The sequence below is a fragment of the Pinus tabuliformis genome, chromosome 6, assembly GCF_031772625.1.
Source record: "Pinus tabuliformis cultivar Carrire ecotype Pingquan chromosome 6, CPIR1, whole genome shotgun sequence".
Lineage (NCBI taxonomy): Eukaryota > Viridiplantae > Streptophyta > Pinopsida > Pinales > Pinaceae > Pinus > Pinus tabuliformis.
Window position 1 is genome coordinate 1,026,652,450 of NC_142292.1, and position 72,089 is coordinate 1,026,724,538.

Here is a 72,089-nt window from a genome sequence, read left to right on the forward strand (position 1 = left end):
AGCGCTTGTCTTTTTTAGCTCATTAAAGTATTGAAAAGTCATCCCTTTTGTATTATTTTATCCTTTTTCGGGCCTAAGGGATTATTTTATGAAAAAGTACCCCCATGGAGTTTTCTTAAGTTTTTCTTCTGACTCCCTAAAATTGAAAAACACTGAGTTTTTCCTATACTGGATTCATTAAAATTTAACAGTGAAGGACTTGTTCAATTTCAAACAGGAATGAACCACTCCTTCTTAGGGTTCTAATTTTAAACTAAGTTGGACTCATCTGAAGGATGAGCTTATAAACAGGCAAATGTTATCCTCCTCAAGCTTGTCAAAAATAAAGAGGTACTTGCTAGAAATGGTGGGGCAAAAGAGAGAAAAATGAACCTACTTGTTACACTTTGTTTTATAAGAACCTGTCAACCACTCTTGAACACGACACTTTTTTTTCATTTGGGTTGGGAAAATCCTTTGTCTAACAGTTAATCAAACCAAATTGAAAGTCTTCAGCCCGTTTTTGGGTATTAGCTTTGGGTAAATTGTCACCAAACCATCTGCAGTGTCGTTATGTTTTCAAGAGAACAATTCAAACCAACCATTCATCTGCAAAATATCTGTCATCCATTTTGACCATCCCTGAGTCAGTCCTTGCCACTATATTTCTTCAAAACTTGATCTATGATTTCGTGTTGTGGGCTTGCCCACGATAGATCAATTTCTATCGACATCAGCTCATTATTTGGAAAGTTGATCTAGAAATCGTCAGTACCTTGAAAGTTGCATGCCCTAATGGTAGTTTTCTCACCTTCGACGATAGGTTGCATCATTGACCTTCGATCGAATGATTCTATGACATGTTCGACTTCGACTCATTTATTCACATTTCATGGATTGTACTAGGTACTTTGAGGGCCATTGACATTACTGGTGGTTTCTCTCACACTTGTTAACAGTTCACATCATTGACTGGTAATCAAGTGGTTTCTACCATGTTCGACTTCGACACATTTATTCATATGGATAGAATCGTAGTAGTTCGGGAAGCAAAAATCAAGACCCTAGATCTAGTTTCTAACATCTAGGCTGCGAGGAATTTTTTTATTCATTATGTGGTGGTCATAAATAGATGTCTGCGTCCATACTGTGTCTACACATGTCTATACTCTTGATGTATTACAAAAATCATTCCTGTATGAGAACAGTTTCGTCAGTTTTCTAGTCAGTTTTGAGTTGAGTATGGGAATTCCTACCTCAGTGATGATATGTCTATATATATATATATTTCATTGAATGTTTTTACAGGTTCTGACTGGGGTGTCTGTAGGATGATCCTTGAAATGATAAAGTACTTCACTCTTCATACATGAAAGACTTCATCCTCATCTATTACAGACTTCGCACCTTAGGGGGAAATCCGTTGCACTAAAAATTGTCACCTTGACATTCTGCAATCTGTGTGAGTTCATTATCACTCATACTTTCCTCCTTTGCAAGTCTAAAGCCCCAGTTCTTCATATCAGGCCTTGAAAGTAAGAGAAAATCCCTAAAAGTCTCTAAAACTCTGGTTCCACACTTTCTCTTTGCATTACTTGCAGTCCCACACCTAAAGGTCATGTCCCTTGCGCACTTGACTACTCTGTCCTTGTATTATGGGTGCAGACCCCTGTAAAAGTTAAAAGGGTGCAAGTTTATTTTAAAAACTCACATTCAGTCATTTCTAGGAGCTTCTGGAAGGAATCCTGAGGTGGCAAGTTTGCTCTCTTAAGGTTCATGCACTCCATACCTTAAGGAGCTAACCCCTTGACGTGAGGAGCTTATCCCTTTGAAGGAGGATTCTATCCCTTCATAGATGGACTTGTAACCTCCTCCTGTGCACTATAAAATGAAGCATTGAGCTGGTTACTGGAGAGGTTGAAAGTTGAATATTTTTGAGGTGAAATGTTGTTGGAACTTACTCTTGTTATTTGAGCTTTTATGAGGAGAGATTACATACCTCTAATATCTCATTTGGAAGAGTGCAAGGCTTGTCAAAGTAAAGGAAATTCCTGTTTCAGACCCCAGGAAGAGCTTGTTCAACATCACGGCTGAAAAGGTTGTAAGGTTCTTCTACTTCAAAGTTAATACAAATAAGTTTGTTTTTCTCAATAAATTGTTCATTTATGGTTTATTTTATGGATTCCTTAATCACCATAATAGACATGATTTATGATATTTGCTATGCAGGTTCTATTTGATGTTTGCTTGTTTGTGATTGCAGGTCTTTGAAGATAACTCTTTTGGACGATCGAGGGATGACTACAATGAACAAGCATTGGATCTAAGGTAGGATCGTAACACCTCTATAGTCTTTATTTGTAAATTGCATATGTTTAGAGAAAGATAGATTTCTTTGTCTGTTTGTTGCTAGATTATCTTGTGATACTAGGGAGATTGGTCTTGTCTGCAAGATCGATTTATCCAGCCAAGATTCCATGAATCTAATTACTTCAAGTTCTGTTCTCACTATAAGACCCATCCCTCCTTACTGTGAAGATACCTCTGTAAATGATAGTTTTACGGGAGCAGAATGGTTATATGAGCAGAAAATGGAAGAGGGCCGTGGAGAAAATCGGTGATTATGAAATGGAAAGAATGCTGAGCACGAAATGAGAGTGTGTTCATGGAGTAGAAGTCTATGTAAACAAACAATGAATCAAGGATTGCATAACCTGGTGTGGAAGTGTGGAGGCAAAGTGTCACCTGTGAAATTTGCAAAACTGAACGGAGTTTGAGTTCATAAAAGGCTGCGGAGTGGATGTCAGTGGGTTCATAAAAAGGCTATGGAGTGGAACATTAGTGGAAGAGAGACGTATTCAATCAGCTCACATCTACATGATTATCTGTTTTAACAAGTGTAATGAGGATGTATGACTAAGTACGAGTTAAACTCGGGAATGGATTATGAGACTGTTAAGATTGATGCGGAGGATATGGTGGAGTTAAGGCAACCATCAAATCAAATTATTACACATTATGGGGCTTGTGATTTACAAACTATACAAATTATGTGTTTGATATGCTATTTGAAAATGGTTTTGTCCATACCTTGGAATCTTACTTCTTTCGTTTTGCTAACTTTTAATTGGCTGCCTCTGTAGGTGCTGTTTAGGTGCTGATGTCTTCAAGGATCTTCTTCTTCCATACCTGAATCTTGATTTTATTATTATTTGGCTAATCACTTGACTGTGATTGCAGAGTAATAGAGGATTAGCTTCGAAATCAACAATCAGCTGCGAAATCAAAATTCAGCTGCGGAATCAAAATTCAGCTGTGGAAATTGACATAGTGAATAGCATATGACTTGGCGAATGAATGGAAATGAAAAATGTCTATATGGATGATACATGGAAAGGTGAATATGAAGAGAAACTGAAAGAAATTTTATTGATGGAATGTGGTTGCGAGATGGAGTAAAATGAAATGGAATAGAATGAAACAAACTATGAGTGAAATGAGAATTTTTTTTTGGAAAATATAGGGCATCAGAATCATATGATTTTCGCCCTGTATTTTCTGTATAAGACTGCCAATCAGTGATTGGTTTTTAGGCTTATACATTATATATATATATATATATATATATATATATATATATATATATATATATATATATTTTTATTATTTATTTTTAGATGATGATGAAAGAAACAAAGATCAGGTTGGTGGTGGAGAAGAATGATTCTTCTTCACCAACCTCATTGTAGAATTATCTTGAAAGATTTTGATAAAATCCTCCTTTGAGAGTGGCTTATGATAGATCTTCAATCTATGACCATTCACAATGAGAGGAGTTTGATGCTCATCGACTGTTTTGATTCTTACCACTCCATTGCTAAAAACTTTTTCAATCTCATATGGCCCAAGACAATGAGTCTGAAATTTACATTGAAAATATTTGAACTTTAAATCAAATAGCAATGCCTAATCCCCTTCTTGAAACTTTTTGTCCTTGATGTATTTGTCATGCCACTTAGCTCTCTATTGCTGAATTAGATCAGTTCTTTGAATTTCTTCTTGTCTGATCTCATCTAGTTCATTCAACTATTCCAATCTATAATTTTGAGCTTCTGATAGATCCATTCCCAACTGAACTGCCATCTTGAAGGTTTTGACTTGGAACCCAATAGGGAGTAGAATGTCCTTTCCATAAACAAGTTCATAGGGAGTATGTCCTGTTGTGCTCCTCCATGTAGTTCTATAGGCCCATAAGGCTTCAGGAAGCCTTTCTACCCAATCTCTTCTATGTAGATGCACAATCTTGGTAATGATTCCTTCAATTACTTTGTTTGTGGACTCCACTTGACCATTTGCTTGTGGATGATAAGGAGTGGATTTTCTATGCTTGACCTTGTACTCTTCAATAAGCTTCTCCGTCATTCTTGATGTGAATTGACTTCCTTGATCTGTCACAATTTCCCTTGGAACACCAAAATGAGTAAAAATATCCTCATAAATAAAATTAACTACTGTCTTTTCAGTAGCAGAAAATAATACTTTGGCTTCTACCCATTTAGTGACATAATTAGTACATACCAATATATACTTTTTCTGCTTATATGGAGGATTAATAGGTCCAATAAAGTCTAAAGCCCATTTTTCAAAGGGCTCGATGATTACATGAGGTTGTAATGCCATCTCATTTGAGGGGGTATTTGGTAGCGTTCACACCTATTGACATATTGTTTTGAATCTTTGAAGGGGGATGACCAATAATATCCTAAAGAAAGGATTTTATAAGTTTTTCTCTTGTCAGCAAAGTTTCCACCACATGGTTCATCATGAAATGCTTTGAGAATATTAGGCATTTCATATTTCCTAACACATCTTCTGATCATAAAGTCTGGCCCTGTTTTAAACAGTTCGTTAGAAATCCATGAATATCTTGAACTATACTGAATAATTTTTCTTCTTTCACTAGGAAATAAATGTGGAGGTAGTTTCCCTGTAACCAAATAGTTAGCCATATCTGCAAACCAAGGAGTTTTGGTAGTTACTGAAAATAAGTATTCATCAGGAAACTTATCCTCTATAGGAGAGTCCTCTTTGATATTCTGAATCCTATACAGGAAATCAACAACTGTGTTTTGTTTCCCTGGTCTATCTAACACAGTAATATTGAATTCCTGTAAAAGTAAGAGCCATATTGTAACTCTACCATTAGTAATAGGTTTTTTCATCAGGTATCTAATTGCAGAATGATCTATATGGATAAAAGTTTCATAGCCTATTATCTAATATCTGAAATTATTAATTGCATGAACAACAACTAAGTATTCTTTTTCGGTCACATTATAATTTACTCAGTGGGAGTCAAATTTTTACTAGTATATTAAATGGCATAAGGAACCAAGTCTTTTTGTCCCAATACAGCTCCTAGAGCTATATCTGAAGCATCTGTAGAAATATGGAAAGGAAGTTTCCAATTTGGTCCTCTCAAGATAGGTGCTTCAGATATTCTTGTTTTCAAAGCTTCAAATGTTGATTGGCAATCCGGACTCCACTTGAATTCACAACCTTTTGCAAGCTGTTTGAAGAGTGGAGATGCTATTTTGGTAAAGTTTTCTATAAATCTTCTATAATATCCAGTAAATCCTAGAAAACTTCTAACATCTTTTTGGAAATTTGGAATAGGTAAATTGGAGATGAATTCAACTTTGGATTTGTCTACTTTAATCCCATCCCCTGAAATATGATGTCCCAAAACAATACCTTTAGTAAACATCATAAAGCATTTTTCATGGGTTAATCAAAGGTTTGTTTCTTTACATCTTATAAGGACGTTTTCCAAATTTTCCAAGGCTTCCTCAAATGTATTACCATAGACTGTAAAAACATCGATATATACCTTTACACAATCATGGATTAGATCAGAAAATATTCCTAGTACTGCTCTTTGGAATGTTGCAGGTGCATTACATAATCCAAAAGGAAGCACTCAATAGGCAAAAGTTCCCCATGGACAAGTAAATGTGGTTTTATCCTAATATTCAGGTACTACCTGAATTTGATTATAACCACTAAAACCATCCATAAATGAAAAGTACTTTTTGCCTGCTAATGTATATAACACTTGATCTATAAAGGGTAAAGGAAAGTGATCCTTCAAGGTTACTTTATTCAATTCGCTATAATCAATGCACACCCTCCATTTACCATTCTTTTTGGGCACTATCACCAAGGGAGAAACCCATTGGTTATTTGAGATTGGGTAAATGAAGTTTACATTGAGTAATTTTTGGAGCTCTTCTTTGACTATCTCCCTAAGATTTGGATTCATCCTTCTTTGAGGTTGTCTGATTGGTATACCATTTTCCTCAATATAGATACGATGGATGCAAGTCTTAGGGTCAATACCTTTCATATCAGTATACTCCCATGCAAATGCAGCAGAATGTTTTTGTAAGATTTTGGTTAGCTCTTCTTGTTGTGAATCTTCCAAGTTTGTGTTGATATTCAATGTTTTACCTAGAAAAATTTCAACTGTAGAACTGCCAAACTCTTCCATAGAGTAGAGAGACATTTTCCTTGATGACAAGTATTCAATATCAGAATCTAACTGAAATTGTGTGTGATCATATCCTAAAGATGTTTCAAATTTTCTAATGTGCTCAGGATTTGACTATCCTCACTAACTTCAGAGAGAGTAAAGACAGGTTGTATAGCATCTTCATCATCAACCCATTCATTATCTCCTACTTCTGTAATTGCTTTTGTTGGAGGATACAAAGTAAATTTCTTTGTTGAACTACCATCAGAAATGTACATGTCACTAGATATACAACTAATAAAAGCATCAGCTATGGCTAGCCAAGGTCTTCCTAAGATGAGTGGGTGTCCTCCTAGATTATTCTTGGGAGTCAAAATCATAAAATCCATTAGATATTCCCAAGAATCCAAGGAGACCGAAATATCTTCTAGTACACCATCTGGTTTAATTACTGATCTATTTGCAAGTTGCAGTAAGGTAGGTGTGAAAAGAAGATTAGGAAGTTTAAGTTGTTCCATAGTCTGTCTACTCATAATGTTTATAATAGTCCCTATCAATCAATGTATTTGGAATTTCTATTCCATTTATGTGTGTCTTGACAATTGGACTACCTGGATCCACCCATTTCTACATGGTAATCTTTCCCATCATGATATCTTCTATTTTTCCTACCAGGTGGATTCTTTTTGTGTCTCTTGGTTTCCTAATTGGTCTTTTGATACTGAACTCCTTTATTGTTTTTGCTAGAATAGAATCTCTTTAATGGCTTGTAGCAAGGGAATATTGATATAGACATTCTTTAATTCATCTAGGAAATCATAGTCAGGCAACAAGATTTGTTTTTCCACCCCCTTTTCAATTTGTAATCTCTTAGGAAAAGGAGGTGTGGATGTAGATGCAGGTTCCTCAACTTTAGGAGTTGTGGGGGTTAACTCTTTTTGTTTTTCTTTTTGAATGGTTGGGTTTTGAAAGGATGCTTCTTCAAAACTTTTATTGAATTTCAGAGAATCCTCCTCAAAAGCATCTTACCCTTGAACATCTATAGAAGGTTTTTCTTTTTCTAAAACCTTACCAGATCTAAGTTGAACATCATTAAGATCTAGAGGAACAATCATGTAGGTATGAAATGGTTGTCCTTGTACCATGTAAGCATTCTGAGGGTTTTTGTTGTTGGGATTTGGTAATGGTTGGGATGGTAGTTGATTTGAATTTTGTTGAAAGGGAAGCAAGAGTTGAGGATTTTAATTTTGTTGAGGAGGTTGTTGTTGTGGAAATGGCAATGAAAGTTGAGGGTTTTGATTTGGAAGTTGTGGATTTTGTTGTTGGTTTTGTGGGAGATGATAGCCCTGATAAGATGGAGGATATTGATAATGTTGAGCAAATCTCGCATAAGGATTTTGTACCCCTTGTGCCCATGATTGAGATTGATACTGATTTTGAGGTTGAGGCCAAGGTTGTTGCCAAGAATTCCAATTTGGTGGGGGATGAAAATTCATTGGATTGTTAAATCCTTGATTTTATTTCCCTTGCAAAGGTCTTCTTGAAACAAAGAAAAGAGATTCTACAGAATTTGGATCCTCTTGAAAGACAACTTTAAGGCTTGGGATTGAAGGACAATCCTTGGTCTCATGACTTTCCAAGCAAATCATACATGTTTCTACAGCTTTTGCATCTAAGGGACATTCTCCTAGAGCATGTTTCTTTCTACATTTTGGGAAAAAGATGGCTAAAGCATCAGCTTTTGTTTTCTGCTTGTTTTGAATTTCGAGGGTGTCTAGCTGTTCACTAAGTCTCCCTAGAATGTCAGTATTGAACTCATCATGCATATTGCCGATTTCTGCCCTACTTACTGTCCCAGTTGCAGATTTGTTTCCTCTAATAAGAGAAGGATCTCTAGGCCCTTTTCGAGTTTTAGATTTTCCCCTTGAGAGATGGACACATAGTTTTGCTATGTCACTAAGTGGAAGTTGAGAGATGTCTCCCTTCCCCATCATGTTTAAAATATCTATCCATTCATCTCTATTGGCTTTCAATAAAGGGGCTTTCAAGGTTTCCTCATCTAAATTGTTCATTTTTTCTCTCTTTAAGTTGTATTGGAACCTCTCAAGAAAATCCTCTAAGTTCTCATCTTTTTTTGCATCATTTTGAATACCTCATCCTTATGATTAGTAGGCATACAATAAGCCTAATATCTATCCAAAAATTCTTGCCTCATATCATTCCAAGTCCTAATAGATTGAGTGACTAATCCCATAAACCATTTCAGAGTATCCCCTTTCAATGTTGAAGGGAATAGTTTGAGTTTTTGAGAGTCTTCTAAATAGTCATAGGTTCGGCATAAGACTTCAAACTCAAATAGAAATGTTTCAGGATCCTCACTTCAAAATCCATAAAAGTTTGGGAGGACGAATGGGTTTCCTCATCTACTATAGGGAATCCAAATGAGTTATCTCCTTCCCTATTTCCCCCATTGTTACCTCTACCTCCTCCATTGTTACCTCTACCACCTCCATTATTTCCTCTACCTCTACCTCTACCCCTTCCTCCAAATAGTGAAAATTCTCCATCTTGTTCTTCTTCTGCCATGATAGTTTCCTCAGAATCTTCTGGCTCTTCTATTAATGGTTGATGAGAGAGAGTTTCTAGCTCCTCTTATTCTCTAGGTAATTCTACTTCTTCCACTGCAATAGGCTCTCCTATGGAGGTGAAGAAGGGTTCTTCTCCTAGGTTAGATTTAGTAGATGGAGTGGGAGAATATTCTAATTCAGTTGCTTCCCCTTGAATTCTAGGAATCCTAAGGCTGGGAGTATGAGTCTAGGATGGAGGTGTATCTTGTCTATTCTTTGAAGTAGTTGAAGTTGTAAAAATCGAACTTTTTCCCTTAGCTATAAACCTTCCCCTAGAATATCTTTCTCTATGCATGTCATTTTTTTTTTTAATGATTTTTAATTGGGCTAATAATCCTTTTTATAATCTTCTAGATCACACTAGGTGCAAGAAGAGAGCATACTCAAGAAATTATTGAACTAATAATTCTTTTTTTCTGATCCTCCAGATCACACTAGGTGCAAGAGGAGAGCATACTTCAAGAAATTATTAATTTTTCCCTTTTCTTTTTTGAATGTAAGAAATAGGCTACCTAGTTACACTTCCCCGGCAATGGTGCCAAAATGTTTAGTCAATTTAGTGTGTCCTAAATTGCTACATAAATTATCAATCCGGGAGTCGTAAACTGATGAAGTGTAGTGCACTATATATGCTAGACAACCCTTTTCTTACCTCATTGTTTTCAGTTTTATCTTGTTTTGGGGTTTTGTTCTTGTTGGTCTCCTAAAGTGTTCTAGTGCAATGGAAATCCTAGAAAAAGTTTTAAGAATACATTTTAAAGATCAAGTGTGGATGTAGAGTTGAAGACAAGGATTATGCTTCTTATGATAATTTCCAAACTTTGAACTTAAGAGATCTTAAAACATGCTGTCTACAAAATCAGAACTTGAATAAGAATGTAAACATGCAGCTACATAAACCAAACTAAAAATGAAGTACTGAAAATGAGGTTACTATCTCTGCTGTCCTTCCTAATTGCAGAATTGAAATCTAGTAAACTGCTGCAACTCAAAACCAAAAAGTAAAGAGACTGGAAACTAGTCAATGATTTCACCCATAATCACAATATTTTGTCAATTAACTTCTAAAATGGGGTTAAGCTAAAGACTCTGGAAATATCATCATATGGCATGAAAAGAATGACATCTAAATTGCACACTAATGAAAGCAAAGTCAATTACTTCATCTATAATCACAATATTTCGTCAATTAACTTCTAAAACATGGTTAAGCTAAAGACTCTAGAAATATCATCATATAGCATGAAAGAAGTGACATTTAAACTATCTACGTGCATACTAATGAAAGCAAAATCAATTACTTCACCTATAATCACAATAGCTTGCCAATTAACTTCTAAAACGGGGTTAAGCTAAATGCTCTAGAGATATCATCATATAGCATGAAGAACTGATATATAAACTATCTTAAGCAGTAAACAAATCTTACTAAATAAAAGCATAAGCAATTGAAATTGAAAACTAAAGTTCAACAGAGGAAGCAAGTCTCAAATCACAGCTTGATGCAAAAACTACATTAAGAAAAATACTATTCTGAAGTGCACTGTTAGTAAGCAATGTGACAAGCTGCAAAGACATGTACAAAGTCAGAACGATTATGATCATAAGCAAAACAAGAGAAATGTACAATTCAAATAAGAGAAAATATACATGAAAAACTATGCAAAAACAAAAGAAGGGACCTCAGCTACATAGGGGCCCTCTGCACAACTTTGGACTAACGCACTGTTACTTCAAACTACACTTAAACAACCATATGAAAAACAAAGTTTTCTATTATGAAATAGAGGAATATGTCTCTCGGTTACACAACAACAAAATAACACTATCAACACTATCAAGAACTAACTATCTGCGTTGCAAACGCTTATATTTATAGAGAAAATGGATAACTGTATCTTAGAGAAATTGCTTCAATAATAGACACGTGAACAGGTCAAAATCTGAGGATTCAACCTCTCGGTTGCCATGAGCACTAAATCTATGCAAGGCAGATGTTGGATTGTGTTATGGAGATGGCCTGCAGCTGGCAAAAATGGATCCACGAGTTCAGGAATAGCTTCGGGCTTCTTTTACGTGTAGGAACAGAGTCCTAGTTGACGTAGAACTCTGTGTTGACCACCCTTTAACCAATACCTTTCCTTACAAATTTAGCTAAGCAAGTAGGACCTCATCCATGTGTGGATCATTTCAGAGTTACCCATGTGTCTCATTTCTCCTACTGACACCTGTAACCTATAGAACAATGAAAACAACTGTGGAATTGCGAGTTAGCTGTGGAAAGTGGCTACATTCCGTAGTTGATAAACAAAACCTAGATCAAATAGCACACACAATGATATAGTTTGAAAATCACTTAAATATACTCCTGAAATCAACATGTAACAATTTTTGATATCTTAGGGGGCACTGACATGGGAAAATAGAAGATAAAAGGTTTAAGAAAATGCATGGAAGAGAGGTAGTTTTAGGGCTTAGCACAACTGTTGGCTTCCTTTGAAGGATTCTCCTCTTATTTATACATGAATTAGAGATATCTACTCAATAAATGTAGATCCCTAAAATATCTACTAGATCCATACTTGTCTTTGATGAGCCCCAAAAATGGGTAGCTTATTGGGCTCATTATTCCTATTGTTCTCCATTAATCCACCATTCTTCATAGTTTATGTATACTTTTGAAGTATGTTTATGTTAATTGAATGAATGAGAATAGTCACTTGACCATGAAGGCTAATACGTGTTTGTTGCAGATTTTTGGACAACTTTTGGACCAAGGTCAAGAATTTATGGGCCATTTGACAGCCAAATACGAGGGGAAAAGTCTGAGGATTCATAGGAAGGGTGTCTCCTGCACTAAATGGCCCCTTCCTCGAGTTCTCCACCATCAGCTCGGAGTTCAGCGACCCACCAAAGTTGATTTCCAAGGGCAGCTGAGCAACTTTTGTAAAGTGGCTGAATATTTGCAGTTTTGAGCAGCCAAGCCCCTTGAATTAAGGAGGGCTGCTGGAGGTCCTCATAGTGCATAAGTAGGAAGGCTTCCATCCTTCGTAGTTTACTGGTTGAACATTTGTATTTCGCACTATAGTGCTGCTTTGTTTCTCAGCCCATTTTGGAGCTTTTGCTGTAACACATTTTGGACATGGTTGTTTTTTGAGTAATGGAAACCAGTTTCATGTTTCATCAATTCTGAGCTTCTTTTTAGGAGCCTGTAGCTCTTGGGGTTGGGCCCAACCCAAGCGCCAGGGCCTCCTCTATGTACTGTTATATGTTTTTTGCTGCCTTCATAAAATAATTTCTATTAGTAGATTAGAATCTTTCTTGGTTATCTAGGTCATTTTTGATGATTGAAAGAGCTTTTCGTGGTTCAGAGTGATTTGATAGGTTGAAAACATAAAATATCTTCAAAAAATGCCATCAATCAACCCTGGATCTAACCTCTCCCTCCTAGGGACCATGAGCTGAGACCCAAGTGTCCTTGCTGCCACAAAAACACTATTTTTGTTTCTTCATGCAATTGCTAGTGTTAGTTTCTCAGTTGCAAAAGTTGATACCAGATGTGATTACATGTTTAGATCCATTCTTGCATGGTTTTCATAAGTCATTTTACATAATTTTCTACCAATGAATTTCCGTTCATCATGGGTGTAGATTCCTAGGTCAAATTAGGTTAGAATAGCTAGATATTTGGTTTGCATGGTCTTTGTTTGGTCAGTTTCAAGAAGTAGTGTGTAGAACACTTGTGATACCTCCCTGCCTACCCTTTCGCCATCAATGCAACCTGTTCCATCCCCTAACTCAGATTCTTGCCCTTCGTTTGCCACATTTTCTCACTTTGACCTAATTTCCATATTTTTGTGCAACATTGCTCTATCCGTCCTGGAACAAATCCAACTATCATCATCACTTCTCAGCTTCATTTTCTAGGTTCTAAACCTCTTCACACCCTCATCCAACCTCAATCTCCACTTCTCCACCTTTCTTCCACTTTCAACCCTCCAAAATCTCCTTTCGGAACATCCTGTAGAATCCCTGCAGACTTCCTGTAGAAGATCACGAGAGCGGTTTTTCGAGATTTGATCACGGTGAAACTCTCTGGAAGGGTGTTAGGGACCCCTTAGGCACTCTTCTCACATTCCCAACCTCCTGCAAGTTCCCTCACCATTTCCTTCCATCAATCAACCTCTGCACAGTCAAAATAGTTAAGCACATGCATAATAATCCTACAAAATTACTCAAAATACAAAAATATGTTTTTTTTCCAGATTTTACTTCAGAAGTAGTTTAGTCACATGAATTTTACCTTTCCATTAGTCCATGGCATCCATTTCAGTAGTTTCCTCTCTTTTTCTTGCAAAGGTAGGGTTAATGGGTAAAACTAGGGTTTGCTAGGGTTTGCATTCCTTTTCCACTTTCAGCTTCTTTCTGAAAGTAGACTAGCTTCCTTTGATTTAGCTTTCATCCATCACCGTTAAAATATTCCTCTAAGAGCTCATAGAAGTTGGCTTAAGCTCCTAGCGGACTTGTGCTAACTGATCTAGTGACAGCCTGCAGCAAGAGCTAGTACTTGTGCATATAGCACCGTCACTTCCAAGTTTGTTATGAACTACCGGGTTGATAAAAGTAAAGAAGGGAGTCCTAGGAGTTGCAGCATTATTGCTGCAATACTGGAGCCCACCATATTTTTGGCGCTGTTGCTGGGGAAGCATCAGAGTATTTGTGATTGCTACTTTTCTTCTACTTTCTACTTCAATCTTCTGCTAAGTAGTTTATTTCAGCAAGAGTAGAGTAGTTGTTTCATTTCCATTCTGCAATTTCATTTCTGCAAAAGTAGATTAGACATTTCCTGCTTTCATTTCATTTTAGCAAGCGTAGCCCACTTTCATAGATTAGCATTTCAATTCCGCAATTTCAATTCTGCAAGCGTAGCTTAGCATTTCATTTCTGCAATTTCGTTTCAGCAAGATAGATTTTAGTTAGTTGCAGTTCAATCGCTTTCAGTTTTGCAGGTACAAGCAGAAAAAATGCCAAAACTCCACCAAAAATATTCCATTTCATGCCTCGTAGGAACAAAGACAATACAGGGAAATTCTTACCCAACATCCCCACCACATCACTGAGTCACCCTTCTCTCTTCTTTGGTGGAAGTGATCCAGAAGAACCTATAGGTGAACCTCCAGAGATATATGAAGATCCTATAATAGAAGAAGAGCAAGAAAACATTCCTCTTGAGACCATGGTTGAACATAGAAACGATATAGAAGATTAGGATAGAATAGAAGGTGCCTTTCCCATCCGAGAGACCAATGGGGACATGAAAATGAAAAACATAAGTCCCTCAGCCTTACCTCACTTCCATGGATTGACCACTGAAGACCCTGATACCTTTCTGTTTGAGTTTTCTGTCCTTTTTCAAACTTATGACTATGCAGAAGATGAGCACAAGTTGAAACTCTTTCCCTCTACCCTCAAGGATGCAGCACTACGGTGGTTCATGGGGTTACCTGGAAACAATATCACAACTTGGGCTCAGATGCAACAAACCTTTAACAAAAAATACTGGGACTACTGTAGGTCAAAGGAAACGAAGGGAGAGATATTTCGGATGACCATGGGAAGTGATGAGTCTTTAGAAGACTATGAAGAAAGGTTCCAACTTAGTTATAAAAGGGCCAGGTGCACACTAGACCCTGAATCTCAGAAGCTGGTTCTGCTTCAAGGAGTCCCTAAATACCTTCTAGATACCCTCCATTTGCTAGCTGGAGGAGACATCTACCAACTACCTTATGAGGACATAAAGATTGTGTTTAGAAACCACTCTAGGGCAGCCCGAAAAAGAGGAAGGGGGAATCCACTTTCAGCTAGTGCCACCTTCTCCAAGCATGAGTTTGCAAACCAGATGGAAGACCTCAAAAGTGAGATGAGACAGACCATTGCCATGCAACTGGATACCTTCCGAATCCAACAGAAGAAAGAGGAAGATGAGAAGGCTTTGGCCATATTTTCTCCCAAATGTAAAAGGAAGCATCCTAAGAATGAGTGTCCATTGCACTCAGTGGAGGTATGTTTCATTTGTGAGGAAGACCACCCACCAAACTAGTGCCCAACCTTACCAGGACTTAAAGCCATGTACCAAGGGGCTGAAGGGGCCACCGAGCCACTCTACTTCCTCAACCAAAGGAGGCCACATGGATCCAGACCTTACCAGTAGGGGATGCAAGGAACATCCAAAACTTATTACAACCCCAACCAATCCACTCACATGCCTTCTTGGTGCCCCCCTACTCATCCTTCCTGGTCCGCACCTCCTCCTTCGTCTTATCCATCTCAATACCATACTCAACCTGCTGCTCATTCATTTCACTCTCATGCTCAGCCACAACCTCAGTGGAATGCACCTCAACCGGGGTGGAGGCCCCAATACAACTCTCCTCCCGCTATTTTTCCTCCACCGCTTGCTCAACCACAACCATTACCTCCTGCTCCTCCAAGACAACCTCAGATGCCTGCTCAACTGAACCCGAACCCCAACAATAGATAGGCCCAACAGGTATACACTGGAGAGACGACATGCTCTACCTATGCTGTGAAGATTTAGGAGATCAACCTATGATCTGGAAAGGTCCTTCCAAATTGCCAACCTCCTCCCCTGGAGGATGAGGAAGGGAAGCAGGAATGTGAACCCAAATCCATGCCACCCTTTCCTAAGAGACTAATAGTAGCCACACAACCAAACCCAGAGGAGATTGAACTTCTGGGAGAACTTAAACAATTATGTGTGAAAATCCCACTTCTCTAGGCTATAAAAGATGTACGAATTTACAACAAATTGATCAAGGAGAAGTGTTTCAGGCACCCAGGCAGGCGCAAGAGAGATGCCCCGACTATCAATGTCATTGGACAATTGTCCGATCTGATGTTGGGGCAAATAATTTGTCCAAAATATTTGGATCTAGGGAGTCCTATAGTTGATGTCCACATCAATGACACCATAATCCCCCACACCCTGATCGATCTAGGGGCTGCCATCAATGTGATGGCAGGGACACTATGCTCAAACTCAACCTTCAGAGTTCCTTAAGAAAGGCCTCAACAGTACTGCAGTTAGAAGACCGCTCCACTGTGACTCTCAAAGGGATTGTGGAGGATGTCCTGGTCTCTGTTGATTCTTGGGAGTACCCTTCGGACTTTTTGGTCCTTCAGCCAAAGGAAAAACTCACTAGATACCCCCTCATTTTGGGAAGGCCTTAGTTAGCTACTGTGGATGCTTACATCAGTTGTCGAGCTAGGAGCATGACCATCAAGAATGATCCTATGTCCAAACAGCTAGTCCTATACACTCCTGCCCAACCTCTGCTAGAACATGACTTACCTCTCTGGTTGGAGGAGGAAGATGAGGATGAAGTCTACTCTACACCAGTGTGCACAATGGAAGCCACATGGGGAGGTCCTCAAACTGAGGATGACCTAATTGAGAATTTGATTCAAAATCCATCTCCCAGTGTGCTGCCATTAGAGAAGTTGGTGGAAGGTACCCAAGCCCGCACTTTAGTGGACCTCTGTGTGGCTGATCTGACCTCTCCCAGAGTTAAGAATGTGGAACTTGGGCCTAAAATAACCTTGAAGATCAGCTCATCCTTATCTCCCTCACAGGAGAAGGAGCTATGTAGCTTATTGAACTGCCATTTGGAGGCTTTCGCTTGGAGCTATAAGGAGATGAAAGGACTCCATCCGTCGGTCTGTATCGATCACATTTACATTAAAGAGGATTGTAAACCAGTCAGGCAGCCTCAGAGGAGAATGAATCCAGCCCTTAAGGACATTGTTAAAGAAGAATTGCAAAAGTTTTTGGATGCAGGATTCATCTACCCCATCTCGGACAGTGAATGAGTTTCTCCTCTAGTGCTTGTGCCCAAGAAAAATGGGAAGTGGAGAATTTGTGTGGATTATCAAGAACTTAACAAAGCCACCAAGAAGGACCATTTCCCTTTGCCTGTCATAGATCAAGTGCTAGATGGGCTGGCAGGGAAGAAGTTATTTTCTTTCCTAGATGGGTTCAACGGGTATAATCCGATCCAAATCAGCCCGGAGGACCAAGATAAGACCACCTTCACTTGTCCATGGGGTACCTTTGCCTACCGGGTCCTTCCCTTTGGGCTATGCAATGCTCTTGCCACTTTCTAGAGAGCAGTACTGAGCATTTGCTGAGCTGGTTCATGATTCGGTAGAAATCTATATGTATGACTTTACTCCTTATGGGTCCAACTTCCAAGAATCATTGACTAACTTGGGAAAAGTTTTAACCAAGTGTATTGAGATGAACCTGTCCCTCAATCCTGAAAAATGTGAATTCCTGATGACTGAAGGGACTATGCTAGGTCATAAAATCTCTCAGCAAGGATTATAGGTGGATCCTAACAAAATTGCTATCATCCAAAAGGTTCCACCTCCTCAGAAGGTAAGATATGTTCAAAGTTTTCTAGGCTTAGCAGGATACTATAGAAGATTTATCAAAGATTTTAGTAAGCTAGCCTTGCCATTGTTTGTTCTTTTGGGGAAAGATGTTGAGTTTAAATGGACTGACCACTGCCAAGAGGCTCTGGATGAGTTGAAAGATAAGCTGGTAAATGCCCCAATCCTAAGAGGTCCAAACTGAGCCCTACCTTTCCACATCCACAATGATGCCTCGAACAAAGCCATAGGGGCAGCCTTAGGACAAGTTGAAGAGAAGCTAACATATGCCATATACTTTGTCAGCAAAAACCTGTCCAAGGCATAATTAAACTATACTGTGACTGAGAAAGAGCTCCTAGCCGTAGTCCATTCCCTAAAAAAGTTCAGACACTACATCACTGGTTATCAAACATTTGTACACACTGATCATGCTGAGATAAGGTATTTGATGAATAAACCTGATGTGAATGCTCGTATCATTAGATGGTTACTTTTATTGCAGCAATTTGACTTAACCATTGTTGACAAGCCAGGAAAGGAAAATGTCGTTGCTGATTTTCTGTCTAGATTAGATTTGTCTGTAGGTGAAGAAGGGACGGTGGATGACCAGATGCCAGATGAACACCTGTTTTCTATTTCAGCACTCTCTCCATGGTTTGCTGATATAGCAAAATACTTGGTCTCAACACAGTTCCCTCCACACCTATTCTCGAAAGAGAAGAGCAGAATTGTAAGGAAAAGTGCCCCCTTTACTTGGATTGGGGGCAACTTGTTCAAACTCGGCCCAAATCAAATCCTGAGGCGTTGTGTTAGGGAGGAGGAAGTTTTTGCATTCTCCTAACCTGTCACGATGGACCCTATGGAGGCCACTTTGTAGCACAAAGGACTGCCTTCAAAATTCTACAGGTAGGCTACTATTGGCCCACTCTTCATCAAGATGTCAGAAGATACATCAGCCAATGTGGCTGATGTCAAAGGATGGGGAAACCGACTCCGAGGAATGAAATGCCCCTCCAACCTCAAGTGACTTTCAAGCCATTCGAGAAGTGGGGCATGGATTTTGTGGGTCCTATCAACCCTCCTTCAAAGCAAAAATCTTACATCATTGTGTGCACAGACTACTGGACAAAGTGGGCAGAAACAAAGGCAATCAAGGCAGCAACAGAAGAAAAAGTGGCTAAGTTTTTAAGGAAAAATATCTTCTACAAGTTTGGCTACACAAGAGAATTAGTCACAGATCAAGGAAGTCAGTTCACCTCTAATTTGATTGAAGACCTGCTCGCTCATCACAAGATCAAGCACAAAACTTCCACCCCTTATCATTCACAAGCAAATGGGTAGGTGGAAGTCACTAATAGGGCTTTAGAAGAAATTTTGACTAAGGTGGTGAGCAATAGTAGAAAGGATTGGGCAGATCGCTTGGTTGAGGCCACTTGGGCCTACAACACCACTTGGAAAACCACAACAGCTTTCACACCTTATGAGCTGGTCTACGGGAAGAAGGCTTTGCTGTCCATAGAGTTCGAGTACAACACATTAAGGTTGGCAGCTCAGCTGGACCTGGATCTTAGCCATGCGCAACAGGAAAGGTTACTATAGTTGAATGGATTAGATGAACAGAGAATGCAGGCCCTCCTCCACTTAGAAGTAGTTCAACTCCAGAGAAAGATATGGCATGACCGACACCTTAACGCAAAGCAATTTCAGCCAGGAGATTGGGCGCTGTTATATGACTCAAGATACAAGGATTTCAAAGGGAAGCTGAGGACAAGGTGGCTGGGACCATATACAGTGGAGAAATGCAACGACAATGGTTCAGTCCTTATCAAAACCATTGATGAAGAAGCCATCCCCATGCTCGTCAACGGGCATCGATTGAAAATCTATCGGAAGCCCCTTTCCAAGCAGGAGTTCATTGAAACTCTGGATAAATCAGTGTTGGTAGTGGAGCAGGGCCCTGTCTCGACTCCACCCACATCTTGATCATCACAAAAAAGAAGAAAAAAAAGAAGGAAAAAAAGAGAAAAAAACAGAAAATAATAAAAAGATCCTTGGGTGAAAACCTCTTAGAGGCACCCGGGGCAGATAGCGAGAGTGAAAACCTCTTGGAGGCGCCCCAACTGTCTCACCAAAAAAAAAAGAAAAAAAAGGGAAATAGGCCTAATTTGTGTTGAATAATTGTAGGGTGCAGGGAAGACATTGTAGATTAGGAGGTGTTAGAGCCTAGATTTGTCTCAGGCTGAAAAGACAAGGTTCTAGGTCCACATCAAACCATGCTCAGCCTCGTAGCTAGCCCTACGAGGAAAGGAGATGGCTCTCTCCGGGTCGATCTTGGCAAAAAAAAATAAGCGATGGGGCCCGAGATGACTGAAATAAAAGATAATTTTAGGCTAGGATCTGATACCTCTTTACTCTTGGCATTCAAAATGACCTTGACCCTCATGGAGAAATATTTATAAAGACATGGAGAGATGGTTTTGATTTTTGATTCTCCAAAACCCATTTTTATAATGTTTGACATTGGCACTTTTTCACACTTTAATGCAACTCTATTTTTCACACTTCCTTTTTGATTTTTCACTGAAATGATGAAATTTTTTTTGGCAATTTTTGTAGGGACAACTGACATGGAATTTGGCAAAGGAGACTAGGGTTGCCCCTGAAGATTTGAAAAACTGAAAACTTTGAAAATTATTACAAAAGGACAAAATGTTTGACTTTTCTTCAAAACAAAGTTTTGAAGAACAGTCATAATCCATCCATATGATGATGAAAATCTTTGAATGACAACTTTGTAAGAACCTCCCTCTGGCCTGCTGACTTTATTGGACATTGTGAAGACACATTTTGTGAAACCCTAGACCTAGTGACTGAAAATAACTCTTGCTGATCAAAAGACATGAAAACTTGATTTTGATGAACAAACTTGAGCCAGCAGTGAAAAGCATTGTAGGAATTTACAGGGTAAGTTCCTCAGAAAGAACACCAAAGGACACCGCTCACAAATAGATCACATATCAATACACCAATATTTTGACGTGGTTAAAACCCTCAAAGAGGGAAACAGTCCACGGCCTTAGCCAACGCGGCCACTTCAGGCAATTTATTAATAAGAGAATGAAAATTTACATATGCTTCTCTCATGGACGGATTACCCTACAAATGACCCTCCATGCGCTTTAAATAGAAATCATGGACCAATCAGGTGTTAAGCCACGGATCAAGTGTCGGTGATACCGAGGAGAGAATGAACCGTCGGATCACTACATATCGTGATCGTCGGATTGTAAGTTACAAAATGTACAAGGTAAAGAAACACACTTTACCTAACTCTATACCTAACTCTATACTAGACCAAGTTGTACTTAACTATTTCCTATGTGTCGGAATATCCTAACATCCCCCTTAAGAACAACTTGGGATAGGATTGAAGGATTTACAAATATGACACAATAGGAGAAGGAAGGAGGCACTAGAGCCTATCCCCCCTTAGTGACAACTTCCTGAACTCCAACCATAAATCGAAGTTTAGTGAACTTTGCCTCTGTGAGAGCCTTTGTAAAGATGTCTGCAACTTGATCATTTGTTGAACAATATTGCACTTCAAGAACATGGTCATGAATGAGCTTTCTGATGAAGTGCATGTGCAGTTCAATGTGTTTGCTGCGCTGATGTTGGACTGGATCTTTGCATAGCTGAATGGCACTTTGATTATCACACCAAAGTGTAGTCGGATGCTGCTGCTGAAAGCCAAACTCTGACAGGCTCTGACGAAGCCACAAGGCTTCCTTACTAGCTTCTACAGCACCACGATACTCTGCTTCTGCTGATGAAAGAGAAATGGCACCTTATTTCTTGCAAGCCCATGTAATAGGTCCTGAACCAAGAGTGAACACATAACCGGCAGTAGACTTCCGATCATCAGGGTCACGAGCCCAATCAGAATCAGTGAAACCAACCAATAGAGGAGCTGCTTCGGCACTGTAATGAATCCCAAACTGAACTGTACCTCGAACATAACGAAGTATTCTTTTAGCTACTTTCCAATGACTTTCACGTGGGTTTTGCATAAACCGAGCAACAAGGCCAACGACAAAGGAGATGTCAGGTCGAGTATGGGTTAGATATAGAAGTTTTCCTACAAGTTGACGGTATAAGGCAACATCAACTTCAAGAGAAGTACAAGTGACTGAAAGTTTGACTCCAGACTGGAAGGGAGAAGGGGTTGGCTTACAATCTTCCATGTGAAAGTGGCGTAGAATATCACAGGCATACTTGGACTGAGAAAGGGAAATACCTTCCTTGGATTGCAAGACTTGAAGACCGAGAAAATAATGTAAGTGTCCTAAGTCTGTCATTTCAAATTTCTTTTTAAGGCTGGACTTCACATGGTTTATAAGGTTGGGATCACTACCGGTAAGGATAAGATCATCAACATAAAGAACAAGAATGATAACAGACTTTCCCACTTTCTTGGTGTAGACAATATTGTCAGAATAACACATAGAAAAGCCAAATTCTAAAAGAAAGCTATCCATTTTCGCATACCAAGCTCGAGGAGCTTGCTTGAGACCATAAAGGGATTTCTTAAGTCGACATACAAGGCTAGAGTCTGTTTTTATGAGGCCAATGGGTTGTTCCATGTAGATTTCTTCATGCAAGTCCCCATGCAAGAAGGCAGATTTAACATCCATCTGATGGACTTCCCATTTGAACGAGGCAGCAAGGGAAAGAACAAGGTGGATAGAGTTCATTTTGGCAACAGGGGAGAAGGTTTTAGTGTAGTCAATGCCTTCAACCTGTGAAAAACCTTTAGCAACAAGACGAGCTTTATGTTTATCAACTTTCCCATCTGGTCCATACTTGGTTCTGTAAACCCATTTGCATCTAACAAGTTTTTGTCCCTTTGGTAGAGGAACAAGATCCCATGTATCATTTGCCAATAATGAATGATATTCTTCATTCATAGCTGCTTCCCAATCTGGATGGCTTGAAGCTTTTGCAAATGTGTTAGGATCATAATTTACTGGAGCTTGAGCCAGTAAAGAAGAAGCTCTATCAAACTGAGAACGTGTGCGTCGCTGATCTGTAGGATCACCGACAAGATCACCTGCTGCATCTCGAGTAGCACACCCATTTTGGAAGCTGAGGAGCTAAAGGAGGATCCTGAGATGGTGGAGGAGGATTGTCATCCTCACTTTCATCATCTGAAGAAGAAATGTTTTCAAAAGTAGAAGAGATAGGGAGAGGTGGCACATCCGCCGGACTAGGCTCGCAGGCCGATATATTTTCATCAAATTTTACATCTCTTCTAATGATAACATTTTTGGACTTAAATGGAATAAGTCTATAGCCTTTGACATCTTTAGAATATCCAAAAAAAGTACATTTTTCACTCTTAGGTTCTAAAGCTTTATGCTTTTCATCTGGAATATGGGCCCACTCTTCACTTCCAAAAACACGAAAGTGACTTACATCTGGTTTGATTGAGCTCCATGCTTCTTCTGGAGTGATATTCTTTAAAGCCTTAGTAGGAGTGCGATTTATTATGTAATTTGCACAGTTAATTGCTTCTGCCCAAAAACTAAGACCAAGTCCTTTAGATTGTAGCATACAATTAGCCATTTCCTTTAAGGTGCGATTCTTCCTTTCAGCTACACCATTTTGTTGTGGAGTATATGGAACAGTATGTTGCATTTGAATTCCATTCTCAGTGCAAAAGTTGATGAATGTGTTTTTAACATATTCTCCGCCATTATCAGATCTTAGCTTAAGAATTTGATGTCCAAATTGTTTTTCAACAAAGGCCTTGAAGGCCAAAAATGAGTTTAATACTTCACTCTTGAGTTTTAAGAAGTATACCCAAGTGCGTCTGGAGAAATCATCAATGAAAGTTAAGAAATACTTGCAGCCAGAGAATGACACAACTGGAAGTGGACCACATAAATCACTATGCACAAGCTGTAAAGGGGCTGAGGCGTGCCAAGAGGCACGTTTTTCAAAACTGTCCCGATGATGTTTTCCGAGTACACATCCGGAACAAACATCATCTCTGCAAGATACCATAGGAAGACCTGTCACCATATTTTCTTTACATAGATGCTGAAGGGAGCGATAGTTTAAGTGACCAAATCGCTCATGCCAAAGTTTGCTCACTTCATCGTTATGAGCAACAAATACTGAGGGAAGATTTGATGACCCAAAGTTGTGAAACTTATACAACCTTGTAGAATCATCAGCAATGCCAGTAGCTAAAATCTTTTTAGGATCTCTTAGGTCCTTGATTACAACATCATGAGGTGAAAATTCAACGATTTTACCTTCACCTGAATGAGTTATTTGGTATACAGATAGAAGGTTGCAGGATAAGGTTGGAACACATAATACATCATTAAACTAACCATTGTCTAGATGAACAGTTCCAGTCCCTACAACACTAAGAGATCTATCATCACCAACATATATATTTTTGGTGTTACAATCATTTAAAGAAGAAAACATGCCTTTGTTTTTGGCCATGTGATAAGAAGCTCCAGAATCAATGAGTCACTCATGAGAATGAGAAGAAGAAGATACATTTAGTGCATAGCCAGACCGAAATGCTTGACAACCACATGCAGAAAGTGCCATTCCTGAAGATGAAGTTGAAGTTGAAGATTGCTCCAAATGGATGTTATGTTTCTTCATCGCTGCTTCCAAGGCTTCCATCTTCTTAAAGCATTTGGATTCTAAGTGGCCATCTCGATTACAAAAGTTGCAATGTCTATCAGTCTTCTTCCATTTGTTTTTATTTGTCTTATCATTTTGTTGAAATGATTTTTCATTTTGAGGCTGAGATTTCTTAGGACCCTTGTTTGGTTTAGGACCATTCTTTTTAGGATATGACTTCTTAGGATTCTTTGAATTTGGTTGCTGCTGGGCGGCTAACGCTTTCTTGGAAGAGTTTCCAAGATTAAGAAGACCAAGGTGTAAGAGTTTTTCTTGTTCTCTTATTAAAGAATCACAAAAGGAGTCAAAGGAAGGGGACTTGTAGTCTGTTCCTTGAGAAATGAAGGCTTCTCTTGTAGAATGGAAGGTGGAAACAAACACAGAGTAGGCTAGTCCCAACTTAGTAAGAATGGAATAGATAAGGTTACTATCTTCTTTCTTAACTTTAGCACCTTCCAAGAGATATCTAAGGGTCTTGAACTTGGACAAGAAATCTTCAATGCAAGAAAAATTATTAGGGTCCAATGTAAGCAACTCATTTTCAAGTTGATGGGCTCTAAGTTCATTTTTAATCCCAAAAACTTTATTGATTTGTTTCATTGCTTCATCAGGAGTATCAAGTTCTGCAATATGGAATCTAAGATATGGAGAAATATACATCCCTATCAATCCACGTGCTTGATCTTGCCTATTTTCCCATTTAGCAGCCTTATCTTCATCCTTCGGTTTCTTTTCTTGGCCTGTGGCTATTCTGTAGAGACCTTTACTTCTAAGTAAATCCTCAATGTAGGACAACCATTGGAAGTAGTTGGTGCTGTCAAGGGTAACTTGGTATTGACTTTCCATTTCAACGGAAACTGAAGCTAAAGATGCTGAAAATAAGTGTTCCAATGGATAGATCTCAAAAAATTAGGCTGGTTTAAAAAAAACGGCTCTGAAAATGGCTTCCGGATGAAGAAGTTATGGCTTTTTGAAAAAACGTTGATGAAGTTGCCGACAAAGTGCGGGAATGTGCGGAAATGAAAAAGTCTGCCTCCACAAAATGGAGATTTGAACCCAAGACCTCTACTCTCTTAAAATAGCTTTGAACCAATTGAGCTATACAAAAAATTTGAGAGAGAGAGAGAGAGAGAGAGAGAGAGAGGGGGTGCTTTGGGTTGCGTGCTTGCTTTGAGAAAGCTCTTTTTCCCTACAAAACGAAAAACACAAAACCCAACACGGACATGCAAAGAAAACGAACCTTACGGCTCGAAGTTAGTTTTAGCCGAAAAACTAAATATTTTCAAAAATGAACCTTGCGGCTCAAAGTTAGCTTTAGCCGGAAAGTAAATATTTTTCTCAATGTTTCTGATTTTCCGAGATCACACTAAGGCGCAGCGGAAAAGAGCATACGCATGAGAAAAATCCTTCCTTTCTGTTTCTGATTTTCCCAGATCGCACAGAGTCGCAGGGAAAAGAGCATACACAGAAATGAAAGGTATAGATCTGGTAATAAAAAAGGCTAAATAAACCGAAAACCGAAATAAACAGAGAGAAAATAACTGTAAACTACAAATAAACACTGTATACCTCCAGATCTTAAAAATGACGCAGCTAGGGCTACCGGAAACCTTTTCGCGTGAAACGAATGGGGTTCCTCACTGGAACAGATGCTCCCAACACAATAGAGCGGTCCTCTCAGCCCAAAAGCAGTCAGAAACAATAGATCTAGGAAACGGCAGTCGGATGCAGTTCTACCGGCTTCAGATTTGGATCACCAACGGATGCGGCCCTCAAATAGCTCTGATACCATGTAGGAATTTACAGGGTAAGTTCCTCAGACAAAACACCAAAGGACACCGCTCACAACCAGATCGCAGATCAATACACCAGTATTTTGACGTGGTTAAAACCCTCAAAGAGGGAAATAGTCCATGGCCTGAGCCAACGTGGCCACTTCAGGCAATTTATTAATAAAAGAATGAAAATTTACATAAGCTTCTCTCATGGACGGATTACCCTACAAATGACCCTCCATGCGCTTTAAATAGAAATCATGGACCAATCGGGTGTCAAGCCACGGATCAAGTGTCGGTAATACCGAGGAGAGAATAAACCGTCGGATCACTACATATCGTGACCGTCGGATTGTAAGTTACAAAATGTATAAGGTAAAGAAACACACTTTACCTAACTCTATACCTAACTCTATACTAGACCAAGTTGTACTTAACTATTTCCTATGTGTCGGAATATCCTAACATCAAACGAGTTTAAAGACAATGGATCAAGATTTTCATCCTCCATATCCGATACATTTACACCGTTGTGGCCCTTGCTGAAGCATTTATTTATATCATAGGTCTTTCAGATTGAGAGAAATAGAATTTACACACATAGGTGGAGGCTTGCTAATTGAAAACACATAAAAAAAATTGTTTGTCCCTCGCAAAAATACTTGGTTCTATAATAAAATGGTATGAGGAAGTCTATGCCTAACTTGGTCAAGATCAAATTTCAACAAAATAGAATCTTGGATATATTCCACCAATATCCTTTCACAATGCCTTCTTCTATAGTGGGATGATTTGTATATCTAATATTCATCTTTATCATACAAGCCAGACACAAGGTGTACGATAGATCTATCCTTACATCCTGCTATGTCTACTTGCAATAGCTTCTATAAAGAGCAAGGAAATTTTTATGAAATTCCATCTAATTCAATTGATGGGTCCCAAGCTTCTTTTGGCCTCTCCAACTCATATTCATAATTCTATAATGAATATTTTTCTCTATTTTTCTCATCTAAAATTACCAATTGTCAAATAGTGAGTTTAAAATATATCTATAGTTAGGCCTCTGATTCAACCCTCATTGGACACATTAGAAGTTGACAAATTGTGTATACTTGGCATATTGTCTAGATTGCATACCTATTGGTTCATGTAATGCAAAATCAGGAATACCAAATGCATCCAAAAGTTCTCTTGCCACACTCCTCACTTCAAAACACAGGTATTCGTGGAGCCGAAGAATTTCCATAGCCTTGTTGGGTGCAACATAGTCTATATTTCTATAGCTTCCAATGTCTTTCCAAATTCGATCAAGTGCGTAAACATCATAGAGAAGCATTAAGTTTGCATGAGCATTCCTATATTTACAGCTATTGGAAAACTTTATAAATATTGCAAGGATCACAGACTCTATATGTGATTTAGAAAGTATTAATAAATGATTCAAACATCTATTCCACACCTCAAAATTGCTAAGTGACTTTGAGTGCTTCCTTAGACGCAATGTAGCAGTATGCAACAATCTTGATGTTCGATACCTAAATGCATCAAGCTAGAATTTGGGGTCTCGCAAATGGTCTTGTCCTTCACGACGAGCAATTACTATATTTAAATTGGAGTGAAAGCCCCCCGGGATGTCAAAAAGAGTAATCTTCTTCCCAACGGCCAAAGAGTGGACAAAAGAACGTTGTTTGGAATCTCTTCTGTGACTGTTATGGGTGCCATCATAAATTATCTTATCAAAATCACGTTAATTCTGTAGCTAATAATAATAACGCATATTGAAAAACAATGCATATAAATGTTTTTACCTTATTAAAATATATGGTTTTACTACTTTAGTTGCAGAATCATGTTAATTATATACCTAATAATAATAAAACATATTGAAAAATAATACATATAAATGTTTTTGCCTTATTAAAATATATGGTTTTACTACTTTATTGAGTTGGTAGAGATGATGAAAAGAGGAAAATGGATGAAAAAGGGTGTCAAAACAAAACAGTCATGGAATTTGATACTCCCCCAACTGAAATTGTTGCATGTCCTCATGCAACATTGCATGACTTAATTGTGGCATAATGTGAAAATGACCACGTATATTTTATCATTGCCATTCGTAGCAAGAATGAGATCCAACTGAGTCACATAGTGAATGAATAAAAATAGACTTAAATGCTTTTGGAAGGTGGCACTCTGATTTGTCACCAATTTTCTCCTCGTATTACTGTTGTATTACACCTCCGGTTGTCATGGCACAGATTTTCACCATCGCTTCCTCTGTGCACATCAAGTGGGTTTAAAGATGATGGATCAAGCTTTTCATCCTCCATATCTGATACATTTACGCCGTTGTGGCCCTTGCTGAAGCATTCATTTATATCTGTAGGTCTTTCAGATTGAGAAAACTAGAATTTCCAGACATAGGTGGAGGCTTGCTGATTGAAAACACATAAAAAAAGTGTTTGTCCCTCACAAAAATACTTGGTTCTATAATGAAATGATATGAGGAAGTCGAGGCCTAACTTGGTCAAGATCAAATTTCAACAAACTAGAATCTTGGATATATTCCACCAATATCCTTTCACAATGCCTTCTTCTATAGTGGGATGATTTGTATATCCAATATTCATCTTTATCATACAAGCCAGACACAAGGTGTATGATATATCTATCCTTACATCCTGCTATATCTACTTGCAATAGCTTCTATAAAGAGAAAGGAAAGTTTTATGAAATTATATCTAATTCAATTGATGGGTTCCAAGCTTCTTTTGACCTCTCCACCTTATATTCAAAAATCTATAATGCATATTTTTCTCTGCTTTTCTCATCTAAAATTATGTATTGTCAAATAGTGAGTTTAAAATATCCGTATAGTTAGGCCTGTGATTCAACTGTAATGGACACATTAGAAGACGACAAATTGTGTATACTTGGCATACTGTCTAGACTGCATACCTATTGGTGCACGTAATGCAAAATCAAGAATACCAAATGCATCCACAAGTTCTCTTGCCACACTCCTCACTTCAAAACACAGGTATTCGTTGAGCCGAAGAATTGCCTTAGCCTTGTTGGGTGCAACATAGTCTATATTTCTATAGCTTCCAATGTCTTTCCAAATTCGATCAAGTGCATAAAGATCACAGAGAAGCATTAAGTTTGCATGAGAGTTCCTATCTTTACAGCTATTGACAATCTTTATAAATATTGCAATGATCATAGACTCTATATGTGATTCAGCAAGTATTAGTAAATGATTCAAACATCTATTCCATGCCTCAAAATTTCCAAGTGAATTTGAGTGCTTCCTTAGACGCAATGCACCAATATGAAGCAATGTTTATGTCCAATACCTAAATGCATTGAACTAGAATTTTGGGTCTCACAAATGGTCCTATCCTTCATGGTGAGCAATTACTGGATTTAAATTGGAGTGAAAGCCCCCTGGGATGCCGAAAATAATAATCTTCTTCCCAGCGGCCAAAGAGTGGACAAAAGAATGATGTTTGGAATCCCATCTCTAACTGTTATGGGTGCCATCATAAACTCTCTTATCAAAATCTAACACAGCCTACTAAGATTCGAATTCAACACACAACTGCAAATACTTTTTGCATTGTGATGTCAAGTCACCATAGCACCCATAGTTTCTCTTCATTGAATAGTTTCTCTGTTAGGAAACAAAGAAACCTCCCTTCTATATATAGGAGTATAAGGGGTCACAATATAATCAAGCCAACATAATAGTAATAACATAAGGGCACAAAAATAACAATAGTGGGTTTCTATGGGGCATACTAATAGCAATATGGGGGCAATAGGGGCACAATAATAAAAATAAGGAATACAATGAAAATAGTAATGGGGGAATCACTAGTATTATAGGGGACTAACATGCCCCTCTCCTTCCGAAAAGCGTTGTCCTCAACGATTGAGTAGTTCTAGATGTATGTGAAATCTTTAGTGGATAAGTTCTTCCACTTGATGAGATACTTCGAAATTGATTGATTTCGTAGCTATTGAGTTCTTGTTTCTGCGACTGCTTCCGGTTTGAATACAATCTTTCCTTCCTCATCAAGTTCTGGCAATATTGTTTGAACTGGGAGCTTGTCACCTATAATCTTCTTTAAACATGAAACATGGAAAACTGGGTGCACTCGGGAAGTTGCAAGAAGCTCCAATTTGTATGCCATAGTACCAATCTTTTGCAACACTTTGTATGGACCATAATACTTTGGTGATAATTTATTATCCTTCTTAGCTTGCTTGAGGGACATTTGTTTATATGATTGTAGCCTAGGAATACCTAGTCACCTACATCAAAACTTCTTTCACTATGATGTTGATCTGCCTGTTGTTTCATTCTATTTTGTACCAACGTGAGGTTATCCTTTAAGAGTTGGAGAACTTGTTGTTAATGCTCGATGTGATGATCCACTACTTGAACCTTAGAATTTTCTCTTAAATATGATGTGATGGATGGTGGATGATATCCATAAGGTGCCATAAATGGGCTAATTTTTGCTGCAGTATGGAAGGAAGTGTTATACCATCGTTCAACCAGAGGCAACCATTTGACCCATTATGTCTGTTTATTAGATACAAAGCAATGAAGATATCCTTCTAAACATTTGTTTACTATCTAAGTTTTCCAATCAGATTGAGGATGATAAGATGAGCTATGAGCTAACTAAGTACCGAGACAAGAAATAATTATGTCCAAAAATTTCTAGTGAAAATGGGATCTCTGTCGCTTACAATAATCTTTGGGTTTCCATGTAGATTTTGAATTGTTTCCATAAATGTAGTAGAAACTGTACCGGCTTGAAATGGATGTGATAATGCACAAAAGTGTGCATACTTGGTAAGCCTATAAACTACCACCATGATGACACTCTTTCCTTCGGACTTGGGTAAACCTATGATAAAATCCATTGAAACCTCCTCCCAACGTGGCTTGGAATGGATAAAGGTTGCAATAGATCCGGGGTCTTAATTGTTTCAACTTTATTTTGTTGGAAAACCAAACATTTTTCCACAAAATTTTTAATATCTGATTTAAGGCCATCCCAAAAAAATTCCTTCTTAACCCTGTGGTAAGTTTTTAAAAATCCTGAGTGCCCTCCTAAGGGAGAAGTGTGCAATCCCATAAGAATCTTTTGTTTGAGTTGGGAATTATTACATAGGTATAAAAGATCTTTGTACCATAACGAATCATTTTTCCATCTAAATTTATCAGATGTACTGGGATCTTGTTGTATCTTTTGAATGAGTGCCCACACTTCTTCGTCATTCTTCCATTCCTCCCTTGCTTCGTTTATCCAATCTCGTTGGATAATAGAAATGACGCACAACAATGCTTCCACATCCTCATCCTTTCTTGAGAGTGCATCTGCCACAACATTTTTCTTCCCTTTTTTGTAGATGATTTCAAAGTCATAACCCAACATCTTTGTGACCCATTTTTGTTGCTCTTCAGATGATAATCTTTGTTCTAAAAAGTATTTAAGACTATCATGATCCGTTTTTACCTTGAAGTGTCTTCCCATAATTCTTAACAAACTTGCGATAATACCTTGTCAACTTGAGAAATCCTCGTAGATGCTTTATGGATGTGGGGATTCTCCATTCCTTAATGGCTTTAATTTTTCTAGGGTCGACCTTAACACCTTCATGAGATACAATATGACCCAGATATTCCACCTCTTGTACTCCAAAGAAACATTTGGAGATTTTTTCATATAATTGTTTCTCCTCCAATAGTTTGAGCACCCTGTCAACATGTTCAACATGATCCTTCTAAGACTCATTGTAGATTAGTATATCATCAAAAAATACTAACAAAAATTTTCTAAGGAAGGGTTTGAAAATGGAATTCATCAAACCTTGAAATGTAGAAGGTGCATTGGTAAGGCCAAAAGGCATGACCAAAAATTCATAATGACCCTCATGAGTTCTAAATGCTGTTTTTGGAATGTCTTTAGTCTTCATTACGATTTGATGATATCCTTAACGAAGATCCAAGTTGGTGAAGTAAATTGATCCATTCAATTCATCCAATAATTCATCAATGACAAGAACGAGAAATTTATCTTTAATAGTGAGCTTGTTGAGCTCCCTATAATCCGGACACATGCACCATGATCCATCCTTATTGTGTACCAATACTACTGGAGCAGAGAAATAACTTTGACTAGGTTGAATTATACCAGCCTCTAGAATTTCTGTAACCATACGTTCAATTTCAGTCTTTTGGGCATAGGGATATATGTACGGCCTGATTTTTGGAGGAACACTTCCTAGGATCAAATGAATAGCATGATCATGATCACGAATAGGTGGGAGACCTTTGGGAGCCTCAAATACCTTGGAATGATTGTCCAAGACCTTTTGGAGATCTGGATAAATAGATGATTTCAATGTGGGAACCTATAGCAAACATAATTGTGCAATTACACATCATTGTTCCTTCTTTAGAAGCTTTGTCATACTGTTAGAGTTGATTACCTTTCCTGGTTTCCCTGCAGTACCCCTTAATTCATCTTCCTTTCATTCTACACAAAATTTCATGAAAATTTCTTGAAAATTAAAAGCTATTGTACCCAAGGATTGTAGCCATTGGACTCCTAGTACAACATCAACACCAACCATTGGAATGGAAAGCATTGGGCTATTCAATACATATTCTCCCATGGATAGCTTCATATTATGGCACTTTCCCGAGCAATTTATGGTTCCTCCACTTGCAACCATCACTTGACACTTTGGTGTTGGATATAGGAAGCAATTCAATTCCTTTGCTATCTTACAATGAATAAAATTATGGGTACTTCCCAAATCAATCAACACTATTACCTTTTTCTTCTTGATATGCACTTCTATCTTGATAGTTTGAGGAGTGGTAATTCCAGCCAATGCATTACAAGATATGGTCGGATTCATTTCATCTTTATCTAGGGTTTGTTCCTGCAGTATATCCTCTTATTTTGACATTTTTTGTTCCTTTTCTTCCTCCTCTTCACAATCTATGTAGAATAATTTCTTCTCAGCACACTTATGACCTTTAGTGTATTTGCTGTCACAACTGTAACAAAGCCCTCTTTCTCTTTTTTCTTCGAGTTTTTGTGGTGTTAACCTTGTAGTTTTTTTAAGGCTAGGGAAAACACCACTTCCATCTTTATAGTTTTGAGTGGTAGGCTTCCTAGTTGCCATAATTAAGCTTTCCATTTTTCTTGCTAACCTGAATGCCTTCTCCAATGAATCAGGTTCCCAAAGGCGAAACTCATGTTGGATATTATCCTTTAAATTCCCTATGAACACATCAATCCTATACTCCTCTAGAATATATTTTACCCTTATGTTCAATTTTTGGAAGTCCTCAATGTGCTTCATCATTGAACCCTTTTGTTTGAGATTTATCAATTGGCTAAAATAGATGTTGCTTTTTGTATCTGCATAATGTGTTATCATTTCTTCCGTAAAAATTTCCCAAGTGACAATTTGTTTACGAGAGAAAAGCCATCGATACCATACAAACTGATTTGATTCCAAATATAAAGTTGCGATACGTACCTTTTGTGTGTTTTGCACATTATGGAGATCGAAAAATTGCTCCATCTGTAGTATCCATGATCTGGGATCCTTGCCATCAAACTTCCTCATATCGATTTTTGGAACGTGGTGGGTCTTCAATCCAACATTAGAGTCTACAAAATCATGACTAACATTTCTCTTGTTCTCATCATGAGTTTCCTTTACTACCCTTTCACCATTATTGACCATTTCTTGTAGCAAATTATTCAAATTTATCTTCAATTCTTCTATCTTATCATCCATTCCATTCATCTTAGCGTCCATGCCATTCATCTTAGCTTCCATGACATCCATATTAACTTGCATGCCATTCATATTAGCTTCCAAGGCATCCATCTTAAATTTAATTCCATTCATATTAGCTTCCACGCCATTCATCTTGGCTTCATTTACCTTTAGTGAGAGTGAAATTTGTTGTACTTGGTCTTGTAATTTTGATATATCATGTTGCATTTCTTCTTCTTCTTCACAAGTCATGCTAGAGATTTCATGTTGCTTACTAAATGTTTCCATTTTCTTTCATTGGGGCATTGATGCTAATAATTCTTCACTATTCACTTTGAATTCCTTCAAACTAATTTTTCAAACCAATCTTATGCAAAATTTTAAAAAAACTACACACCTTTTTTTTCACTTTGTAAGAGCTCGATATTAAATCTGTTGTATCTCTATCACTACAAATTTTGAATATCTGGATTCGCATCTTGAAGTATCCCTTTGAGTCCTCTTTCTAACCCCGCAAGTCTGATCAAGATTGGATTCTCCAAGGAAGAGTTATGCCAAATCTCCCACGGTGACCTGATTATATACTAGTTCAGTAGAGTGAACTTGTATGACGTGCCACATGTCACTATTTGAACCTTAGTATCTGAAATTGATACACAAAAAACTAAAGTCCATCCTCTTTCTGATACTTCTTATGAATTTTCAATCTGATGCTCAAAACAAAAGTTATGACGATTTCCCCAGGTCACCTGTTTGGAATGTAACTTGGCAGTCTTCAAAAACCCTAACTTCCTCAGACCATATCTCTGTAAATATAGCACTACAAGCTTCGAAATTTGGACCCAAATTTTAGAACAATTTTGTCTCAAATGGGTTTTTATTGTAGCTTCTACAACATTGCAAAAAAAAGTTATAGCAAAAATTCCACGATGACCTATTTGGAGAATCGAAACCCTAGAATCCAAAGCTTTGATATAAAACGTTAGGAAACCAGCTCACAAAAAGATAGAAAAGATAGATCAATGCCTTAGAATTCAGCCTCTTCGAAGGGAAAAAACTCCTTTACATTAAACAAATGAGAAATTCTTGGATGATACAAATGACTAAACCTCCCTTCTATGTACAGGAGTCTAAGGGGTCACACTATAATCAAGCCAACATAACAGTAATAACATGAGGGCACAAAAATAACAATAGTGGGTTTCTATGGGGCATACTAATAATAATACAGGGACAATAGGGGCACAATAATAACAATCAAGGATACAATGACAATAGTAATGGGGGAATCACTAGTATTATAGGGGCCTAACATTCTCCGTTGTCGATTCTACTAGACTCAGTGATCTCACTTTCAAGAATTTTATGATACATCGTCGTTGAACGGAGGACAACAAAGAACTGAGGTATAGCCTCCTGAATCTTCGAGTATGGTATTGACTTTGAATTCCATGACTTTGTGAATTAGCATATACACCTAGTTCTTGAAGGGCTCCGACATTCAATTTGAATATAACAGTGGGTTTAACACCATCTCTACTTCACTAATTGTGAATTTCTCCTCATGGATGTACAACAGGGGCATATCAAAATCTTGAAAGTTCCCAATAGGCTTATTTGTAACAAGATCCCCTTTTTCAGAGACTACGTCCCCACAGTCACCTTCTTTAGAAAGAATGCATTGAGAATAATGCTCTGTTTTCATGAGGAGGTATCACAGGATATGCTTTCCCTGAGATATTGTTGTAGAAAAGAAAGAACTCCAATTTCAAACAAAACACAATGCCTCCTGCTAGTACAAAGTAATGCTAGATGATTCTTTTAGTTGCCATGTAGGATATTCAAAATACATTTGATTTACATTATACAACATAGCCCAATATAATGAAATCAAGATTCTTTGATCATGCTAGAGAATATTTGGTGTGATCTCTTCCTTATTTTGCAAATAGAAACCTGATTTTTCTCATGGATTTGTCCCCAAATCTTGTTGCTTGCAATTGCGCTTCTCTTCCTTTGACAACTGTAATGCCAAGTCAAACCTCTTGACATGTCGGTGCTTCTTTTCCAAGTCCAACTAGTGTAGAGGATCTAGCATTAGAATCCTCTTTAAATAGAAATTTTGTATCGGGGACTTTAATACATAGACAAATGGATTTTGAGGACTGTAACAAACAGATTTCGTTTTTATTTTTTTTTTTTTGAGCTAAGATAATTATTTACGGAATTTGTTGTCATCAAATAGAGGTATATTTGCACCTCTATCAATAGCAAATCTGGCTTCTCTTGCCTCACACCATTGGTCAAAGATGCGTCCATTTCTTGGGTGGCTAGAGTTGACAACATGTAACACAATAAACCTTGCAAAGCCAATGAACAATTGATGTTAGATCTGCAAGTTCTGGTTGCAATTCAAAAATCGTTGTATATGTTGAACTCTGCAAAGCGTTTTTCCCAGGTATTCATGAGATAATCTATTTTTTTTCTTGCTAGCAGAAGTGATTTCAAAGTCGTCAATTCCATGTGCATCCTGATCACGTGGATATTTGGCAAAATTTCTTCCTCATTCCTTGAACAAAAAGGCTACTTTCTTATGGACAGATGGGTTTTCGAGATTCTCGCTGATCTCCTACTAAACTTTAGGAAATGCACAAAGCTCTAAACTGGCCCTGAGGTTTATGAAAGAAACAATCTGCTTTTGGACTTGGTGAAATGCCAGTGGAAGACCTGCGCTTATGGAAAGATGGGTGTGATTTGGAGCAAGGTCAAGATACTTGGGGAATATCTAAGCATGATGTTAGTTGAATCATTTCTATGGCTAGCACCGATATGTTCTTGCCAAACCCAATTGCGCCATCAGACTGTCGAAAATATGTCTTTATTTTTTATTTTTTTATTTTTATTTTTTATACTATATTATATTTATTTCTTTGTTCTGTATTGTTATTAAAAACCAAAATTTCAAACTAAAATTTATTTTGTATTGTATTAAAAACTACAATTTACAATTTAAAAATAAAATAAATTCTATTCCTTTTGTTTATTGCATTAATTATATTCCTAATTTTTTAAATTGTTATGTTGTATTAAAAATTAAAATCTTTAAAAATAAATGAGATTTTATTCTAACGCTAGAACAATCTAGAAAATTTATTGATTTAGGATGATTTTTTTTTTAGAAAATGGAGACAAGCATATTGCAAACACTTGATTTATTCATTCTTGAAAACATTTATAGACATCTTACTTTTCGATCCTCGAGATTGTGGAAAGACACAAGAGGAGATCATACTTATTTGAAACCGATAGCGTCCTACCTACTCTATTCTAATTGGAAATTACAAATCATTACGTGTAATTAAATTTCCAGCATAACCATTCATGCAATAGTGATACAAATATATTCATTTCCAATTTTGCAATTTTAAAATGAAAATATACAAGGATGATCAAATCTAGTTTTTGTGACTGAGATTTAATGAGATAAAAACAACAACGAAATTGATCTAACCTAGTATTTGCTTGAAACCATCAAAACCATCTTTTCATAAGGCTTTCATAGGCGTGATTTCCACTTTGATTCAAATCATGATGCAACTTCTATTTGTCTGACTCAATCTTCTGTTCGAATAGTCGTTCCTCATCAGAGGCACAAGATTCTTTGAATGTTGATTCATTGTTTTCTTCTTGAGGAGTAGTTAAGCTTTTGGCTGCTGTCAAGATCTCTTCTTTGCAAGAAGAGGAGATCCTGAATCTTGCTAGGATTTGAGTGAGTTGTTCCAAACTTATACTCATCGTTCTTACAGATATACATATGGATTAGTTGGAAAGGGGTTGTTATAGTACCCAAAACTTAAAATCTGAAAAACTTAAACGTTGTTGCAATTGGATTTTTATTGTGTTTTTATTTTTTAGTGAATGGGTGTTTTTTGATTTGTGGATGTTTTCTATATGGAAATGCAAAATAACTTAAATTAAAATGCCTAAATTCAGTTAACCCTAAATGAAAATGACCCTAAATGAAAATGGCCTCCTAAATAATCCTCCTAACTAGATTACATATAACTTTGCTTCCCTGACAACAGTGCCAAAAATGTAGGGTGGTTTAATGGTATGTTAAATCTCTTGTTATTTTAATATGTCAACCTGGAGGTTTCGTAAACTTAGAAGCAAACAAAAATATATGGGACCTCAGATGAAACTATTGTAGAAAGTTTGTTTAGGATGGAAAGAAAGAAAGGAAATGAATATTACAAATAGCTGCTAAGTTTAAAGAAACTAAAAAGTTTCTGATTCAAGATGCAACAAGCAAGAGAAGAGGCTCCTAACTTAGGAGGTCCTAGTTGTCCTTCCTCACAGTACTGTCCCCAAGAAGAGAAACTAAAGAGCAACGGTTTGTGATGTGTAGATAGCAAGAGAAGAGGCTCCTAACTTAGGAGGTCATGTTTGTCCTTCCTCACAGTTCTACTCCAACAACATTACCATTGCATCAAATCATAAACTAGAATTCAAGAAACAATTAAATCTTCACATAACAAAACACACTTGTGGAAAGTAAATCACACTTGCATGAAAGGAAATAACAAAAATTACACTATGTTACAGATGTATGCTAATTATGGTTGATGGGGATCCATCCATTCCTCAATGAACACGCATGAACATCTATCACTCCTTAAGAATCAAGCAACATTTATAACTCATAATTGCAAGAAAATAATATTATTCACGCAAAATGAACAATAATAAATATGATGCTAGTGAATAACTGACAATTATTGGCTTCTTTTGAAGGGTTCTCCTCTTATTTATACATGAATTAAGGATATCTACTCAATAAATGTAGATCTCTTAAATATCTACTAGATCCATACTTGTCTCAACTCATCCCTTAAATGTAGGGTGGTTTCATGTTATGTTAAATCCCTTGTTATTTTAATATTCAACCCCGGGGTTTCGTAAAATTAGAAGCAAACCAAAATATATGGGACCTCAGAAGAAAATGTTGTAGAAAGTTTGTTTAGGATGGAAAGAAAGAAAGGAAATGCATATTACAAATAACTTCTAAGTTTAAAGAAACTAAAAAGTTTCTGATTCAAGATGCAACAAGCAAGAGAAGAGGCTCCTAACTTAAGAGGTCTTGGTTGTCCTTCCTCACAGTACTGTCCCTAAGAAGAGAAGCTAAAGAGAAGTGGTTTGTGATGTGTAGATAGAAAGAGAAGAGGCTCCTAACTTAGGAGGTCCTGGTTGTCCTTCCTCACAGTTCTACTCCAACAACATTACCATTGCATCAAATCATAAACTGAAATCCTTTTCTTTTTCTCGTTAAAACTATTCTATTATTTACATTATCAGTGAACAATTACATCATTACATAACAAAAAGAACCAGCTGCCTGGAGGTAATGGCAGCATGGAACAACAGAGACCGCAGTCTCAGAGGATTAACCAAACCAAAAACCAACCCACGCAAAGGCACCAGTGGAACAACAAACAAATCCCGAGCAGGGGAGCCAAAAACTTTCCCAACCATAGAGGAAAAATTCCAGAACCCAAACATAGACAATTTCTCATCAGCATTGACACAGAGACAGTAACACCACAACTTTGACACAAGAGCATATCCGAAAACAACAAGAGTGACCGAATGCCCTCACTAACGGGCCGCAGAGACCTGATAAGAAGTCGCATCTAGTCTTTAGGATCCTCCTCCACTACCTCGCACCACCCGGATTCCGCCATGTCATGAGCCTCCTCCGTAGCTGTCGGAACGGGCTCCATCTTGACATCTTCGTTCTGGCTAATCATCACCTCCAGTGCTCTTGAGGGACCAGCAAGAGGGCTTTCCGAAACATTGACAGGATCTACCGAGGGAGTCTCCGTGGCTCTCGCGGAGCCATCAGTTTGCATCGTCCCCCGATTGTCTCTGGAATCGCTTTCATCATGGGTCTCCTCAATGAAGAGCACTGAAACATGGGCGTTGATCAGGGGACGGATCAAAGAACTATTGAAATTGAAAATTGCAGAGCCAAAGGCAGGCGAGGAAGAGGACTCAGGAGCACTGGAATACAGGAATTGACTGGACCGAAGGGGGTTTGCACCATGAGTGCGATGGCAATGGCAATGGCAGTAATGGGGAGAGTCTTCGTCGACAGGGGGGCGCGAAGATCCACCTCAGGAGGTGCCTCGACGGCTGAGCATTCGCTGTCGAGGCCGAACCATGACTGCAGGGCTAAACATAGTTTTTATGCTTGAGGTCGAGATAGAGCTCAAAGCTAAATTGAATTCCAGAACAGTAACAGGAAGACCATATGCAGGCGGGGGAGTAGCCCAAACAGAAAGGCAAACGCTTGGAGCGGCCAGCAGCGCCAGAGGCTGCATAAACAAACGGAACAGACCCTGAATTTGCACTGTGAATCCCATCCCGCAGCCATATATAACACATCTGCCTATGCCTCGAGGCCCTCCCGCCATTACTGTGGCATTCATGGGAGCCGAGGAGCCGGACCCTGCTTTGCGTGCGGAGGTGAACGGAGCATTTATGCTCCCCTGCTGAATGCCTTTAATTCCAATCCCGCTCAGCTGAGAGTGTCCCTTCCCCCATGTGTGAACAGCTCCTCTGCGCATGGCTGGCAGGTGGCCGCGGGTGATCGCCCATCCCATCTCTTCAATCACCTGCATCCGGGGAACCATAAACTGAAATTCAAGAAATAATTCAAGAAACAATTAAATCTTCACATAAAAAACACACTTGCAGAAAGTAAATCACACATGCATGAAAGTAAATTACAGAAATTAAAATATGTTACAGATGTATGCAAATTGTGGTTGATGGGGATCCGTCTATTCCTCAATGAACACACATGAACAACTATCACTCCTTAAGAATCGAGCAACATTCATAACTCATAATTGCAAGAAAACAATATTATTCATGTTGAATAAACAATTATAAATCTAATGTTAGTGAATAACTAACAACTTTTGGCTTCTTTTGAAGGATGCTCCTCTTATTTATACACAAATTAGGGACATCTACTCACTAAATTTAGTTTCCTTAAATATATACTAGATCCATACTTGTCTCAACTCATCCCTAAAATGTACGGTGGTTTGATGGTATGTTAAATGCCTTGTTTTTTTAATATGTCAACCCGGGGGTTTCGTAAACTTACAAGAAAACCACAATATATGGGACCTCAGATGAAATTGTTGTTGAAAGTTTGTTTAGGGTGTAAGTAAAAAAGGAAATGCATATTACAAATGACTTCTAAGTTTAAAGACACTAATAAGTTTCCGATTCAAGACGCAACAATCAAGTGAAGAATCTCCTAACTAAGGAGGTCCTGGTTGTCCTTTCTCACCGTACTGTCCCCAAGAAGAGAAACTAAAGAGCAGAAGTTTGTGATGTGTAGATAGCAAGGGAAGTGGCTCCTAATTTAGGAGGTCCTGGTTGTCCTTCCTCACAGTTCTACTCCAAAAACATTACCATTACATCAAATCATAAACTGGAATTGAAGAAACAATTCAAGAAACAATTAAAACTTCACATAATAAAGCACACTTGTGGAAAGTAAATTACACCTGCATGAAAGGAAATAATATAAATTAAACTATGTTATAGATGTATGCAAATTGTGGTTGATGGGGATCCATCCATTCCTCAATGAATGCACATGAACAACTATCACTCCTTAAGAATCAAGCAACATTCATAACTCATAATTGCAATAAAATAATATTATTCATGTTGAATGAACAATCATAAATTTGATGCTAGTGAATAACTGAAAATTATTGGCTTCCTTTGAAAGATGCCCCTTTTATTTATACATGAATTAGGGATATCTACTCAATAAATGTAGATCCCTTAAATATCTACTAGATCCATGTTGGCATTATGAGACAAGTGTTGTCCTTGATGGCAAATCACACAGATGACAAATTATAGTGCAGCAGGTCAGTAGCAAAGAATTGATGATCAGACTAGAAAGAATGAAGAAAGAAGAGTATATACGCAGGTTCACTATATACCAAGTAGGGTATACACGCAGGTTCACTATATACCAAGTCGCGCATACGCAGGTTCGTTATATACCAAGTAGGGTATACACGCAGTTTCATGCACGGAAAAGCGCATACATGTCGGAAAGCTTATTTTTTGGGTCCGTGGTATTTAGACCTATGGTTTTGGTCCATGGTATTTCACCCATAAGTGTTGATCCCAAGTATTGGGTCCGTGGTATTGGTTTGTTATGGTTTTGGACCATGGTATTGAGCAAGGCCTAAGACTATAAAAGGAGAAGAGGATCATTAAGCAAGAGCATCCGAAAAGTCTTGAATATCTGAGGAAGTATGAGATCTAGTATGCAGGTTATGGGTTGATGATGCATTGCTTGATCTGAGCTAAGGAGGGATCTCACAGGTGGATGGAGAACAAGATCTAAGGATAGATCAGGATCAAATGGTTTGAAATGAACTATCTCTATATGATTGATTATGTTTATTCTAGATCTGTATACTGACGCTTGTAATAATCTGAACTGGGTATAACTTAAGTTTGAAATCGTTGCAAGTCATGATTGAATATTTATAGATCTGTACACGGGTTGGCTTTGGTGTAAATGCGTATGTACGCAGGTTGAGTTTGTTGTAGTAGCATACACCGTTTAAGCTATGATATTTGAAGTTACAGGTGGTTCTGGTTGTTGAAGGGTTCTGATGATAGTTTAAAGGTGTCAGTATTTTGCATATCTTGTTTGGTTGATTGTGTTTAGCTTCAGTATTGATGGATGAGAACTAATATTGGATCAGGATCATAATGACTCATATTTATGAGATCTGATGGACTAGATCTGGGTGCTAACACATATATTATCCTTGTATCTGTCATGATCTAGTTATGTCTGAAATCAGGAAGTGCAGCAAAGTTATGAATAAGTGATTAATGACATATACGCTGGTTCATCTTGATGAAGTTGCGTATACACGCAGGTTCGGCACTTCCAAGTAGCGTATGCACTCTGATGCATGATTTTGATGGTATAGTTGGTTCTGATTTTTATTGCAGAGTTCTGCTCTGTGTTCTGGTGAGTGTGTTGTTGACAGGGTTTCAGTGTTTCAGTGATTCAGGGATTGATGATGCTAGTATTGATTGTTTTGTGCTTCAATGATATTTACGGGTCCAGTATGAAAATTTGATGAAACATGGCCTTCAGATTATAGTGTTGTGCTTCAGGAGTATCCAGTCTGAAAATGTATGAAACGTGGTACCTAGAGGAGAGAAGATTGTAGGCTGGCGCCTACATACTAGTATCTTAGCTAGTACACGAGCAATGGGGGTTGGAGCTCCCTTCCAGGAGAGTCTGGAGAACGAGAGAAGGTTGTGGCCTTTTGCAGGTTGTAGCCTGCGTACTGGTAAAGGACTACACTAGTACATTGTAAAAGAAGTTTCTTAATAAAGGAAGATAGAAACGAATTGCAGCAGGTGGTTTTCACCCACATTGGGTTTCCACCTTATATCATGGTGTTCATGTGTGTTGCTTATGTGTGTTGATATATCTGTTTTACTGCTACTGTTGACTGTTCATATGGTTAATGAAGTTCTGATGCACTAACTAAAGATCAACGTTTAAAGGATTAACTGAATCATAAGTATTTTGGATATACGCTAGTTGCTTTAGACACAGTTGCGTATACACGCGGGTTCCCTTGATTCAAGTAGAGTATATGTATCTAAGTATGAAAATGAAAAGGTTTTATTGATCTGATAATACTGATTCACCCCCCCTCTCAGTATTATTTCCAACAATTGGTATCAGAGCAGGTCCTTTGGTAGAGGCTTGATCGCTTAAAGGAGATCTGTGGAACAATGGGAAAGAAGCTTAAGAAGAAAGCACATAAGCGGAAGAAGACATCTCAGAAGAACTATGACAGTGGGAGAATCGATTGGGGATTAGGCATAAGAAGCTCTTCAGATTCAGAATCAGATTCAGAATCATTTCAGAATGAAGATGAACTATCAGGTATGAATTTGCTATCCTCTGATGTTCCAGCTATCTATCCATTTGGAAAAGATGAAAGTGATAGCGAAACAACTGAATTTGCTCTTATGGGTGAACAAGAAAGATATCAAATAGAGGCAGAAGTTAAAAGTCTGACAAACAAAATTAGAACTCAAGAAGAACTTTTGAACATAAAGGATGGTGCCTTCAAAGAAGCTGCTACTAGACTAAAGACTCAACTAGAGTTATTCAAGGACAAATATCAAAAGTTGCAGGATGAAGTAACATCTCTAAGAAATGAAGTCATTGAAAAGAACACAACAATCAAGGAGCTCATAGATCGATCCAATTATTATGAAAGCCTTGAAGCTACGACCCTCTCGCTAAAGGAAGAACTTGAAGAAACAAAGAAGCAGAATAAAGATCTACTCCAAGCTATTGAAAAATAGGAAAATGAAGTTATCAGCTTAAAATCTCAGCTGGAATGTGCCTTCAGAATTCGTCAAATGCAGCGTGATGTGAATGAAGAACAAGAAAAGGAGATTCTCAAACTAAGGTAACAAATGGAAGAGGAAAGAAATGCTGAAGAAAACATGAAGAAACAATGTCTGGAAAAGGAAGAACAACTTCAAGTTGAGGTAAATATCTTGAGAGGTAAATTAGAAGAAAAGGATAAACTATTACGATTTCAAGATAGTACTAAAGCCTTGGATGATATTCTTAGTAGTCAAAGGTCTCCTGCTATCAAGACTGGTCTTGGTTTTCATGAATCTGTTGAAGGTGAATCTAGTTCACAAGGTGAGGCAAGGAAATCTAAAGAGAAATCTAAAATGATCAACAAGGAGATAAGAGAGATGAGAGGTCAACAATCAAGGAAACAAATTCTTCAAAGAAAATCTTTTACTCCTATCTATGGAAGTAATAGTCGGCCATTTACTCAGATGAATAATATTGAATGTTATGAATGTCTTAATCTTGGACATGTTGCAGCTAGATGCACAAGAAGGATGGTTCAAGATCATCACACAGAAATATCATCACATTCCAGGTACTTCAATGGATATTGTTTTCTTGCAATATGTTTGGTCACAAAGCTGCTGATTGCTACAGGAGGAATATGAAACATGTAAGATGTTATGCATGTAACAAGCTTGGACATATAGGAAAGAATGCAGGAACAAAGGACAGACATCACACCAAAAGGAGAAAACATCATCACACTTGAAGATATGGAAGAAGAAGGAAGTACAGTCAGACAGATGTGACCAAGCACAATGGACTCAGATACAGCATAGCACAGACATAACAGACTCAGAGGGAGCTGAAAGTATAAAACTTCAGTATCCTGATGATCCGGATTTAAACAGGAACGCAACAAATTACAGAGGTAACCATATACACAAAGATGCAGCGGAAATAATACTTCATTTCATTAATGGAAAATACTGAAATATGCTTACAAACAGAAATGGCAATAAACTAGCTAGGGCGATGGTAGCTTATCTCTGAGAAGAGATGTGATGGCTACATGCCTCTGAACTCTGTTACAATGAGGCTCGAAGGCCTATTTATTGTTGAGAAACAATGGAAAACCCTTAACATTCCAAAACCTAACCCTAGGAGATGAAACGCCAAACTGTGGGCCCCGTTTGGGTAAATTGGTACATCAACTTTAGCATACGATCTCCGTTTGACGCGTACAATAGCTCGTTAGAAAGATCTATCCGAGGACTACCACTTTGGGAAGGGCAACATCGGTCCATGGACCCATGTTGCCCCCAGATTTCCCAAAAAACGTCGTTTAGGGCCTCAAAACGGCTCCCGAAGTTCAGGACCCGAAAAACTGCTAAAAATAGTAAGTTGTGCTACAATTAAGGAAACTGAAAATGTTGAGAAAGACAATGGTGGGGGTCCAGGTGGACTCGGCAGGTGGCCACCAATATCCACCTGGATCATTCCTCCCCCCTTAGGAAGCAATGGTCCCCATTGCGTTGAGCTCCTCCATGAGATGAGGAAACTTCTGCTGAACTTGTTCCCTGGTGAGCCACTTGCCCTGCTGAAGGAGTTGGCCCGCTTTGACAACTCGATACAGTTGGATATTCTGTTGGCGAGTGTTCTTGATCTGTGTGTCCATGATCCGATCAGTTGCAGCTTGTTCCATGCAATCTGGATTTAATTCTGTGGGTTTGAGCTGTTCTGCAATGTCGGATGTGTCTAGCAATGGTGGAAAGTATGGCCGAAGGCGGTCCACATTAAATACTGGGTGCAGGCCAAGGAATGGGGGAATGCTGAGCTCAAATGCATTGTCTCCCATAGCCTTAGTAATGGTGTAAGGACCATATCGGAGTGGTCTCAATTTTCGATAGGCTCCAGTAAGGCGTTCCTTTTGCAAATGCAACCAGACTTTGTCGCCCACCTGAAACTTGTGTGGCACCCGATGTTGATCATGTCGCTGCTTGTACTTGGCATTTGATTTCTCAAGAATGTCATGGACCTGCTGGCGAATATGTTGGATGCGCTCAATGAAGCTGGTGGCCTTATCTGTTTCGGACTGGACATGAGCTGAATTCATGTGAGTAGCTGCAAGTGGCATGGCCACATCAATGGGGCATAGTGGCTGGAATCCCAAACCCACCTGAAAAGGGCTATGGCCAGTGGAGCTGTGAAGAGCTCGGTTGTAGCTGTGTTGAACGTAGGGGAGGCTCTCGTCCCATGTGCGTGGATGCTTTGAGTTATACATGCGCAGAATGTGCACAATCATCCTATTGACAACCTCTGTCTGGCCATCAGTTTGAGGATGGAAGGCTGTGGACTTCGTGAGTTTGGTGTCCAGCATTGACCAGAGACTGGACCAAAAGGTGCTGAGAAACCGACTGTCCCGATCTGAGATGATAGACTGTGGGATCCCAAAGTGCACCCACACTCGTTCAAAGAAGAGTTTAGCAGTGGCTTCTGCTGTGATATTCTTCTTGCAGGCCATCATAATGGCCATCTTTGAGAACCTGTCGACGACCACAAAAACACAGTCATTTCCATGCTTAGTGGAAGGAAGGCCTGACATGTAATCCATGGAGATGGATTCCCAAGGTCGACTAGGGGTAGGCAACGGGGTATAGAGGCCTTGCTTCTTAATGGTCGGTTTGGCAATGGCACAGGCAGTACATGATCGGATGTACTTCCCAACATCCTGTCGAAGATTCGGCCAATAGAAATAGTTTTGCAGTACTGCCACTGTTTTCTCGACCCCGAAATGCCCAGCAGCCCGACTGTAGTGTGCTTCCCAAATCATCTTGGCACGCTCGCTTGAAGGAACACAAAGGTGACCGAGGTGGCATAATAGGGCATCCTGGAGGTGAAAATCTGCAACCTGCCGACCCTCCAAGAGTGTCTGGTATGTGTGGCCGAATTCTGGGTCGCTTTTGTAGAGAAGTGGCCAATCAGAAGTCTCGTGCCCGCAAGAGTTGAGCACGGTGGTTAGCGCCATGATCGGTGGTCGACTGAGGCAATCTGCAACATTATTGGTGCTGCCCTTTTTATACTTGATATTCAAGTGAAACTGTTGCAGGTATGTAGACCACTTCTGATGGCGATCATTCTGCAATTTCCCTTGGGTCTGTATGAACTGCAGAGGTCGGTGGTCTGTGTGGATGACCGTTTCCTTCCCCAAAATGTAATGCTTCCATTGTCGGCAGGCCTGTACAATGGAATACATCTCTTTATCATAAGTGGGGTACTTCCGGACTGTGTCTGAAAGTGTTTCACTGTGATATGCCACTGGATGTCCATGTTGAGTAAGGACTGCCCCAATAGCATAGTCAGAGGCATCTGTCTCGACCTCAAATGGTTGTTGTAAATCTGGTAACGCGAGCACTGGTGCCGTGCAGAGGCGATCCTTCAACTCCCTGAATGCCTTCTGTTGAGATTCAGACCAAAAGAATTTTGCTTTCGCCCCGCCCTTGGTGACTTGACTCAAGGGCCAAGAAATATGAGAAAATCCCAACACAAACCTGCGGTAGAAGTTGGCAAGACCTAGAAAGCTGCGGAGCTCTGTTAGAGTGGTTGGAGAGGGCCAATCCCGAATGACTTGGACCTTGGCTGGATCGACATGCACCCCCTGTTCATCAATGATGTATCCCAGATACTGAACCTCGGTCATGCCAAAAGTGCATTTCTCCAAATTGGCACATAGCTTGTGTTGCCGCAGTGTTTGGAGAACCTGTCGGATGTGGTGGAGGTGCTCTTCCCAACTCTGGCTGAAGATCAGAATGTCATCCAAGTATACTACTACAAAGGAGTTGGTGAATGGCCGCAAGATGTCATCCATTAGCCTCATAAAGGTTGCAGGAGCATTCGTCAATCCGAAAGGCATGACCAACCATTCGAAGAGGCCCTCCTTGGATTTGAAGGCAGTCTTCCACACATCTGAGGGTTCAATTGGTACCTGGTGATATCCTGACTTCAGATCGATCTTGCTGAAATATTTCGCCCCCTTTAGTTGGTCTAGGAGGTCATCAATCCGCGGGATCGGGTACCTATTACGGACAGTGATCTTGTTCAGCGCCCGATAGTCAATACAGAGTCTCCACGTCCCATCCTTCTTCTGTACCAACACTATCGGGCTCCCACAGGGCGAAGAACTCGGACGGATGTGACCTTTCTGCAGGAGCTCCTGAATCTGCCTCTTGATTTCATTGTTCTCCAGAACGGAGCGCCGATAAATTGGTCCATTGGGTAGCGGCGCACCTGGGGTCAGATCGATGGAGTGCTTGACTTGACAGTGCAGAGGAACCCCTGCCGGGGAGGTGAAGATGTCTTCGTACTCCTCCACAATCTTGTCCATCTGTAGCTGCCGTGCAGAGGGACCCCGTTTGGAGGCCGCGGCCACTGTCTTCTTCTTCCCTTGAGGGCGTATCATCAGGAAAACAAATTTCCTGGTTTTGGAAATGATCTTACTGCATTGTTTTGCAGTAATCAAAGAGATGGCGGCAGGTGGTGCTACCTCTGGTATCCTGAACAACTTATTTCCCAATGTAATAATAACAGCACGGGGCCTTGATTCATACACAGCATGTCGCTTCCACAAGTATGGTTGTCCTAGTAATACATCACAAACTTCAAGGGGAGCAATGTCACACAATACCTCATCCGTGAAGGGCTTGATGTTGTATGGAAGGCGACACTGCTGGCTCACGCGAAGATCTCGCCCTTGGTGAAGCCACCCAATGGTGTATGGTTGTGGATGTGCTGTGGTCGGTAAGCCCAACCGCTTCACGACCTCTGCCGAAATGAGGTTCTTTTGACTCCCGCTATCAACAATGAACTGTATCGGGGAGCCCTTTACCCACATCTGGGAGTGGAAGAGACGCTCCTCCTCCTCTGGATCTTCGGGTTCATTTTTCTGGATCTTTGCGGTAGCAACAGTGGCGCTGGGATCCGCATCAATGATCTGCTTCCCTTTTTCATACCCCTTATCGGGTTCTGACTCAGAGTCGGAACATGCATCTGATTCTGAAACCTTTAGCTCAGCCACCAGTGACTGCTTGGCCCGACACTCACTTGTGTTGTGAGTGGAGCTCTTATGGAACTCGCACCATTTTCCAGTGTCCTTTCTCGGCTTCGCGGCGTTGCTCTTTGCTTGCAGCTTCGGCTGGTTGTCTTGGGCTGTCCCGCCTTGGCTTTGTCCTTTGTTCTGTGGTTTAGGGGCACCTTTCCCCTGCTTTGGATTCGCAGATCCAAAGTCTCGCTTCTTTTGTTTAAACTTCTGCTCGACCTTGACGGCATACCGGTATGCTGCGCCGAGCGAGGGGATGTTTAGGAACTGTATTTCTTCCTGGATGTACTTGTGCAGGCAGCCACGGTATTTGAGTATCAAATGTTGCTCCGAATCCTTGATACCCAACTTTGTGCGAAGGGTATGGAAAAGATTGGTGAACTCCGGCACGTCTTGGTCCCTTCCCTGCCGCAGCGTGGTCCACTTTATGTATTCATCCTCATAGCTTCCGACAGGGTAGTACTGCTCCTTGATGGCATCCCGGAACGAATCCCAGGTGGGTGCGGCTGAAAATAGTGAGCCAGTACTTTCATCCTTCTGCTCGCAGTAGGTTTCCCACCAGTCCTTGACGTGGGGGGCTGCTTTGAGAAGAGCAAAAACAATCTTTTCCCGACTCGAAAATTCATGAACAGAAAAATAACCCTCTAGCAGATTTAACCATTTATCTACGGCATCGGCGTCTATCTGACCCTCGAATATGGGGATTTCAAAATTAACTTGTACCTTAAAGGGTGTGGCGTTTCCAGAGGAGCTGCTGGAAGCCGATGCGCCGCTTCTGGGTAGCCGCTGAAGGATCTGCGCAAAGCTGTCCATCATCGCGTTCCGTTGTCGCTCGAGCGCTTCTTCGAGCAAGATTTTGATGGGATCTCCTGCCCCCTCGTCTTTCTTCTCGTCCGCCATGGGAGGCCGTCGGGATTTGCGAGGCTGGTCTTGCAAAGGTTCAACCAGTTCAAGCCCTAACTCCTTATATCCCGACCTTGTTGGGGACATGCAAAGAAAAACAGAGAAAAAGCAGACCGCTCTGATACCACTGATCCGGATTTAAACAGGAACGCAACAAATTACAGAGATAACCATATACACAAAGATGCAGCGGAAATAATACTTCATTTCATTAATGGAAAATACTGAAATATGCTTACAAACAGAAATGGCAATAAACTAGCTAGGGCGATGGTAGCTTATCTCTGAGAAGAGATGTGATGGCTACATGCCTCTGAACTGTGTTACAATGAGGCTCGAAGGCCTATTTATTGTTGAGAAACAATGGAAAACCCTTAACATTCCAAAACCTAACCCTAGGAGATGAAACGCCAAACTGTGGGCCCCGTTTGGGTAAATTGGTACATCAACTTCCCGGGGTCGTAACTTTGGCATACGATCTCCGTTTGACGCGTACAATAGCTCGTTAGAAAGATCTATCCGAGCACTACCACTTTGGGAAGGGCAACATCGGTCCATGGACCCATGTTGCCCCCAGATTTCCCAAAAAACGTCGTTTAGGGCCTCAAAACGGCTCCGGAAGTTCAGGACCCGAAAAACTGCTAAAAATAGTAAGTTGTGCTACAATTAAGGAAACTGAAAATGCTGAGAAAGACAATGGTGGGGGTCCAGGTGGACTTGGCAGGTGGCCACCAATATCCACCTGGATCATTCCTCCCCCCTTAGGAAGCAATGGTCCCCATTGCGTTGAGCTCCTCCATGAGATGAGGAAACTTCTGCTGAACTTGTTCCCTGGTGAGCCACTTGCCCTGCTGAAGGAGTTGGCCTGCTTTGACAACTCGATACAGTTGGATATTCTGTTGGCGAGTGTTCTTGATCTGTGTGTCCATGATCCGATCAGTTGCAGCTTGTTCCATGCAATCTGGATTTAATTCTGTGGGTTTGAGCTGTTCTGCAATGTCGGATGTGTCTAGCAATGGTGGAAAGTATGGCCGAAGGCGGTCCACATTGAACACTGGGTGCAGGCCAAGGAATGGGGGAATGCTGAGCTCAAATGCATTGTCTCCCATAGCCTTAGTAATGGTGTAAGGACCATATCGGAGTGGTCTCAATTTCCGATAGGCTCCAGTAAGGCGTTCCTTTTGCAAATGCAACCAGACTTTGTCGCCCACCTGAAACTTGTGTGGCACCCGATGTTGATCATGTCGCTGCTTGTACTTGGCATTTGATTTCTCAAGAATGTCATGGACCTGCTGGCGAATATGTTGGATGCGCTCAATGAAGCTGGTGGCCTTATCTGTTTCGGACTGGACATGAGCTGAATTCATGTGAGTAGCTGCAAGTGGCATGGCCACATCAATGGGGCATAGTGGCTGGAATCCCAAACCCACCTGAAAAGGGCTATGGCCAGTGGAGCTGTGAAGAGCTCGGTTGTAGCTGTGCTGAACATAGGGGAGGCTCTCGTCCCATGTGCGTGGATGCTTTGAGTTATACATGCGCAGAATGTGCACAATCATCCTATTGACAACCTCTGTCTGGCCATCAGTTTGAGGATGGAAGGCTGTGGACTTCGTGAGTTTGGTGTCCAGCATTGACCAGAGACTGGACCAAAATGTGCTGAGAAACCGACTGTCCCGATCTGAGATGATAGACTGTGGGATCCCAAAGTGCACCCACACTCGTTCAAAGAAGAGTTTAGCAGTGGCTTCTGCTGTGATATTCTTCTTGCAGGCCATCATAATGGCCATCTTTGAGAACCTGTCGACGACCACAAAAACACAGTCATTTCCATGCTTAGTGGAAGGAAGGCCTGACATGTAATCCATGGAGATGGATTCCCAAGGTCGACTAGGGGTAGGCAACGGGGTATAGAGGCCTTGCTTCTTAATGGTCGGTTTGGCAATGGCACAGGCAGTACATGATCGGATGTACTTCCCAACATCCTGTCGAAGATTCGGCCAATAGAAATAGTTTTGCAGTACTGCCACTGTTTTCTCGACCCCGAAATGCCCAGCAGCCCGACTGTAGTGTGCTTCCCAAATCATCTTGGCACGCTCGCTTGAAGGAACACAAAGGTGACCGAGGTGGCATAATAGGGCATCCTGGAGGTGAAAATCTGCAACCTGCCGACCCTCCAAGAGTGTCTGGTATGTGTGGCCGAATTCTGGGTCGCTTTTGTAGAGAAGTGGCCAATCAGAAGTCTCGTGCCCGCAAGAGTTGAGCACGGTGGTTAGCGCCATGATCGGTGGTCGACTGAGGCAATCTGCAACATTATTGGTGCTGCCCTTTTTATACTTGATATTCAAGTGAAACTGTTGCAGGTATGTAGACCACTTCTGATGGCGATCATTCTGCAATTTCCCTTGGGTCTGTATGAACTGCAGAGGTCGGTGGTCTGTGTGGATGACCGTTTCCTTCCCCAAAATGTAATGCTTCCATTGTCGGCAGGCCTGTACAATGGAATACATCTCTTTATCATAAGTGGGGTACTTCCGGACTGTGTCTGAAAGTGTTTCACTGTGATATGCCACTGGATGTCCATGTTGAGTAAGGACTGCCCCAATAGCATAGTCAGAGGCATCTGTCTCGACCTCAAATGGTTGTTGTAAATCTGGTAACGCGAGCACTGGTGCCGTGCAGAGGCGATCCTTCAACTCCCTGAATGCCTTCTGTTGAGATTCAGACCAAAAGAATTTTGCTTTCGCCCCGCCCTTGGTGACTTGACTCAAGGGCCAAGAAATATGAGAAAATCCCAACACAAACCTGCGGTAGAAGTTGGCAAGACCTAGAAAGCTGCGGAGCTCTGTTAGAGTGGTTGGAGAGGGCCAATCCCGAATGACTTGGACCTTGGCTGGATCGACATGCACCCCCTGTTCATCAATGATGTATCCCAGATACTGAACCTCGGTCATGCCAAAAGTGCATTTCTCCAAATTGGCACATAGCTTGTGTTGCCGCAGTGTTTGGAGAACCTGTCGGATGTGGTGGAGGTGCTCTTCCCAACTCTGGCTGAAGATCAGAATGTCATCCAAGTATACTACTACAAAGGAGTTGGTGAATGGCCGCAAGATGTCATCCATTAGCCTCATAAAGGTTGCAGGAGCATTCGTCAATCCGAAAGGCATGACCAACCATTCGAAGAGGCCCTCCTTGGATTTGAAGGCAGTCTTCCACACATCTGAGGGTTCAATTGGTACCTGGTGATATCCTGACTTCAGATCGATCTTGCTGAAATATTTCGCCCCCTTTAGTTGGTCTAGGAGGTCATCAATCCGCGGGATCGGGTACCTATTACGGACAGTGATCTTGTTCAGCGCCCGATAGTCAATACAGAGTCTCCACGTCCCATCCTTCTTCTGTACCAACACTATCGGGCTCCCACAGGGCGAAGAACTCGGACGGATGTGACCTTTCTGCAGGAGCTCCTGAATCTGCCTCTTGATTTCATTGTTCTCCAGAACGGAGCGCCGATAAATTGGTCCATTGGGTAGCGGCGCACCTGGGGTCAGATCGATGGAGTGCTTGACTTGACAGTGCAGAGGAACCCCTGCCGGGGAGGTGAAGATGTCTTCGTACTCCTCCACAATCTTGTCCATCTGTAGCTGCCGTGCAGAGGGACCCCGTTTGGAGGCCGCGGCCACTGTCTTCTTCTTCCCTTGAGGGCGTATCATCAGGAAAACAAATTTCCTGGTTTTGGAAATGATCTTACTGCATTGTTTTGCAGTAATCAAAGAGATGGCGGCAGGTGGTGCTACCTCTGGTATCCTGAACAACTTATTTCCCAATGTAATAATAACAGCACGGGGCCTTGATTCATACACAGCATGTCGCTTCCACAAGTATGGTTGTCCTAGTAATACATCACAAACTTCAAGGGGAGCAATGTCACACAATACCTCATCCGTGAAGGGCTTGATGTTGTATGGAAGGCGACACTGCTGGCTCACGCGAAGATCTCGCCCTTGGTGAAGCCACCCAATGGTGTATGGTTGTGGATGTGCTGTGGTCGGTAAGCCCAACCGCTTCACGACCTCTGCCGAAATGAGGTTCTTTTGACTCCCGCTATCAACAATGAACTGTATCGGGGAGCCCTTTACCCACATCTGGGAGTGGAAGAGACGCTCCTCCTCCTCTGGATCTTCGGGTTCATTTTTCTGGATCTTTGCGGTAGCAACAGTGGCGCTGGGATCCGCATCAATGATCTGCTTCCCTTTTTCATACCCCTTATCGGGTTCTGACTCAGAGTCGGAACATGCATCTGATTCTGAAACCTTTAGCTCAGCCACCAGTGACTGCTTGGCCCGACACTCACTTGTGTTGTGAGTGGAGCTCTTATGGAACTCGCACCATTTTCCAGTGTCCTTTCTCGGCTTCGCGGCGTTGCTCTTTGCTTGCAGCTTCGGCTGGTTGTCTTGGGCTGTCCCGCCTTGGCTTTGTCCTTTGTTCTGTGGTTTAGGGGCACCTTTCCCCTGCTTTGGATTCGCAGATCCAAAGTCTCGCTTCTTTTGTTTAAACTTCTGCTCGACCTTGACGGCATACCGGTATGCTGCGCCGAGCGAGGGGATGTTTAGGAACTGTATTTCTTCCTGGATGTACTTGTGCAGGCAGCCACGGTATTTGAGTATCAAATGTTGCTCCGAATCCTTGATACCCAACTTTGTGCGAAGGGTATGGAAAAGATTGGTGAACTCCGGCACGTCTTGGTCCCTTCCCTGCCGCAGCGTGGTCCACTTTATGTATTCATCCTCATAGCTTCCGACAGGGTAGTACTGCTCCTTGATGGCATCCCGGAACGAATCCCAGGTGGGTGCGGCTGAAAATAGTGAGCCAGTACTTTCATCCTTCTGCTCGCAGTAGGTTTCCCACCAGTCCTTGACGTGGGGGGCTGCTTTGAGAAGAGCAAAAACAATCTTTTCCCGACTCGAAAATTCATGAACAGAAAAATAACCCTCTAGCAGATTTAACCATTTATCTACGGCATCGGCGTCTATCTGACCCTCGAATATGGGGATTTCAAAATTAACTTGTACCTTAAAGGGTGTGGCGTTTCCAGAGGAGCTGCTGGAAGCCGATGCGCCGCTTCTGGGTAGCCGCTGAAGGATCTGCGCAAAGCTGTCCATCATCGCGTTCCGTTGTCGCTCGAGCGCTTCTTCGAGCAAGATTTTGATGGGATCTCCTGCCCCCTCGTCTTTCTTCTCGTCCGCCATGGGAGGCCGTCGGGATTTGCGAGGCTGGTCTTGCAAAGGTTCAACCAGTTCAAGCCCTAACTCCTTATATCCCGACCTTGTTGGGGACATGCAAAGAAAAACAGAGAAAAAGCAGACCGCTCTGATACCACTGATCCGGATTTAAACAGGAACGCAACAAATTACAGAGATAACCATATACACAAAGATGCAGCGGAAATAATACTTCATTTCATTAATGGAAAATACTGAAATATGCTTACAAACAGAAATGGCAATAAACTAGCTAGGGCGATGGTAGCTTATCTCTGAGAAGAGATGTGATGGCTACATGCCTCTGAACTGTGTTACAATGAGGCTCGAAGGCCTATTTATTGTTGAGAAACAATGGAAAACCCTTAACATTCCAAAACCTAACCCTAGGAGATGAAACGCCAAACTGTGGGCCCCGTTTGGGTAAATTGGTACATCAACTTCCCGGGGTCGTAACTTTGGCATACGATCTCCGTTTGACGCGTACAATAGCTCGTTAGAAAGATCTATCCGAGCACTACCACTTTGGGAAGGGAAACATCGGTCCATGGACCCATGTTGCCCCCAGATTTCCCAAAAAACGTCGTTTAGGGCCTCAAAACGGCTCCGGAAGTTCAGGACCCGAAAAACTGCTAAAAATAGTAAGTTGTGCTACAATTAAGGAAACTGAAAATGCTGAGAAAGACAATGGTGGGGGTCCAGGTGGACTTGGCAGGTGGCCACCAATATCCACCTGGATCATTCCTCCCCCCTTAGGAAGCAATGGTCCCCATTGCGTTGAGCTCCTCCATGAGATGAGGAAACTTCTGCTGAACTTGTTCCCTGGTGAGCCACTTGCCCTGCTGAAGGAGTTGGCCTGCTTTGACAACTCGATACAGTTGGATATTCTGTTGGCGAGTGTTCTTGATCTGTGTGTCCATGATCCGATCAGTTGCAGCTTGTTCCATGCAATCTGGATTTAATTCTGTGGGTTTGAGCTGTTCTGCAATGTCGGATGTGTCTAGCAATGGTGGAAAGTATGGCCGAAGGCGGTCCACATTGAACACTGGGTGCAGGCCAAGGAATGGGGGAATGCTGAGCTCAAATGCATTGTCTCCCATAGCCTTAGTAATGGTGTAAGGACCATATCGGAGTGGTCTCAATTTCCGATAGGCTCCAGTAAGGCGTTCCTTTTGCAAATGCAACCAGACTTTGTCGCCCACCTGAAACTTGTGTGGCACCCGATGTTGATCATGTCGCTGCTTGTACTTGGCATTTGATTTCTCAAGAATGTCATGGACCTGCTGGCGAATATGTTGGATGCGCTCAATGAAGCTGGTGGCCTTATCTGTTTCGGACTGGACATGAGCTGAATTCATGTGAGTAGCTGCAAGTGGCATGGCCACATCAATGGGGCATAGTGGCTGGAATCCCAAACCCACCTGAAAAGGGCTATGGCCAGTGGAGCTGTGAAGAGCTCGGTTGTAGCTGTGCTGAACATAGGGGAGGCTCTCGTCCCATGTGCGTGGATGCTTTGAGTTATACATGCGCAGAATGTGCACAATCATCCTATTGACAACCTCTGTCTGGCCATCAGTTTGAGGATGGAAGGCTGTGGACTTCGTGAGTTTGGTGTCCAGCATTGACCAGAGACTGGACCAAAATGTGCTGAGAAACCGACTGTCCCGATCTGAGATGATAGACTGTGGGATCCCAAAGTGCACCCACACTCGTTCAAAGAAGAGTTTAGCAGTGGCTTCTGCTGTGATATTCTTCTTGCAGGCCATCATAATGGCCATCTTTGAGAACCTGTCGACGACCACAAAAACACAGTCATTTCCATGCTTAGTGGAAGGAAGGCCTGACATGTAATCCATGGAGATGGATTCCCAAGGTCGACTAGGGGTAGGCAACGGGGTATAGAGGCCTTGCTTCTTAATGGTCGGTTTGGCAATGGCACAGGCAGTACATGATCGGATGTACTTCCCAACATCCTGTCGAAGATTCGGCCAATAGAAATAGTTTTGCAGTACTGCCACTGTTTTCTCGACCCCGAAATGCCCAGCAGCCCGACTGTAGTGTGCTTCCCAAATCATCTTGGCACGCTCGCTTGAAGGAACACAAAGGTGACCGAGGTGGCATAATAGGGCATCCTGGAGGTGAAAATCTGCAACCTGCCGACCCTCCAAGAGTGTCTGGTATGTGTGGCCGAATTCTGGGTCGCTTTTGTAGAGAAGTGGCCAATCAGAAGTCTCGTGCCCGCAAGAGTTGAGCACGGTGGTTAGCGCCATGATCGGTGGTCGACTGAGGCAATCTGCAACATTATTGGTGCTGCCCTTTTTATACTTGATATTCAAGTGAAACTGTTGCAGGTATGTAGACCACTTCTGATGGCGATCATTCTGCAATTTCCCTTGGGTCTGTATGAACTGCAGAGGTCGGTGGTCTGTGTGGATGACCGTTTCCTTCCCCAAAATGTAATGCTTCCATTGTCGGCAGGCCTGTACAATGGAATACATCTCTTTATCATAAGTGGGGTACTTCCGGACTGTGTCTGAAAGTGTTTCACTGTGATATGCCACTGGATGTCCATGTTGAGTAAGGACTGCCCCAATAGCATAGTCAGAGGCATCTGTCTCGACCTCAAATGGTTGTTGTAAATCTGGTAACGCGAGCACTGGTGCCGTGCAGAGGCGATCCTTCAACTCCCTGAATGCCTTCTGTTGAGATTCAGACCAAAAGAATTTTGCTTTCGCCCCGCCCTTGGTGACTTGACTCAAGGGCCAAGAAATATGAGAAAATCCCAACACAAACCTGCGGTAGAAGTTGGCAAGACCTAGAAAGCTGCGGAGCTCTGTTAGAGTGGTTGGAGAGGGCCAATCCCGAATGACTTGGACCTTGGCTGGATCGACATGCACCCCCTGTTCATCAATGATGTATCCCAGATACTGAACCTCGGTCATGCCAAAAGTGCATTTCTCCAAATTGGCACATAGCTTGTGTTGCCGCAGTGTTTGGAGAACCTGTCGGATGTGGTGGAGGTGCTCTTCCCAACTCTGGCTGAAGATCAGAATGTCATCCAAGTATACTACTACAAAGGAGTTGGTGAATGGCCGCAAGATGTCATCCATTAGCCTCATAAAGGTTGCAGGAGCATTCGTCAATCCGAAAGGCATGACCAACCATTCGAAGAGGCCCTCCTTGGATTTGAAGGCAGTCTTCCACACATCTGAGGGTTCAATTGGTACCTGGTGATATCCTGACTTCAGATCGATCTTGCTGAAATATTTCGCCCCCTTTAGTTGGTCTAGGAGGTCATCAATCCGCGGGATCGGGTACCTATTACGGACAGTGATCTTGTTCAGCGCCCGATAGTCAATACAGAGTCTCCACGTCCCATCCTTCTTCTGTACCAACACTATCGGGCTCCCACAGGGCGAAGAACTCGGACGGATGTGACCTTTCTGCAGGAGCTCCTGAATCTGCCTCTTGATTTCATTGTTCTCCAGAACGGAGCGCCGATAAATTGGTCCATTGGGTAGCGGCGCACCTGGGGTCAGATCGATGGAGTGCTTGACTTGACAGTGCAGAGGAACCCCTGCCGGGGAGGTGAAGATGTCTTCGTACTCCTCCACAATCTTGTCCATCTGTAGCTGCCGTGCAGAGGGACCCCGTTTGGAGGCCGCGGCCACTGTCTTCTTCTTCCCTTGAGGGCGTATCATCAGGAAAACAAATTTCCTGGTTTTGGAAATGATCTTACTGCATTGTTTTGCAGTAATCAAAGAGATGGCGGCAGGTGGTGCTACCTCTGGTATCCTGAACAACTTATTTCCCAATGTAATAATAACAGCACGGGGCCTTGATTCATACACAGCATGTCGCTTCCACAAGTATGGTTGTCCTAGTAATACATCACAAACTTCAAGGGGAGCAATGTCACACAATACCTCATCCGTGAAGGGCTTGATGTTGTATGGAAGGCGACACTGCTGGCTCACGCGAAGATCTCGCCCTTGGTGAAGCCACCCAATGGTGTATGGTTGTGGATGTGCTGTGGTCGGTAAGCCCAACCGCTTCACGACCTCTGCCGAAATGAGGTTCTTTTGACTCCCGCTATCAACAATGAACTGTATCGGGGAGCCCTTTACCCACATCTGGGAGTGGAAGAGACGCTCCTCCTCCTCTGGATCTTCGGGTTCATTTTTCTGGATCTTTGCGGTAGCAACAGTGGCGCTGGGATCCGCATCAATGATCTGCTTCCCTTTTTCATACCCCTTATCGGGTTCTGACTCAGAGTCGGAACATGCATCTGATTCTGAAACCTTTAGCTCAGCCACCAGTGACTGCTTGGCCCGACACTCACTTGTGTTGTGAGTGGAGCTCTTATGGAACTCGCACCATTTTCCAGTGTCCTTTCTCGGCTTCGCGGCGTTGCTCTTTGCTTGCAGCTTCGGCTGGTTGTCTTGGGCTGTCCCGCCTTGGCTTTGTCCTTTGTTCTGTGGTTTAGGGGCACCTTTCCCCTGCTTTGGATTCGCAGATCCAAAGTCTCGCTTCTTTTGTTTAAACTTCTGCTCGACCTTGACGGCATACCGGTATGCTGCGCCGAGCGAGGGGATGTTTAGGAACTGTATTTCTTCCTGGATGTACTTGTGCAGGCAGCCACGGTATTTGAGTATCAAATGTTGCTCCGAATCCTTGATACCCAACTTTGTGCGAAGGGTATGGAAAAGATTGGTGAACTCCGGCACGTCTTGGTCCCTTCCCTGCCGCAGCGTGGTCCACTTTATGTATTCATCCTCATAGCTTCCGACAGGGTAGTACTGCTCCTTGATGGCATCCCGGAACGAATCCCAGGTGGGTGCGGCTGAAAATAGTGAGCCAGTACTTTCATCCTTCTGCTCGCAGTAGGTTTCCCACCAGTCCTTGACGTGGGGGGCTGCTTTGAGAAGAGCAAAAACAATCTTTTCCCGACTCGAAAATTCATGAACAGAAAAATAACCCTCTAGCAGATTTAACCATTTATCTACGGCATCGGCGTCTATCTGACCCTCGAATATGGGGATTTCAAAATTAACTTGTACCTTAAAGGGTGTGGCGTTTCCAGAGGAGCTGCTGGAAGCCGATGCGCCGCTTCTGGGTAGCCGCTGAAGGATCTGCGCAAAGCTGTCCATCATCGCGTTCCGTTGTCGCTCGAGCGCTTCTTCGAGCAAGATTTTGATGGGATCTCCTGCCCCCTCGTCTTTCTTCTCGTCCGCCATGGGAGGCCGTCGGGATTTGCGAGGCTGGTCTTGCAAAGGTTCAACCAGTTCAAGCCCTAACTCCTTATATCCCGACCTTGTTGGGGACATGCAAAGAAAAACAGAGAAAAAGCAGACCGCTCTGATACCACTGATCCGGATTTAAACAGGAACGCAACAAATTACAGAGATAACCATATACACAAAGATGCAGCGGAAATAATACTTCATTTCATTAATGGAAAATACTGAAATATGCTTACAAACAGAAATGGCAATAAACTAGCTAGGGCGATGGTAGCTTATCTCTGAGAAGAGATGTGATGGCTACATGCCTCTGAACTCTGTTACAATGAGGCTCGAAGGCCTATTTATTGTTGAGAAACAATGGAAAACCCTTAACATTCCAAAACCTAACCCTAGGAGATGAAACGCCAAACTGTGGGCCCCGTTTGGGTAAATTGGTACATCAACTTCCCAGGGTCGTAACTTTGGCATACGATCTCCGTTTGACGCGTACAATAGCTCGTTAGAAAGATCTATCCGAGGACTACCACTTTGGGAAGGGAAACATCGGTCCATGGACCCATGTTGCCCCCAGATTTCCCAAAAAACGTCGTTTAGGGCCTCAAAACGGCTCCCGAAGTTCAGGACCCGAAAAACTGCTAAAAATAGTAAGTTGTGCTACAATTAAGGAAACTGAAAATGCTGAGAAAGACAATGGTGGGGGTCCAGGTGGACTCGGCAGGTGGCCACCAATATCCACCTGGATCACCTGAACCTCATACGCAAGTTCCATAAAGGGAAGTCGCGTATATACGCGAGTTAGACACTGAAAAGTCACGTATATGTCAGTCTGAGGAAAAGCAGTGGGGACAGGCTCAGAAAAAGGATCTGATATGATTCAGTCCATTATTTGCTCTATTGGTTAATAGTTACAGTCTGCTGAGGATGTGTGGAAATGTTTTGATACTTGTAAGATGTCTAGAAGTGTTTTGATCCTAACTTGATGATGATGATGTCTTGATGCTTATTGCTGATATATGCATGATCAGATCTAACAGATGGCACAAGTTGAGGGGGAGCATATGCCTTTAATAATTCATTGTTGGCATTATGGTTAATAGTCCTTGGTGATGATTCTTATATGGCTAAATGATATATCTTGCTATGATGTGGTTATGAGTTGTCCATGATAAAATCTCATATGATTCTTGGGGTTACATAGTTGATGTTCAAATCATATTTTTGGATTGATTCTTAGATGGTGCATATATATGGTGGTCAGGATAAGGAAAAGTACAAAGCTTGAATACAGAACTTCATTACTTGATGATGAGTCTCTCATATGCTGCTATCGTCATATGCATAAAGATCATAGTTGATGATATAAAGAAGTTTTGACAAATGAGGTTGAGCTCAAGATATATATTGCTGATACATGGATGACTACTCAAAGATGCTTTGATGATGAGTTCTTATCTATATGATACTTACATATGTTGATTGATGCAGATGTTCCCAAGTAATGATACTTGGATCATGTAGATCTTGATGTTGATGAAATGGCTATGGTGGTTTCACACATGATATAATGTGGATGACTCTGAATTCTGTTCAAAGGGATGAATTGATGCAGACATACGTTGTTATAGGTTGATGACTTATACTCTACAGGACATTTACAGGTTGCTGATCTGAAATTGGTTGTACGCAAGTTTCACAAGGAGTATCCGCGTATATACACTAATTTCTGTGGATACAGTGGCGTATATGTTGGTTTGAATAAAATCAGTGAGCCAGACTCTGAGTGAGAAGAGTTTGATATGGGTCTGACAGAGACCATTTGGCACAGGTTCAGGGGGAGCAGGTTAACTTCTAATAATGTATTGTTGGCATTACCTTAGAAGCTTTTGGTTCTAGTTCACAGCTGTTGTTGGTTTCAGGTGGAACAGAGGCAGATGGAGAACAGAAGGAGATCATGGTTGCTGATCTGAAAAGTGTTTGACAAATGTTGCTGCTACCAGTTATTGGTGACTTTCATAAGTCTTGCTCTAGATATTTCGTCTCTATGTCATGTATCTCTTTTATGGTGTCTGTTAACACCCAGGTTGTTCCCTATGACTCCCAAGGGAATACGGCCGGGGTAACCACTAACCATCTTTGGATTACAGCTTCTAGCCAAGCTGTAATCAGAGAGGGCTCTCTCTTTAAGGTTTAGCTCTGTTTATGTATAAATTTTAGGCTAGCTATGATGTTCAGGATTTGTTTTTGTATTTGGTTGGAGAATGTTTCAGTCAGGATATGTATGCTCTCACTAGAATGTTATATGTCATTGGGCAATGGAGTCAGTGGTCCTTTAGTTGTTTGAGGTGCTGTGTAATACAGTAGTGATGCTGCAGAGCCAGATTAGTGTCTGAGGAACAACGTTTATAATAGTGATTGAGTGGGGTGTGTCTAGTTTATGCAAGGCAATTAAGAATCTTGCAGTAAACCGCTAAATAAAGACAGAGAGAATGTTATTCTAAAAGCAATGAAGAATTTCTAGGTAACATTCAGACATATAGAATTAATAGACACATGAGCAATTAAGAATTCATGTCCATGGTTAATCCTGAAGACAAACATCTACAGCAGTAAAAATTGAGTACAAGGTGTAATAAGACAAATCCTGCACTATTCTTTTTCTTTACTGCTAGTTTAGTGCAACACAAGTTTGATTTGATAAACATAAGAAAACAATAACAGAGATTGAGGAAAACTTGTTATTTCATCAGACAACACAGGAATTCTGCATCAGCACACAGGTCATCAGCAAGACATCAAACTTTCAAGAAATCACTGAGCTGATCCAGCCCTCTGTATTAAATGATTCTGAAAGTGTACAATACATTTGCCTCAGAGAGAAAATTACCAACCCCTTATGCGTTACTAAGGGGAGTATTTATACAAAATTTACATGTAAAAATATCAAGAAAAGGAGTTAATGGCTCATAAATGTTATGCCAACTCCTGGAGCTTGGTAGCTGAGAAAGTAAAAGCTGTAGTAACTTTTTATTGCTTTAGCTGTAAAAAATAGTCATAAATTGATGACTTGGTGGGTGTCGAAGTCGGCTGAGGCTAAGCTGTCAAAATATGCGCATTTGATTATCCTTAGGCTAGCTGTCATTTTCCTTGTGCTGAGTCAGCCTTTCAGCTGCCTTTATTTCTGACTTTGTCATGCTGTTTGTTCTGTAGTGACCTGGAGCTGGCAGTGGCCGAACAACTGAGGTTACCGTGGCAAAATCTGAAGCATCGCTTGCCACCAATCCTCCTTAGGCATTTGATGTCTCCGAATTTTAATCAAGGTCTCATCGGCCTCTGTATACCTATAAAAGTTAGGAGGAGTTTCAAACAGATGATTTACCTCATTTTCAATGAAGAACAGGTCTTCAAGTTTATCATACAAGCTCTGTCCTGTGGGGGGCCCTGTTTTCTCAGATGTACTGCCAGATGCAATAATTTGATTTTCAATGGAGGTTGCCATTCTGTTGGCAAATTGATCTCGAGAGATCAGTCTTCCTGCACCACTTTGGAGGCTGGGCAGTCCCTTTGCTTGTAGCACTGCCATCTTAACTTTATATTCCTCCACCTCAGCTTGTATCTCATAGCACTTCCTCTCCACAGTTTGTACATAGTTCCTGAGAGTTAGTACCTTCTTAGCAGTGAGGACAGCCTCGGTTCTGTTGGCAATGCCTATGGTTGCCAGTTCCTCCTTTTCTTGCCTGTTCAAGAAGTCTATCATCCTGTTGGCCTGTTCTGGCTTGTCTCCCAGTGTTGTCTTGGCCTTATGGATTTCTGCTTGTGCTTGGCCCATTAAGTCCATCTGTTCATGTATTGTTTTGATTGACCTCCATTGTTGACTGATGGAATGGCCAATTTTGGCCCATAGAATCCTCTTTATGTCGGCCATGGCAGTCTCTAGATTCAGTTCCTTCTCTAAGGCCTTTATCTTATTTTTTAGGGCCTTTATTTCTCTGCCCTGCTCCGCTACAGTTACTTTTGACTTGTCATATTTGGCATCCAGTTCTGCCAATTTTTCCTTGGCCTTCTTTATTTCATTGGCCTAGAGCTCCATTTCCTTGATGGCCTTAGTCAATTCTTCTATACTTGCGCTGGCATCTAGAGCTGTTGTTGTTCCTGCTGCTTCTGTTGTGGGGGCCACTGCTGCCCCTGAAATTGTTGCTGTTGTTGAAGTAGTTGGAGGAGCTTGGGAAGTGGATTCTCCCTGTTTATCTTGTAATGCTCCTTCCAGCTCTTTCTCCAAATCCATGATCCTCTGGTCTAGCTGCATTATGAGGTCTAATTGGTCATCAACCTGTTTTTGCTTTTGAAGCTCTACGGTTTGAGGGTGCTCTGTGGGCTAAAGCTTCAACCTCTTCTTTAATGCATTCAGGTCATCATCTTTCTTCTTCATAAGGGCCTTCACACCCTTTGGATCACTAGGATCATGTCCTAGATCAATGATGATGTCCTCAAGAGACTTTATTCTATTGTCTTTGGCCAAGGAGGACATTCTCTCAAAATCCAACTGTGTATTGGTGTTTTTCAGGGACTCTTTTAGCTCATGGGCCATGGTTGCCCTCTCCACCAAGGTTGCATAAACCATTTCTCCAGCTTGCTTGTGGAGTTCTATTTGGTCCATGGGATGGATGTCTTTGGCCATGACCTCCACCCTTGTCTTCACAAAATCTGCAGCCGACTTAGGCTGCGGTATTGTAGGCTTAAAGTGACTGAGGATTATTTTTTCCTCTTTAATGTCATACACAGACATTAGCCTTTCTTGCTGGGCTGGTGTTGCATCTATAAATTGCTTGTAGACCTCAGCCCTCAGCAGATCATTCTGAGCCTTTATTTGTTTGAAAGAAGCCTTAGTGCTCTTGGGCTTCTTGCTCTGCTGGGAGGAGGAAGACACCTCCAAACCAAGTTGCAATCCTTGCTCCTGCTGAAAGGAGCTTGTCCCTGTGTGCTGGCTGCCCTCCCTGTTTTTCCTTGAGCTGTCAAGGAATTCTTCAGTGATGTCTTCTACCTCTGGGGAGTCTAGCCTTTGCCTTTTGGCTCCTGGTTGTTGGGAGGATCCACTAATTGGAGTGGACTCTTCTCTATCTCTTTTCATACCCCTTTCTTCATGTGCTGGGGTCTGCAAACTTGGAGCCGTCAATGGCTCAGTCTGTGGAGGTGGAGTTTGCATTACTGGAGCTGCTGGTAGCTCCGTTTGTTGAGGAGCAGTATGCTCTTGCTGCTGTTCTGTTTGCTGCCCTTGATGGGGCTCTTGATGCTGCTCATTTGCAGGGGCAGACTTTTCTTTCACTGTTTCCTCCTTTGCATCCATTATCCCTTTGCCTTTGTCTGCAGCTGGTGTTGCTGTGGAAGGTGCTTGTGTGACTGGTGCATTCCTTGAGGCCGAGGTCCCTTCTCCTGTTGAATAAGGCTGCTTGAAAGGTACCTGCTGCACAGAGTCTAGGTCAATGGTTTTTTCAAGCTCCTTCATATTCTTTAGCATTATCTCTTCTTCAGTTAGCTTTTCAACTAGAGTACCCTGCTGCCATTCTTGCTGGTTGGCATATCTTTCAATGTGTGGGTATTGGCAATGCCTATAACCTAGAAGCCTGTATTTGTTTCTTCTGGCAGTAATGAAGCCCTCAAGGTCATAAGGGACCCACCGAAAACTATATGATAGTTTATATTTGTCCTTGAGGATGAGGTCAGCATCTTCCCACCCTTCTTTCTGATTCATGATAAAGGGGCCCAACTGGTGTTTGAACTTGAGGTGGGCCTTCCTTTTGGCGCTGTGGAAGTGGGTGAGGTCGGATTGAATCAGCTGCCTGTAATACTCCAAGTTAAACAACCTTATAGGCACATATTTTGGGAGCCTGTATGGACAGAGCTCACAGCCATAGACTCTGATGACTATATGATCCTCATATAGGTACCAATCACCTATTTTACATTTTTTGGAAAGCTGCAGAGCCTTCTGTATCTCAGTTGACATTCTGGGAGGAGGGGACCTCATCAATAGGCAAGAGACCGGATACACAAATTGGTCAACAAACTCAATATAGGAATAGGGTGAGTTTGTGACTTTGTGATAGACAGAGGTCCAGAAGATGACAGATCTTCTTTCCCCTCTATAATCCAGCTTTTTGATATAGCATGGAAAAGCCTCAGACTGATAGTACATAAAGAGGTGATAGATATAGGCCGAGTACTTGAAGACCCCCTGCCTATCCACTGCACCCAACTGATCATGGATTTTGTTAGCGATGAACTTGGCAAAGTTATATTTGCGGGCAGGGGGTTGGCCTGGGCTGTAAACAGCTAGTAATACTAGCATTGTCTCATCCACATGTTCGCTAGTTCTGTATCCCAGCACATAAGCAATCATGTCTAGGAGTAATCTGCCTACTTCAGTGAAGTAGACATCCAAATAAGGAGGTGGCCCTGCGGGCTGGCACTCAGGTCTCATGAATGTCCTGGTGACCTTTTGAATCTCCTCACTGGTCATCTTGGCACCAGTGTCCAACAGATAGTTCATGGAGAATGGGATTAGCAGCTCTGTCTGATCAAAATGTAGCATTTTGTTGATGGACTCAGGATTAATGTAGAAGAGGATCCTCCCAGATGGAGTGCTGATGGCTCTGTGTTGCACATCATAGTTTTCAGCACATAGGCGAATGATTTCAGGAAACACATTTACAGAGGGGAGACAATAGTATGGCAGGTTGGACTCCCATATGCCATATGTATCATGACCATTCAGGTAGTCCTCTCTCAACTGCCTGAAGGTCTGCAGAAAGTCCCTGTTTCCCACATAGTCTTCAATAAGGTAGTCCTTGTCAGCAAGAGGCAAGGACTGCAGGTCTTTATTGGGTGGATTTAATGGAGCAACACTGAGAGCTGTGGGTGCAAGGGCAGCCATTGTATGATCTGTTTTTGAATAAGGTGAGTGCAATGGTTTGCAAAGTTCTTCAGAGCTTAAATGATAGGCCAACTGTAGACAGTGTCTGAAATGTTTTTTACAGTGGAAAAGCAGGCTTGTTTCTGCAGTTTTTGGTGAATTCACAGGGGTTGTGAATTGCTAGGGGTAACTTTCAGAGGGTATGTCAGGTTTATTCTGGTAAGAAACTGCAGCTGGTCTACACCCAACAAAAGGGAACAATGATGGGCACCTTGGGGATGAATTTGCAATTTTGGTGCGCTAATTTGACTGTTTCAATGTCGAATTATAGGGCTAGGGTAATGCAGGTTACCTTAGCTCACTTTTAGGTAGTAGACAGAGCTTGTATGGAATTTGACAAGTGCTTTAATGGTGAATTTACAGAGAAATGGTATGCATGGGCCAAATGGAAGAATTACGGTGAATACCTGGATAAAAACGCTTGAAAGGCCTGCGGGCCGAACTGTGGAGGCACAAGGTAGCTGAGTTGATAAGCTCGGGCGGCACAAATTCGAATTTTGGAGGTTTAGGAACAATCTGGCGTGGAAGCAGCAACAAGAGCTCTGTGTATTTTCGCTCGAAAATGACACAAAACGGCTATTTCGGGCGTTAATAACGGCAATTTTGGCAAAAAATGGTTATTGGCGCTTTTTCGCCAATGACGTCACGGCGGGCCCGGGTACGCAGGTGACGTGGACGGTGAGGTGGCGGCCAGAGTGGCAGACGCGGTGGCAGGGGAATGCGGTGGCAGACAGATGCGGTGGCCGACCACGTGGAGGGCCACGGGCGCGGGGGCGGGAGATGGTCCGACGTCATGATGACGTGTAGGTGACGTAGGAGGGAAGGCGGTAACGAGGATGGTGGTAAGCGGTTTCCCCGCACCACATTTGGGAAAAGGCGGTATCGGGGAGGGGGGCTCCGAACAACCTCGTCGCCTGCCACGAGTCCCTTGTACGGGGCGGAAAACCACCGTTCCCCAGACGCTAAAGGTCGGCAGATCCGAAACTGAAAATGCCCGCCCATCGTTAGATCGGGGGTGGCAGATGATGGACGGCTGGCGGGCCTTCCGACGGATCGTGCATGTTGGGGAGGGACCCGCCAGCATATTAAAATATTTGATTTAATATTTGGGCGGAGAACTTTAGGTTTAGTGCTTTTTGTGGGTTTTTCGGGGCAAGGGTTAATCCAAGGGGGGAAAAAGGGTTAAAAAGTGGGTTTTAAGCAGAGGGAAGGGGTTCTTGTGGAATTTATTGAACAGAGGTGAGGTGATGGCTTAGGGGGAGGCTGTTACTCCAACCTGAGGTCAGAGCAATCCCATGACAGGGTTGACCATAGTCCCTGGTGGACTAATGTCTCCCTTAACAAACTTATTTAGCTATAGTGCTAAAGGGAGGATATTTATACAATGCTGGGGATTTATACACCATGGTGTTATAATAGTAGGGGGAAGGGAAAAATAAGGGACTTAGATAATAGAAGTTAGGGGTTAATATGGATGGAAGAAGTGAATGAGGAGCGAAATCACTAAGTTTATGTGAAGATAACTTAGCTTAGGGAGTAGATCAAAATGAAAAGAATTTTAGACAAGAAATGTGGCTTATAAGGGAATAAGAACCATCATAAAACCTCAAATTGTTCCATGAATCTCAACTGATGAAGGGATGTTAGTAATGAATCTGAAAGGGGAAAAAATGGGAAGTTAGACATGCTTCTTTGCTTTGCTGCAACCTGATGGAGAAGAGGACCTTCTCAATCCATTGATATTCCTCTGCAACTATGCTATCAAACACTCATTTGAAAGGAATGATATTTCTGCAACCCCATCTGCTTACCCATCTATTTGCCTAGCATTTTTTTGTTTCTTCATGGAGGGTGCACTTAGACTTGCAGACCCTTATTTGCCTTTTCTTTTCTCTTGGCCTTTTCTTTTGATTTCCTATCTAGAACTACCCTTATTGCTTCCAAGGTCCCAGATTAAGCAGTTGGGAACCTTAATTCTCTACCTAAGCTACTGGCCTGTCAAGATTAAACAGTTTGGATAGACTTCTTTCTCTATTCTACAACAAAAAATTGAAACATGGCATGATCCAGAGTAGGCTTTTGGACCATCCATCAAAATTGAGTCAACATAAAGCTATATACACACAATTTCTTCTCTTGGAAATATGGGATCTTTGCATCATCAAAGCAGAGCATATTTGGAACTTTCTTTGCCAATCATGAAATATGAAACCTATTGGTATAGGTAGCTAACAGTGGCTCCACATGGGGATGGTTTTTCCATTTGAAAGACCAAGAACAGCAGGTCAGAATGCCTTGGCCCTTGACTGCTTTTACCAAAACTTGAAGTATGCTGCTTTGAAATGCCAAAATTGTGCTCTTCCCACCTTGGTAGATCTCTAAACCTATTTGCCTTTTGCTGACAGTTAATAAAACTTGAGAAACTGCATTTTTACATTTTAACAGAAAGTAATATATACACCTGAATATGTACAAGGGAAACTCAGGCTGCACTTATGGGTAGTGGTCAAAATAGTGCTTCAGCATCCTGCCATTCACATGACCTTCATCCAAATCAGTTTCATTAAGACTTTTAAGGAAATAGGTATTGTTTCCTTGTACTGTTTGGACAGCAAATGGTCCTCTCCAAAGGGAATCAAATTTTCCATGTTTTCCCTTATCGTCTCTTCTTGAATCCCACTTGAGGACTTTGTCTCCAATGTTGAAATCTTCAGCCTTGGTTCTTCTGTCAAAGGCCTTTTTTAGCTTTTCTTGTAGAATTAGAACTCTGCTGTACACCTGATCCCTAGTTTGCTGCAAACATATTATCTGATTAATCCTTCTCTGCATATCATTGGGTTCAGCTTGACTTTCTTGAAGTAGTTTCATAACAGGAATGCCTAGTGCTGAAGGGAATTTAGCTTCTAATCCATAGAATAACTCATATGGGCTGATCCCAATTGATCTCTTGGTTGTTAGTCTATCTGCCCATAAGGCATTCACAAGTTTTTTATGCCAATTCTTCTTATTTTCTTCCAGCACCTTCTTTATGATGTTTACAAGGCTTTTATTTGATGATTCAGCAAGGCCATTTCCTTGGGGATAATATGCAGTAGAATGGCCCAAGGTTATGTGAAATTTGTGGCAGAAATTCACCATCTTCTTAGATCTGAAAGCAGCAGCATTGTCTGTTATTATCTTATCAGGACAACCAAATCTAGAGAGAATGTTAGTCTCAAGGAACTGAATGATTGTGGAATCATTTGCTTGTCTGCATGGAACAACTTCAATCCACTTAGTAAAGTAGTCTGTAGCTGTTAGAATCCATCTATGCTGGCCTGAAGATGAAGGGTGAATCTCCCCAATGAAATCCAAGCCCCATTGTTGAAAAGGTCTCTCTGTTGCAATAGGCCTCAAGGGAAGTGGTAGTAACTTTCTCTTTCCCTCAAACACTTGACATTTATGACATGATGTGGCGAATTTCTTGACATCAGAGAAAACAGTGGGCCAATAATACCCAGCCCTCAAAATCTTATCCACAGTGGACTTCCAATACAAGTGTCCACCACAGTCACCTGCATGAAATTCTTTATTGATTTTATTAGCTTCATTTTCAATCAAGCAGTTTAACAGTATACCCTCATGGTTTTTCCAAAGCAAATTGCCATCCATAACACAAAATCTTGAGGTTTTCATTTTTAAGAACCTACATTTAGTTCTGGACAATCCTAGGGGAGCACACAAGTTTTGTAACACATAACATATATCAGAGTACCAAGGGGATTGTTCAAAGGCTACATTGATCTTTGGAGTCGCCAGCTTCGGTTCATTGTCCAGCTGGTTTATGTCTAAGGCTTGGAAGTTTGCTTTTGTCATTAGTTTGGCCAAACCTTGCCCTTTTATCAGTTTTGTAGGTTTTATCTCAATATCAAATTCCAAAATGTTGGCAATCCACTTTCCTCTTCTGCCCTCTAAATTTTCTTGAGTGAGAATGTCTTTAACAATGGGACTTGGCACATAAGCTATAACATGGGAATAAAGGATGTAAATCCTAAAGTCTTTAATGGCCTTAACCAAAGCATAAGCTTGCTTCTCCATGATCTGATATTTAAGAGGTGCATCTCTAAGAGCTGTACTAAAGAAAGCAATGGGCTTCTCATTTCCTTGGTCATCTTTCTGTAATAAAACAGCAGCAATAGTATGTTGGGAGGCAAAAGAGAAAATGATGAATTCTCTATCAAACTGAGGATTTGTTAAGAATGGGGTCTGGGTAAGGGCCA

At 41.1% G+C, this 72,089-nt stretch overlaps 2 pseudogenes; both read right to left on the reverse strand.

The window, feature by feature from the left end:
* Window positions 1-27,165: 27,165 nt before the first annotated feature.
* Window positions 27,166-28,411, reverse strand: LOC149262497 (acyl-coenzyme A oxidase, peroxisomal pseudogene; annotated as a pseudogene).
* Window positions 28,412-28,989: 578 nt separating this feature from the next.
* LOC149262498 (acyl-coenzyme A oxidase, peroxisomal pseudogene) lies at window positions 28,990-39,811 on the reverse strand (annotated as a pseudogene).
* Window positions 39,812-72,089: the final 32,278 nt, after the last annotated feature.